General features: G+C 39.4%; 1 protein-coding gene across 1 annotated transcript; it reads left to right on the forward strand.

Moving 5' to 3' along the window:
• Positions 1-26,625: 26,625 nt before the first annotated feature.
• On the forward strand, positions 26,626-46,881 carry HERPUD2 (HERPUD family member 2). Its single transcript, XM_081344145.1, has 8 exons — positions 26,626-27,071; positions 30,353-30,430; positions 33,842-33,955; positions 34,653-34,804; positions 40,405-40,524; positions 41,963-42,286; positions 46,088-46,202; positions 46,569-46,881. The coding sequence occupies exons 1-8, from the start codon at positions 26,925-26,927 to the stop codon at positions 46,725-46,727; spliced, it is 1,209 nt and encodes a 402-aa protein (XP_081200271.1). The 5' UTR covers positions 26,626-26,924; the 3' UTR covers positions 46,728-46,881.
• Positions 46,882-72,089: the final 25,208 nt, after the last annotated feature.

Consider the following 72,089-nt stretch of genomic DNA (forward strand, 5'->3'; position numbering starts at 1 on the left):
CAGTTTGTGTCTGGGTGTTTTATCGTTGGGGTAGACAAGCTTCTGCCTTAGTGTATTCTTGGGTTTAAGTGTACATGTATGTTGTATTGACTGAAGATCCTCTTGAGCTTTTTGAATATTCCTACAACGTATGGAATGACTATGTTGGTTTGTTTATTGTTTTTTTCTTGGTCCGTTATGGAGGAGTTCCTGATGGGTCTTCTTCTTTTTCCTTCTTTGCTGGTAGGCAGGCCTTCAGCTCTACGGTGCAGGGTTCTGATAACTCCCATTTTGTGCTCCAGTGGGTGGTGTGAATCAAAATGTAAATATTGATCCGTGTGAGTGGGTTTTCTGTAAATTGCAACGTTAGGGCTTCTGTTTTCCTTAAAGTATACAGCACAGGCCAGGAAGGCTAGACTATTTTCCTTAACAACTTCACGTGTCAATTTGATGTATCTGTCCATCGAGTTGATATGTTTGGTGAATGCTTCCAATTCCTGTGTTTTGATCTTGACCCAAGTATCATCCACATACCTATACCAGTGAGATCTGTACATTGGGGAAACGAAATAACAACTTCATAAACATATGGCACAACATAAGAGAACAAATCCATCAGGACCAGAGTCAGCAGTCCATCTGCATTTAAAAGACAAAGGCCACTCTTTTGAAGACAGCAAAGTTCACATTTTGGACAGAGAGGACTGCTGGTTTAAAAGAGGGTTCAAAGAGGCCATCTACGTCAAAACTGAACAGCCCTCTCTCAACAGGGGGCGGGGATCTGACATCATCTCTCTCCAGTCTACAACAGTCTTTTCCACAGTTCCAAGAAGGCTCCACACACATTTGCACCACTCAGGTGACCCTGAGGACACAGGTAAGCCTCCAGGTCGCATCAACGACTTGCTAAAAGAATGGAAATGACCAGCTGTCTGCAAGGAGTATAAATCTTTCCATTCCCCACCATCCAGTCAGAGCTGAAGAAGCTTCTTGGATGAGAAACAAAACATCTTCAAAGAAAAACAAGAAAGTCCAGTTGCCTTGTGAAAAAAAAGCATCTTTGGGATAACTATGACTTGGATGACTGAGAATCTCGATAGACATCTGAAAAGATGGAACAAGCATTTAATAAATAATGTTTGGACAATAATACATTTCTGATTCTATTAATAAAAATGTCTTATTTTTGAATTTTGCTTTGCTCTTAAGAACTAAAAGCACAGACATTTAAATTTGTTGTTTTAATAGCATGATTTTAGTACAATATCATAATAAATTTGTGTGTGTGTATGTGTGTGTGTTAAAAGGATCTTTACAATATTGGTTTACAATATTCCACCTAATTATTTATGTAGGCTGGCATAATTGCCTTGAAAAAGAATAATAAAATATAATCCCTAAAAGGAATTTGGCCAAGACAGCATGCATACGTTTTAACTGCATTTAACAAAGAATAAGAGAATATAATCAATAGAAGAGAATGCTCAGTAAAGGATATTATCTTATGAGCAACTGCCTAAACAAGAGTAAAATAATTCTTTTCTTTAAAAGAAAATTGTTTTTTTATTAAAATGCCAGATTAAACTTACTCACTTTTCAGTGAACTTGTATGTTCATTATCAATTTTCTGATTATATGTAGGACATATTTGCTTTTCTGGATTGTGTTTTTGAGGTACTTCTATTGCTATTGTCTCTGCATGTGTCCTGTCCTTTCTCAGCCTAATGCATATTTTATTCATTCTTCTGAATCCTCTCTGGCTTATGCTTAGCAGCATTGAAACTGCTGATGGTGCAGTTACTCTGTCTTTCAATTGGTTTACAGTACTTGCTGTTTGGGGAAAGAAAAGAAACATGAAGAAACAGTGCATCTACAATTAAAGAGAAGTTATGGCATATCTTACTTTGTTTCTTTAGAGGTCCAGCCTCAAAGATCTTTAAACAAATCAATAACTAGCTAATTTGCATCTAGAATGTTTCCAGACAAGGTTTTCCTTTGTGATTTCTGCCTCTTACAGCTAATTTTAGGGGCGGTCTAGACATTATCATTTTCCATACATACATTTTTCAAGTTTTTCCACCCTTATAAAATGTGGTTTTGCCTTGGCATATTATATGAACCCAGCCATTGTAAACCATGACTGATAGTTTAGTAAGTTATGATTTTGTCAAAGAAGGATAGGAGAAGCAAATTTTATGATAACAGAAATGAGATTCTTTTATGGAAATACCAAGAAATATAGAAATACCAATAAATACAGAATTGCAGAAAATAACAAACTACCTGCAACCAACCAAAAGGATTGTCTAAAAGCACATATTCCTTGTATATTTCCTGGAAAGTCCAGTAAAATGAACTGATTTTAGATTACCAATCTCTTAGACAAACAGCAGGCAGATAATAGACAAAGAAAGCCACTGAGTAAATCCTCAATTCTGTTGTATCCTACTCCCCCTTTGTGGCTAATATGGCATGAGGTGCTGAAGAGTCAGGGCCATTGTATTTGGACCCCCAGCAGTATCTGAACCACCTAGATAGCATCATGTCTGTACTCCTCTAAACCCCTTGCACTTCTCCCAATCAACCTAACTTTATCTAGTGACCAATACAGTGTATCTGTGCAAAAATCAGGAGAACATAGAAGTCACGCACCACCTTCTTGTTCCTAATGCATGGTTCATCAAGACACAACAAGTAAGACTGGAATAGACATCCAGATTTCATAAGGTAATTGCAGATGTCCTGGGGAAAGGTACACCACCAAGCCAGAACAGTACACAGTGGTGTATGACAAATGTTTGCTTAAGTGCAATAATGATATCAGTGACTCAGTTTTTTAAAAAAAAATATTCCAAGAGAGAAGAGCAAAAAAGATGATTGGGGGACTGGAGGCTAAAACATATAGGGAACGGTTGCTGGAATTGGGTATGTGTAGTTTAACGAAGAGAAGAGTGAGGGGTGACATGATAGCAGTGATCCAATATCTCAGGGGCTGCCACAAAGAAGAGGGAGTCAAGCTATTCTCCAAAGCACCTGAAAGCAGGACAAGAAGCAATGGATGGAAACTAGTCAAGGAGAGAAGCAACCTAGAACTAAGGAGAAACTTCCTTACAGTTAGAACAATTAACCACTGGAACAACCTGCCTCCAGAGGTGGTGAATGCTCCAACACTGGAGGTTTTTAAGAAGAGACTGGACAGCCATTTGCCTGAAATGGTATAGGGTTTCCTGCCTGAGCAGGGGGTTGGACTAGATGACCTCTAAGGTCCCTTCCAACTTCTTCTTCTTCTTCTTCTTCTTCTTCTTCTTCTTCTTCTTCTTCTTCTTCTTCTTCTTCTTCTTCTTCTTCTTCTTCTTCTTCTTCTTCTTCTTATTATTATTATTATTATTATTATTATTATTATTATTATTATTATTATTATTATTATTATTATTATTATTATTATTATTATTATTATTATTATTATTATTATCCATTTTTACTTGCTACATTTATTCATGTGACTCTGTTGTTTGCCAGTTTTTGAAAAAGGGACTATAAATAACGCATGTGTGCTGTATGTGCTTTCTTTGAAATTTGAACCATTTTGAGAAGTGGGACATGTTGGATTGTGAAAATTAGCATGCAGCATTAAGATCTAAAGACTTTCTCATTCTTACTGCATTCGACCCACTTGTTTTTAAGATTTGTTAGAGTCCAATATTGTTTTAAGGTCAAGGTTTTCTTCCTGAAGTCAAATTCAAACTCTGGTGTTTATATGGAGATTATCAGCTTTCATTAGAAACAAATTGGAAGCAGTTTGCCAGCATAGTTGTTTTTCTGATTCCCCAGTCTAGCCCACAGCTGTGGGATTTCCTCAGTGGGGTTCAGACGATGCCAACCAAGAAAAGCTGCTGGTGATTAATTGTGTTGAGCAACAACACAATATGAATATGAATTTTCCCATATCAGCAAATAAGTCTCTGCTGGGCAACTTGATAACTTTGGATATAAATCTATATCAAAGACACTTTCCCCCAGAACATACAATTCAAAGTGCTGAAACATTTGGTCACACTTCTCACTCCAAATCAATGTTTTGCCACTAATTTTAGCCACTTGTTATTTTCTAAGTGTGGGTATCTTATTATGATTTAATGTGATATCTGATTTGTCTTGTTTATGTATGTTTATTACTATGAATTGACTTGTTTCCTGGAAACTGGAAACAGTCACATTTGGATATGGCCCTTAACAGAATTTAACTCTATTGTCTTCTGATAATTCTATATGCCTTATTTGAAAGAATGCATTTTATAGGCCAGTGAAATAAATACTGGCTGTTCATTCACAGAGTGCTGACTGCTGGGAACTAAAAAGCAGCTAAAACACCACATATCTTCAGGCTTTGGAAAACTACAATATGTAGGGGAAGAACTGAATTGATATTGCAGCAAACTTATAGTTTTTCTTGATACTATACAGTAAACCTTTAATCCAGGGCTACCTGCAGTGAAACAGGAGAAAAGAGCATGTGTCATGACATCATGCAAATAGCAGGTATTAAATATTTGTGTCAGACAATCTTAGAGCTGCATAATTTGCAATACAACAGTGTAACATATTCGTTTGAGCTCTTTTTGCTGTTATTTTAATTCATGTGGTTAGTGCTGCCTGAACTATGATGCATCAACCAAAATGGCAATGATGGTACTCATAAGTAAATGAAAACAGTATCATTTAATCTGATAGTCTGATTCACTGAGCATGCTGACATAAAGTGTTTTGCTTGGTTTTGACATGATCTTTTTTTATAGCACAAAATTTGGTTTGGCATGTTGTGCAAAAATGCCAACGGGGTTTTCTTGGGTGACCTAAAGATTGTCATTACTTCCAAGTTTGATGGAGGGATTCTTATAACTGCCACTAATTCTAGAGAGCCTTTGAAAGTTAAATGTCTCAGAATTACCTGATACTAATTTGCTACTTTCATTCCTACTTGCACCACAACAGCAATATATCTTGGAAAAAAGAACCACAACGGATAAAAATGATAATGGCATTTAAAATCATGTATTGCAGGAAAGAAAATTTTCTGCCTTTCTTTGCTTACAACCAAACTAAATATTTTCCCATACAATAGGTTATTAAACTGTGGAATTTGGTACTAGCAGTTAGGTAAGAGGACCCTATTTGAATAGTTTGAAAAGAGACTGAAGATGTTCATGGGGACTCAAGTTATCCGTGCCTCATGATATGGAAAGTGTGTTACACTCTGAATCATAGGCAGCACTCCTTAGATCAGAGGTTTCAAACTGGCAGCCTGTGGGCCGGATGTGTCACATGCAGTCCATGCCCACCCCAGCTCCGCAAAGGCAAAAAATGTCATGATACGTCATGTGACACGACCGAGTTTGACACCCGTGCCTTAGATGCTGCTTGCTAGGAGGGACCTATCCAAGCTCTCAGCTTCCCAAATGCATCCTCTAGACCACAGTGTGACATAGAAAAGTATCCAGATGAGCTTCTCTCCTGATTGAGCAGGATGTTTCTCTTTTTAACAGTCAAATCATGGAAATGAAAATCTATCCTAGTTGCACGTCATCCAATTTCCTTCATCAAAGAACATACAAAAATGCCATACCTACTTATTAAAGAAAAGAGCTAGGGAATACTGGTATTAACTCAAGAAAGGGCATTATAAGGAAATGGGCCTGAGGTAATTAAATTGGTACTTGCTGTATAAATGATTGTCAGAGCAGGTCTTGTTATACAGCAGGAACAACTTGGACTCAGGCAAAAAGAAATGGGCAAAAAATGATGATGGAAAACTTTTATAGGGCTCTGGGGAAGGATGAGAAAGCAGAACAGGAAATGTTTATGTAGATAAAGGAAGCCTGTGAAAGCGTGGGGGTAGGGATTGCAGGAATTTCAGCCTGTTTGCCATCAAGTGGAACTGTAATTAGGAAACATGAAAGGATACAGGGGATAGAATATAAAACTGCAAATTCCGAAGCTTTATGGTGCAGCCCAAAATAGCAAGATTTTGAAAAACTGAACTTCAAGGTTTCACATTTCTCTCTCCAGAAATCTAAATAGCCCAGATCTGAAATAGCAAGTTTATTGATTTTTCAGGTCATATTCCACAACTAATCTGTTTTCTCAGGCCTAGTGGAAACAGCTAAAGAAAGTCGATTGGCATTAAGTATTTGGTTATTTTTTTCAGCCATAGCAAAGGAGAGGAACTAGATGTAGAATTCAATTGTTACTGGGCTGTGGCATGCCAGCAACCGGTCTTCACAAACAAGCAAAGCCCCATTTAAGGGATGCAGGCAGCACACAAAACCACACACTCTCCAGTCCGTGCAAAACCCTTTCTCCATGGAACTGGTCTCTGGTGCCCAAAAGGTTTCCTCATTTTTTGACAATGGGCACCAAAGTGGGTAGCCTTTAAATTTGCTGTCAAATTCCAGTAGCCACTTTTTGTAGTTTTCTCATAATTGTGGATACAGACTTTAATTATATTTTCCAAAACTAAATTGTAACTAAAGCCAAATATTTGCTTTTTGCATACTAAGAGAGATAATGCCTTTTCAAGATTTTGCACTGTCCTATTATGGAGGATAATTTAAATAAAGGGTTCTTGAAAAGTCTTTGTACCTTAAAGGGCATTAAAATGAGAAATGGATATCAACATAAATGCATGTAATGATCCAAATGGGGCACAAAGCAATTACTTTACATATACACTAGTTAAAGATGATTCAGTCATTATCGGATCATGAAAAGAACTTTCAGGAATATAGTGTACTGCACCCTGAAAAGTTCATTCATACCTTATATGAAAGAGAAAATCATTATGAAAACAAATTATCAGAAGACTAGAAAATATTAACTCTGTTATTCAAATCTATGCAGTCAACTTCATCTAAATTCAATCATAATGGCAGCCTAATAGATCCTGAGAGAATTGATTTCAGTGCTACAGTGCCCTCAGTGAGTGCCAGGTAGGTTAAATAGATTAATCTTATTCCATTTTAAAAAGTTCTGGGTATTAGGTTCTCAGTTTGGTGAGACAATGATGAGGCAGAATGGTGAAAACAGTAACACCTTTATTTAGTACAACAGAAGTAGCCCCAAATGCTGCTTAGCTCTATTTATCTGCAAAGTAACAACTCTGGAGACAAGCTGTCTGGAGTTTAACTGTAATGGCTGTTAACTGTTACACACACAGTTTACAAGCAAATTATCTCAATACATTACCCCTAGATCAGACACGTCAAACACAAGGCCCGGGGGCCGGATGCGGCCCGCGAAGTGGTTTCATGTGGCCCGTGAAGCCATCCTGGAAACAGTGAGGGAACGGCCCCCACTGCCTTGGCCCTGGCCCAGAGACCCTCCTTCTGCCAGAGACCCTCAGATCTGTCCCACTCCTGCACAGGCCCCCATAGGCACCCTTGATGCGAACGATGTAGAGCTGGCCATGCCCACCCAATAAGCCATACGCACTCTAGCCACGCCCACCCAGTAGGCCACACCCACCCTGGCCATATCCACCTGACCCCTTGAGGGCAACCGCAATGCTGATGCGGCCCTCAATGAAATTGAGTTTGACACCCCTGCCCTAGATGGTGCAAATCTTAAACAATGTACATAGTGTTTTAAATAAGTTGGTGTTTTTCGTTGTTGCTCTGAGCATTTCAGAGCCACTGGAAGTTTCCGGTCTACCCACTCGCTTGCTGGGCTGGATAGACCAGAGGCTTGAGACTCAATTGCTTTGGATCTACCCAACTCCCTTTGGCTGGCCTGTTCCGGTAGACCTGAGCCAAAGTCCATTTGTGGTGCAGTCTGAGATGAGCTGGCAATCAGCGCTGGTTGCTGGTTCCACTCAAATGGTGCTGCCTCAATGAGTGGGGTTGAATTGCCAGCCGATAGCTCCCCCTCTCCATGGCTGAGAGTCTCATCAGTAATTGCAGGCTCTTCAGACAGGGCATTGACGAATCGCCCCTGGGGTTGGCTATGAAATGAGCCTTGTGCCAGCAGTTGGTTTGCTAGCCTCCAGCACACCTGGTCAATATGCTGCCGTATCACTCTGCCGTCTTTCAGGACCACTTCATAAGAAAGTAGCCCTGACACCTTACTAACCACTGCTACCACCCACAGTTCCCCTGGACCGTAGTTCCAGGCCCAAACCCAGTCACCAGCTTGCAAGCGTCATGGTGCTTTTGGCTGTGCAGTGTCGGAGGCAACTTTGTCTGGATGCAGCCGATCCAGCTTAGTAAGTAAGCGCTGACTCCATTTAAGTTTGGCTGGGCTTCTGTCCATTGAAGTGTAGGGCGTTGTGCATTGGCAAAGTAAGAAATCTGCTAGTCTGTTCTGCCAGTCTCCAGTTACAATCCTCTTTAAGGAGTCTTTGGTTGTACAGACCATAGGCTCCGCTTGGCCATTCGAGGCCGGGTGAAAGGGGCCATAGTGGCGTGCCTTATCAGGTTAGCCCTCAGGAAAGACTGGAATTCTGTAGTGGTAAACTGAGCCCCATTGTCTGAGACTACCACGTCGGGTAGGCCGTGTGTTGCAAAGATCCTGTGCAGTTCCTGGATGGTCCTGGCAGTAGTCATATTTGGGACTGGTGTGACCTCTAACCTCTTAGAGTGGCTGTCCACCACCACTAAAAACAGTTGTCCCTGAAAGGGCCCAGCAAAGACAATATGGATTCTTGATCACGGAGCATGCGTGGCTTCCCATCGGTGGACAGGGGCTTGCGGCATTTCTGGCCTTGATCGCTGGCATGTGAAACAGCTATGAACTTGAGCCTCAATATCTTTATCCAGCCCAGGCCACCAAAGGTAACTCCTCACGAGTGCCTTCATCCGGACTATTCCTGGATGGCCCTCGTGCAGAGACTCTAAAACCCTGGGTCTCAAAGAGCTCGGGACTATGATCCGACTGCCCCAAAGGATGCACTCCTTATGGGCGGAAAGCTCATCCTTCCTCATGTAAAAACTCTGGAAGTTTGGGCCCGGACATTTTTCAAGCCATCCTGTGTACACTCAGTTCAAAATGTGGCTAAGCATTTTGTTGGCATCTGTTTCCGCAGCTACGTCCCCAGCATGAAGGGGAGTCTCCGGCAAATCCTGGATGGCCAGGATGCAAGCAGCTGGAGTGGGATCTGGCTCTAAAAGTGGCAGGGGAAGCCTGCTGAGCCATCTGCATGGCCCATTTCTTTGCCCAGTTTGTGAACCAGACTGTAATTATAAGCGAAGAGGAAAATAGACCACCTCAACATTTGTGGGGATAAGATCTGAAGTGTCTGTTTGTTTGTGGTGAATAACCCTAGAAGTGGCTTGTGGTTCATGAAGACCGTGAAGTGGCAGCCGTACAAGTAATCATGAAACTTCTTAATACCGGCCACTATAGCCAGTGCCTCCTTGTCTATTATTGCATAATTGCATTCCGCTGAAGACAGTGTCCTAGACTCTAGGACCTAGAGTAATAAGTGATGGGAGCTTGTCTTCCGTCAGCCATCAAATGACTCAACATGGCCCCTACCCCGTATGGTGATGCATCACAAGCGATGCAGAGAGGGAGCTTTTCCTGAAAATGGGTGAGTACTGAGTTTGAAGACACCAGTGATTTGACTGCTGAGAAGCTTTTCTCGTGGACATTCATCCACTGCCACTTTGCCTGCTTGTCCAAGAGCACGTGTAACAGCTCTGCCACTGCGGCCTTGTGTGGGAGAAAGGCATGATAAAAATTCAGAAGTACTAAAAAGGCCTGAAGCTCCCCCTTAGACTTCAGACTGGGAGCTTGCTGGATTGCTTTGAACTTAGAATCTGCCAGATGAATGCCTGCGGCATCTATGCAGAACCCGAGGAATTCTGTTGAATTTACCTCAATCTTGCACTTTTCTTTTTAGCTTCAGCCCCGCTTCATGGAAACACTGAAGGATGGCTTTGAGCTGTTCGGCCAAAATCTCCTCTGACTCCCCAGCTATGAGGACATCATCGAAGTAGGGGCAGAGACCTGGTGTTGTGGCCCCGACCCCCGAGCCTGTCCTACCCGAGGAAAAGGACTCTGAGGATGATGGGGAGGAACTGGCAAGGCCTCCCTCTCCGGGACCCTCCCCTCTGGCAGGGCCTCCTTCTCTGGGGCCCTCCTCTCTGGCAAGGCCTCCGTCTCCATCTGAAGGCCGACAGGAGCAGCCTGGGAGTAGCCAGGCTGGGAGCCAGGCTGGGAGAGAGCTCAAGCAGCTGCAGCAGATACAGTCTAGCGAAGATGACTCATGGCTAGACCCCCCCCCCCGAGAAAGACGCAGGGCCAAGCGTTTACAGCAGCGTAGGAAGAGTAGGAGGGCCAGGGATTAGCTGAGTCATTGAGCCACACCCCACTAGGTGCAAAAGGGAGTGTGGCTGCTCTCAGAACTTTGTGACGAACAATAGTTCTGGTCTAACTTCTGGTCACATCTTCGGAACTCTGCTTCTTGTTTGAAACCCTGGTCTGAATTCTTGGCAATGCTTCTGTACATCTGCTTCTGAACTGTTTGTTTGGATGTTATCTCATTCCAGGGATGCTTGAGGTAACGAGCCTATTTTGCTGCCAAGGCCTTATCTGAAGGCAATTAACTACAGCCTGTAGAATTAACTCTTGCTAGTCATGCCTGCTTGTCTGTTTGTTTGTACTCTGGAGGGGGGACCAGAACACCTGGAATGTTTTTGAGTGTGTGCTCCATCACTTCCTGAAACAGCCCTGGGGCTACACTGACCCCGAACTGTAGATGCCTAACCTTGAAAGCTCCCCTGTGGGTGACAATGGTTTAGCTTCTGCCATGGCATCATCCACAGGCAGTTGCTAGTAGGCCCGTGCCAAGTCTTATTTGGCAAATACGCGACCTCCCTGTAGTGAAACCAAAATGTGGCTGACTACAGCCACTGGATATGCATGTTGTTGAAGTGCTCTGTTAATAGTGTGCTTATAATCTGCGCATATGTGGACCTCACCATTGGCCTTAAGTGGCATGACTATGGGGGTCTCCCACACCCCACTATCTACTGGGTGTAACATTCCCTGTTGTATCAGCTTGTCTAGCTCTGCATTGATTTTGGGCTTGAGGGCAAAAGGCACTCGACGAGGCTTGATCCGTATTGGGGTTATGGTAGGATCAAGGTGGAGGGCAATTGGAGGCCCCTTGTATTTTCCTAAGTTCAGGCTGAACACATCAGCAAACTCTTGGCAAACTGCCAACACATCCACTGCTAGTGTTTTGTGAATGCCAGTTACTTGGATGCCCAAGGTATAAAACCAATCTAGGCCGATGAGGCTTGTGCAGTGACCCTCAACAACCACGACATCCAATGGACCCTCAAACCCCTTGAACTGCACCTTGAGTGTAGCTTCTCCTTTAATAGCTACACGGGAGTTTTGGAAGTCTGTCAGCAACAGGTTAAACAGCCTGAGTTTTACTAGTTTGCCGCTGTGACTGCAGATATGATTAAAAGTTCCTTGGGAAACTATAGATAGGGTTGACCCAGTGTCCAGTTCCATATTATATGGAACTCCCTGAAGCTTGACCTTTAGCCTAAGTTTCTCTTTAAGGGGATGATGGGCATCAGTTCTGAACACGCTCCTTCGGCTGGGGCAATAGCCGACTCTGTGTTGCCCAGGGCCCCTGATACCTTTCCTGATTACTTCTTCCTGTGGTATGTCCCCCTGGCAACCTCTGCAGATGGCGGCAATGTGGCCTTGCTTGCCACATGCCTGGCATGATACTGTGCAGAACTTGCACTCCGAGCATCTATGACGACTTCCACAGCCCGCACATCAATTGAAGGGAACTGCCTTTTCAAGTGGCTGCTGGTTCCTCTCTGGCTTCTTCTGGAGCCGATCAACCTCGAGGTCCGTGTCGGAGTCTTCTGTTCTTTTGGCATCCTCGTGGTGGACGGTTTATGTGCTGGGAGTGTTCTTGGAGGGCCGTAAGGCCTTGACAGCCCCTCCAGCAGCTTTGTTGGCCATCACCTCCTTCAGGGCATCTTGGAATGAAAGAGTCTCTTTTGCAAATAATTTCTGTTGGAGATCTAGATTCCTCAATCCACAGACTAATCGGTCTCTCAGTCTTTCTTCCAGATCTGTAAAGTTGCATAGCTGGGACACCTGATGAAGGGCAGCTATGAACTCGGTGGCAGACTCTCCTGGCTGCTGCTCCCGCTGCTCAAACACATGCCGTCATATGATTACAGAGAGTTTCAGCTCAAAATGGTCTTTGAGCTTCTTCTTAAGATCTGCGTAGGTTACTGACTTGAGTTTAATTGGGGCGACCAGGTTCTCGGCTATGTCGAACGTAGCCAGGCCGCACACACATAGGAGTGTAGCATCCTTCAACCCATCTTTGCTAACCTGGTTAGCACCCATATAATTATCGACATGGAAGATGTAGGAACTACACCTCTCAGGATGTGCCACATCGAATTCCGCCAATTTTCCGACTTTGGCTATGGTGAGTTTTCGTTGTCCTCGCAATGTTTTGTGCTGCTGTGCTGGCCCTAGGATGGATCCTCAGGGCGTGGTGGTCTCCAGCGTGAGTTGCTGGCAGACTGAGGGGGGTAACATAGTCCCTTCCAGGCTGTGGTGCTGGTCTCACCCCCTAGTGACTTCTGTCTTCTCCTTCAGCAGCATATCCCACCTTCGTCGCCACTGTTAAGTTCTCGGTTTGGTGAGACATTGACAAGGCAGAACGATGAAAACAGTAACGCCTTTATTTAGTACAACATAAGCAGCCCCAAACACTGCTCAGCTCTATTTATCTGGGCTGCCGCTAGTCAGCAGCCAATGAGATTAAACAGTAACTTCCCACCTTAAAATGCAAAGTAACAATTCTGGAGACACACTGCCTGGAGTTTAACTGTAATGGCTGTTAACCTAGACACACAGTTTACAAGCAACTTATCTCAATACATAACACTGGGGATGATTATACTGACAAAGTTTTTTGGGGAGAATAGCACCTGTTTTCCTTCTGAACATTTAGAAAGCTTATTTTAAGGTTGAGGCATGATTTTGTCCTGCAGACAGAATTCTTAAAAGTTTTCAATGGGAAATCATTAAACACTCCGCTTTTATTCACATCCTTTTCTATTGGCAAGTATTCCTTCTGTGTCAGGGTTTTGTTTTTGTTTCTTGTTTTCCAACTGGGCTATTAAGCTATCATAGAATATGACTGAAGGAATACATGGGCCTTTTGCCCCTACTCTTTATTCTATTGCTTTAAATCCAAAAGCTGACAATTAGGTATACATCTAATTGTAATTATGTCCCACAGGAATCAACTAAAGGATAACTCTGCCTTCATTTTGACACTTGCATTAAAAATAATATTCTCTGGGAGTTTGTTTTTTTTTAAAAAGACTTTTGGCAGACCCATTTTGGACAGTGAGATGGCTAAGTATTCAGAATTTTCCCTGGGCCTTAGAACTCAGAAGGATGATCTGAAACTGCATTAACTATAGACAGCCTATTAAACCTGTGTTTTCAGCTCTTGGAGCCATTTGTGATTTTAATGTATAAAACAAAGACATAATTTATAAAACCAAGAACAAACCTAGATCACTTCCAGGCCCGCATGAAATATTTTTTGGACTTTGAATAATCTATTCTCAGCCTCCCACAAATGTTAATGTAACAAGGTTACTCACTTTAGAAATTATTCAGAGTATAAAAAGTTTAGAATCTATGTCAAGAAGTTTGAGAAAAATATTGACAAAAGGCTCTAAAACATCTACTCTTCCATCTTGTTTCTGATTGAACTGTCTTGTGAAAAGACTATAGCCTTCCAATTAGAAAGGACTATAGCTGTCTAATCTTGAGATGCTATTCAAGCCTTTGTCAGGCAGTTCTGTTCATGCAAGCAATGTTAAGAGTTACAGTAAATGGCATCATGGAGTGAACATGAACACTGAGCAAATGAACACAGAACAGTCTGGTTTCTCTGAAAATATTCTCCTTGGTCAGGAGAGAATGAGTGTGGGTAAAATTCTGAACTGGCAGCCTATGGATGGAGAAAACATCGGCTTCTATTTTTAAGTCTTTGGAAATTCTTTCATTCCCCACATCTGGGCAGTGCATACTGAGAGACAGTTTTATCTTTCAGGAAATGTAACAATAGCGCTATCTAGTGACACTTCACTTAATTTTGTATGCAGGTATATGTGCAATCTTCCCTTTGTGTCATCAGATTAGCTCTAATGCTGTTTACTTTCTCAAAAGTAAACACAAATCTCACAGGTTCATGCAAATGCTTATCAACTATCAATATTTGATGAATTGGTAGATCACAATATAATAACATAGTAATTATATTCAGAGACCTTGACAGACTTGAACAATGGGTCCTATCCAACAAAATGAAATTTAATTTAAACAAGGTTTTTCACCTAGGCAGGAAAAATCAAAGGTACAAGTACAAATTAGTTGAAATCTGGCTCAAAAACAGTAACTGTGAGAGGGACATCAGAGTCCTAGTGGACGATTAATTAAATATGAGCCAACAGTGTGCAGCAGCAGCCAAAAAAGCTAAAACAATCCTTGGTTGTATAAACAGAGGCATAGAATCAAAATCATATGAAGTATTAATAGCGTTTTATAAAGTCATAGTAAGACCACCCCTGGAATACTGCACCCAGTTTTGGTCACCACATTACAAAAAAGTTATTGACACTTTGGAAAAAGTGCAAAGAAGACCAACTAAGATGATTAAAGGCCTGGAGACTAAAAATATGACGAATGGTTACAAGATTTGGGTTTGGCTAGTCTAGAGAAAAGAAGGACTAGGAGTGACATGACAGCAGTATTCCAGAATTTGAGAGGTTACCACAAAAAGGAAGGGGTCAATTTATTTTCCAAAGCATCTGTATGCAGGACAATGGGTGGAAACTAATCAAGGAGAGAAGCCACCTGAAACTAAGGAAAAACTTCCTAACAATGAAAACAATCAAGCAGTGGAACAGTTTTTGCCTTCAGAAATTATGGGTGCTTCATAACTGGAGGTTTTTAAGAAGAGGCTAGACCAGGGGTAGGCAACCTTGGCTCTTTTATGACTCGTGGACTTCAACTCCCAGAATTCTTGAGCCAGCATGGCTAAGCATGGAAACCTCTCCCTTTCCCCTCAGCATGGCTGGCTCAGGAATTCTGGGAGTTGAAGTCCACGAGTCATAAAAGAGCCAAGGTTGCCTATCCCTGGGCTAGACGTCACTTGTCTGAAATGGTATAGGGTCTCCTGCTTGAGCAGGGGGTTGGACTTGAAGACCTCCAAGGTCCCTTCCAGTTCTATTCTGATTATTATATTATTATTCCCTATTCTCAGAGTAATTCTCGGGGACATATAGGACAAAAGACAAACATATCCAGGGACAAAATATCCAAGCAAGAAGTTCAAGATTAGTACTCAGCCCAATAGTTTTGCTTCTGGTGTACAACGATTTAAAATAGAGGCCAGAATCTGTTTTAGAATCAGAATAGAGCTGGAATGGATCTTGGAGGTCTTCTAGTTCAATCAGGAGACCCTATACCATTTCAGACAAGTGGCTGTCCAGTCTCTTCTTGAAAGCCTCCAATGATGGAGCAGTCACAGCTTCCGGAGGCAAGTTGTTCCACTGATTAATTGTTCTAACTGTCAGGAAAGTTCTCCTTAGTTCTGGGTTGCTTCTCTCTTTGATTAGTCTCCACCCATTGTCCTGCCTACAGGTGCTTTGGAAAATAAATTGACCCCCTCCTCCTTATGGCAACCTCTCAAATACTGGAGTACTGCTATCATGTCACTCCTAATCCTTCTTTTCTCTAGACTAGCCAAACCCAAATAGTGCAACTGTTCTTCATATGTTTTAGTCTCCAGGCCTTTAATCCTCTTAGTTGCTCTTCTTTGCACTTTTTCCAAAGTCGCAGTCTCTTTTTTGTAGCATAGTGACCAAAACTGGATGAAGTATTCCAGGGGTACTCTTATGAGGGCTTTATAAAGTGGTACTTACTTCATGTGATTTTGATTCTGCGCCTCTGTTTATACAACCAAGGATTGTTTTAGCTTTTTTGGCTGCTGCCAGACACTGCAGACTCATGTTTAAGTGATTGTCCACTATGATTTCAAGGTCCCTTTCACAGTTACTGTTTTTGAGCCAGGCTTCACTTAATTTGTACTTGTACCTTTGATTTTTCCTGCTGAGATATAACACTTTGCTTTTCTCCACATTAAATTTCATGTTGTTGGATTGGCCCATTGTTCAAGTCTGTCAAGATCTTTTTGGATCCTGAGCTTGTCTTCTGGGGTGTTGGCTATTCCTGCCAGCTTAATGTCATCTGCAAATTTGATGAGTTCTCTTTCTATTCCCTCATCTAAATCACTTACGAAGATATTGTAGTACCTTAAGGACTATTTGTTGAGTATGCTTTGTCAGCCAGTTACAAATCCATCTGGTGGCAATGCTGTCTATCCCACATTTTTCTAGCTTACCAAGAAGTAGGTTGTGATCTACTTTGTCAAATGCCTTGCTGAAGTATAAATATACTATGTCCACAGCATTTCACTACTAATTTAATCGCTTTGTCATAGAATGAAATAAGATTGGTTTGGCAAGATCTGTTTTTAACAATCCCATGCTGGTGATTAGTTATAACTTTGTTTCTAGATATTTACAGATCTAGTTTTGATTATTTTTTTCAGTGTCTTCCCAGGTATTGATTTTAGGCTGATTGGTCTGTAGCTTCCTGGATCTGTTTTTCCACCCTTTTTTGAAGATGGGAACCACATCAGCTCTTTTCCAATCCTCTGGTAGTTCCCCAGTGCTCCAGGAATTTTTTAAAGATATGATACAATGGTTCTGAAATAACATCTGCCAGCTCCTTCAGAACTCTGGGATATAATTCATCAGGTCCCAGTGATTTATGTTCATCAAGGTCAGACAGGTGTGGTCTTACCATTTTCTTACTTATTTTCATTTTATTTCTAGTCTGTCTTTTACAGTTGTTTTTGGCAGGTTGGTCTATAGTTTCTTTTTGCATGAAGACAGATGCAAAGAATGAGTTAAGCAGCTCTGCTTTCTCTGTGCTGCCTGTTACTTCCTTGCCATCTTCTCTCTTTAGTAGACTGACTGTTTCCATTATTATTTCCTTGTTATTTATATATTGAAAGAAACTTTTTTTATTATCTTTGACTTTTGTTGCAAGTCTTTATTCATTCTGAGCCTTTGCTTTCCTGACTTCATCTTTGCAAATTTGGGCTATCTGCTGATATTCTGCCTTAGTTATATGTCCCTCTTTCCATTTTTTGTACTTATCCCTTTTGTCTTTTAGCTTATCAGAGAGATCTTTGTGCAGACATGCTGGTTTCTTCTTGGATTTCTTGTTTTTCTTTTTCAGTGGTATCATGCTGGACTGGGCTTTTATGATTATATTTTTCAGTGTTCCCCATGCTTCTTGTTTTCCCCTTTAGGTTTTTCATCCATGTAATTTTTCTTAGGCTCTCTCTGAGTTGTTAAAATCAGATCTTTTAAAGTTTAAGATACTGGTTGTATTATGTTCTATTGCTTGTGTGTTTGCATTATATTGAATTCCAGTATGATGTTGTCACTCTTGCCCAAGGTTCCAGTAATTTCAACTCCCTCTATCACTTCTTTTCCATTAGTAAGAATTCGGTCCTGTATTGCTTTTCTTTTAGTTCCCTCCTCTACCTTGTGGATGACAAAGGTGTCAGCTAATTTGGTTAGGAATCTGTTCGATATCCCACTTGCTGCAGTTTTTCTCCCAGTTGATATCAGGGTAATTAAAGTCTTCCATTACTATTGTGGAATGTTTGCTACATACATTTGTTATTTGATTAGCAAAGAGTTCATCTATTTCTTCTGCTTGGTTGGGTGGCCTGTAGTATATGTCTATAGCAATGTCATTCTTTTTTCCTTTTTTATTGAGCCATATGGACTCTAGGAGGTTTTCATTCTTGGTTTTGTGTATTTCTGTAGCGATGTAGTGATCTTTTATATATAATGCGACTGCACCTCCTCTTTTGTTCGGTCTGTTTCTTTTGAATAGTTTGAATCCTTCCATCAGTACACTCCAGTCATGAGTTTTATCCCACCAAGTTTCAGTAATGGCAACTATATCATATTTGCCTTCATATACTAATACTTCAAGTTCACCCTGTTTGTTCCCTAAACTTTGAGCATCAGTAGTAGGCATTTGAATCCTTTATTGATCTTGGGTATGTTTATTGTATCTCCTATATTATTACTGGGATTTCCATATTTTCCATGCTCTCTATTTCATTATGTTTTTCTTTTATTTATTTTTTCTCTTTACTCCCTTCTCCTTATATAATTGGTTATCTAATGGTTTTTGCTTGGAATTAGGTTCTGTAGGTCATGAAGTTTGCCCCCACTCCATTTTTAGTTTAAAGCCCTTTTGATAAGATGAGCCAGTCATTTTCTGAATACATTCTTTCCAGTTCTTGTGAGGTACAGTCCATCTCTTGCCAGTAGCCCTTCATCTAGGTCAGGGGTAGGCAACCTCGGCTCTTTTATGACTCATGGACTTCAACTCCCAGAATTCCTGAGTCAGCTGGCTCAGGAATTCTGGGAGTTGAAGTCCATGAGTCATAAAAGAGTTGAGGTTGCCTACCCCTGATCTAGGTAATGCAGACCATGGTCTGGGAAGCCGAAGTTCTGTTGATTACACCAGTTTTTAAGCCAGTGGTTTGTTTCTAAAATCCTTTGCTCCCTCATTGGATGTTGGCTTTTTATTGGAAGTATAGGTGAAAACACCACTTGTTCTCCTAATTTTTAACTTTATTTTTTATTTTAATCCCATTTATATCCCGCCCTTCTCCGAAGACTCAGGGCGGCTTACAATCTAAGAAGCACAAATCAATGTGCTTAGCAATAGCCTTCATTGTATGTATATGCCTGCTTATTAGGGCTTTCACACACACCCCCAAGCGGCATTATTACAAAGTCAGCTTATTGCCCCCAACAATCTGGGTCCTCATTTTACCTACCTCGGAAGGATGGAAGGCTGAGTCAACCTTGAGCCTGGTGGGATGCAAACCTGCACTAATTGCAGGCAGCTGGTGTTACTTAAGGAGGCATTAGCCCACTGCTCCACCAAGGCTCTTTCTTCCCTAGCTCTTCATAATCTCTTGTTATTGTTTTCAGATTCATTGTTGTGTCATTGTCCCTACAAGTAGGAGAAGAAAGCGGCAGTAAGCTGTGGGGTTGATTATTTTAGTAAGGTACTCAGTTACATCTTTGATTTTTGCTCCAGGAAGACTATATAGCTCCCTAGATTGACTGCCTAGTCTGCAGACTCTAGTTTCTTTTCTCCCAAGAATTGAATCTCCGATCACCAATATTTGCCTTTTTTTCCCTAGGGAAGTCTGGAATACTTTTCTTCCTGTCACAGGAAGGCTGGGTTGTGCCTCTTTTTAAGAAACTATTGATGAATGGTCTTTTGTGGGTGCCTGTATATTTTCTTCCAGGGGAAGTTATGAAAGCAATTGTTCACTTCCAGAGTGGCTTCACTGGAGTGGGCTAAGGTAGATAGTAGGGGTTTTGCTCTTGGTTGTTTTATTCTAAGAGACATGTTTCCATTGATCTTGCTATTTAAGTACATATGTAGGCTTGTTTTTTAATGAAGCTGTTTGTTCCTTATTGTGTTTCATTTGGGTGTATCGGTTTTCTTCTTTATGTTCAGATATGGGGGTCAGCATTTTTTAAGAAGCTGTTTGCTCCCTATTGTGTTTTATTTTGGTGTAGTCTTCTTGTTTAGGTTGGGATTTCTCACTTTGCTCATTGAGTTTCAGAGTGGCTGTAGTTGCCTCTAAACCCTTTACTTTTTCTTCCAGTAATTCAAACAGTTTACATTTGATAAATATATAGTTTGGATCTTCTGTAGGCATACTGTAAGCTAAAACATATGGCACACTTTGCAAATCCCTATAGTGTCAGTCTGTATCACCATGACTTTGTTTGCTAAAAAATTTAAAATTTCTAAAAATTTAAATATTCTCCATGTTACAAAGTGTCAGCTTACAACAGTTTACAAGAGTTCTTGACCTTTGTTCTCTGTCTTGAAATATTCATCAGTAACTTACGTTTTAAGCGTTTCATTTTTTAATTTTTTCCTCTTAGATCATTAAGAATTTAAAAATTTCTACAGAATTAAAATAAGTAATTTTTTAATATTTAGTTGAAATAAGAAATTGGAAAAAAAGGATTTTATAAAAAAATTGAAAAAAGCATTAAAAAAACAAAAAAGCATTAAGTTGAGAAAGCTATATAATTCAAACCAAGAATGGAGCTTCCAGTGTTGCTGAACTCCAGTTCCTAGAATCTTACCATTGGTCATGTTGGTTGGGGATCATACCCTGTATTAGCAAGCTATACATGATCCCAGGTTCCTACTCAACATTTAAACTGAAAAGCCAGTATAAAAATATCTAAGACACTCCTTCAATTAAACTAAAGGACTGCATAAGAATTCCTCATGCCCACAGCTGACATGTGTTCCACAAAACTGGAAGGGCCATGAAGCATACAACTGCAACAATTCTCCAGATTCAAATATTGTATTAGTTTATCAAAATATAAAATATAGAAGTACTAAGAAAAATGAAAATAATGGGAAAATAAGGGAGGAAAAGTTACTAGAAGCCCATGAAGTAGGTTGAGAAATGGCAACTCACTCAGTGTACCCAGTAAGCTTCTGTGGCTGAAAGTATACTAGAACACAGGTCTTTCTGGATCCTAATGCACACCTTAACTATCTAACTGTAGGAGTGGGTTGGTGCAACATTTTATAACAGCCAGAAGTGGAGTATCTTTCTGATGTTTTTAACTCTGAAAGGTCATTAAACAATTGGTTGTAAATTGAGGACCACGTGTAAATAACATGTTTGTCACCTCATCCTGCTAATCACAAAACTGACTAGTTCCGAGCTGTTCTGAATTTTAAAAAGTGTGCACATATACACAATTGGAGTAGCTATTAAACTGAAAACATTTTAGAATGCCATAAACTGCTAAAATTTTATCTATGACCTAAGATGGCCCTTAACAATCAATTTTTCTTAAAATTTATATATTTAAGAAAATATTTATCTATGCCAGTTTATTTGTTACTTAATTTCTTTTTATAATATAATTTATTTGTTTTTTTTAAAAGTTTACAGTTCATAAGTGCTTAATAAACACTTATCTTAATAATATGTAGTAAAATCCTAATCTCTACCCTGTTTTTCCAGCCATTACTAAAATACATCCCATATTTGAAAATATTCTGTATTTTCTTTTTCTTTAATCTTCAATGTGAGTCTGTCCATTTCTGCACATTCCAGTATTTTCTTAATTATGTCATCTTCAGAAGGGGTTTCATTTTTTCCAATTCTGCGCAAAAACAATTCTTGCTGCTGTTAATACATGTACCATTAAATATACATTTTCTTTTTCATCTTTTCCTGAAATTATACCTAACAGAAATAGTTCTGGTTTCAAATCTATATGTTTTCTTAACATTTTTTTAAAACCAAGTATGAATTTTTATCCAAAATGTTTTTTACTTTAGGGCATGTCCACCAAAGATGATAATATATGCCTGGTTTTTGCCTGAATTTCCAACAATTGCTAGACATATTTTTAAACATTTTTGCTAGTCTGGCCTATGGTGAGTGCCATCTATAAAACATTTTATACAAATTTTCTTTATATGCAGTTGCCATTGTTATTTTATAGTATCTTTCCCAAAGATTTTGCCAGTTTTTAACTCTATATTATGCCCAAAATTTTTAGCCCGTTATCATTTCTTTTACTTGTTCATCTTCCATCTAACACATCAAAGGAGACTGCTGAAAACTCGCTGTTATGTATATAGGGGATGTTTCCGCAGTAGTGAGCCACTGATACCACCAGGTGGCATGGTACCCTATCCGGATTGGCAGGGTAGTCCTTGGAGGGAAATCCAGATAAGGGGATTGGTCCCAGGTATACCTGGCTAGGTATATAAGAGGGGCTAATAGCCCTTTGTCTTCAGTCATGTGTTAACTACAATAAAGGTCTATTATGCTGAGCCCTGTTGTCCGGAGTCGTCCATGCAGTCCAGAACCCACTACATAATAGTGGCGACGAGGGTGGGATGCTGCTTCATGCAGATCTGAAGTCACTTGGAAAGGAGGAAAGGCAAATCTTTCCCGAGAAACCTTCCAAGCGAAGCAGTAACCACAGACTGGGCGCACCATGGTGAGGTTTGGTCACACCGGCGAATTCCGTTTTAACATCGACGAACCTGAGCGGTGGGAAGCGCACCTGGAACGGATCGAACAAGATCACGGAAGACCGGATGAAAGCAGCAGCCCTGCTGTGCCTCAGTGGCCAGGATGTATACGATGTGGCCATCAGATGCGCACCGACGCCCGTCGCATCCGTCCCGTATGATGAACTCAAGGATAAGTTAGCTGAACATTTCATGCCGTCCAGGGCTCCAATTTTTTGGCATTTCCAATTTTCCCAGCGCATCCAGCTCCCGGGTGAGACAACATCACACTACGTTGCGGCTCTGAGACAGGCTGCCCATTTGTGTAAGTTCCCTGATCTTGAAGATAGAATTCGAGACCAGGTGGTGTTCGGGCTTAGAGACCATGAGTGCCGACAAAAAATCCTCGCAAAACCGCCAATGAATCTGCGAGAAGTCCTAGACGAGGTAATGGCTCACGAGGCAGCCAATGGCACCAGCAAGCCCACACACCATCCTGGCAGCAGCCCAGGAGGGACAATACATTATGAATGTGCCACGAACAGTGGATACAGAGAAACGGATGGAGAGGCAGAGATAGATGTGGTCCAGCAAAGGCCCGGGAAACAGCCAACATGGCAGGACAACGACAGAAGCCATCGGAAATACACATTGGTCAGTAAAAGCACCGCTTGCAGCTGCAGCTGCAGAGAACCAAGAGCAACCAACTACGCCAGCCAAAAATGTGCCAGCTGTGGAGGAAACCATCCGAGAGTGACCTGCAGATTCAGATCTGCGAAATGTTGCTCCTGCGGCAAGACGGGGCACATTGCAGCCGTCTGCCGGAACCGCAACCGGGACAGCCTGAACAAATTACAAGCCATGGCGTTTGCAGACGTATTCGATGACAAGCTGGGTAAATACACAGCCCCCCCCATTAAATTTAAGCTAAACCCATGGGTCTTACCTATTCGTATCAAGTTCCGGAGAGTCCCTTTCGCAAAAGATTGAGAGCGAATTAGATACGTTGGTAGAAAAAGGGGTGTTAGAGCCCGTGGAAGGGGGAGAATGGGAGACCCCTATAGTGACCCCACTTAAGGCTAATGGGGAAGTAAGAATTTGTGCAGATTATAAGGCCACGGTAAACCGGGCCTTGAATCCACACGCTTACCCAGTCCCGACGCTCCAGCATGTCCTCGCTGCAATACAGGGCAGCGCCATCTTTGCAAAGCTCGATCTTGTGCAGGTGTACCAGCAGCTCACAGTTTCCAAGGAAACAGCTGATGCTCAGACAATAGTGACACATAGGGGAGCTTTCAGAGTTAACCGTTTGCAGTTTGGCATCTCTGTAGCTCCAGGGATTTTTCAAGAAGTGATGGAGAGGACTCTGAAAGGCATACCTGGTGTATGTCCTTATTTCGATAATGTTCTTATTGCTGGAGAATCTGAAGAGATCTTGGCTGACAGGTTGCAGGCTGTTTTAAGCAGGTTTTGCGCTGCTGGGCTCAAACTTAAAAAAAGTAAGTGCAGTATTGGAGTGGCATCCACTGAATTTTAAGGGTTCAGGATTGATGCCAAAGGAATTCACCCTACTGATTCCAAGGTAAAAGCAATCAAATTGGCTCCAACCCCAAATAATAAGGCTGAATTGCAAGCTTTCCTGGGGTTACTTAATTTCTATCATGCATTTTTGCCCCACAGAGCAGCAATTGCAGAGCCTTTACACAGATTATTAGATAAGAAAACCCCATGGAATTGGACCACGGTCCATGAACAGAGTTTTAGAAACCTCAAACAACTATTGTCCAGTGACTCAACCATCACACATTTTATAGAAAACAAGCCCATCTGCATCGTGTGTGATGCATCCCCTTATGGAGTGGGCGCTGTATTAAGTCACATAGAGGGAAACGGGGAGCAAAGGCCTATTGCATATTACTCCTGAACACTGTCAAAGGCAGAAAGGAATTATGCACAAATTGACAAGGAAGCCTTGGCAATTGTGACGGGAGTCAAGAAATTTCACGACTACCTGTATGGCAGGGAGTTCACCATTTTTACTGACCACAAACCATTATTGGGGTTGTTCACAACTGACAAACAAACACCACAAATTCTATCCCCAAGGATGCTAAGGTGGTCCATATTCCTATCTGCATACACTTGCAAACTGGTCTACAAACCAGGCAGGGACATGGGCCACGCTGATGCATTAAGCAGATTACCGCTAAGAATCACTGAAACTGACCCAGCACCTGCGGAGCAGATCCTAGCCATCCAAGATCTACTGGATTGCCCCCTCCAGGCGAAGGACATTGCTGCTGGCACCACAGCAGACAAGGTGCTGTGCAGGGTCCAAATGTGGGTAGTATCTGGGTGGCAGTAAAAGAGCCCGGGTCCAGAGTTTCAGGCATATTTTGTGAGAAGGCATGAGTTGTCTTCTCACAAAGGATGCCTTTTATGGGGTAGCAGAGTCATTATCCCAGAGAAGGTTCGTGAGAGGGTTTTGCAGTCGCTTCACGAGGATCACCCCAGCATAGTCAGGATGAAGGCACTAGCTAGGAGTTACTTATGGTGGCCTGGTCTCAATAAGGCCATAGAGGAGCAAGTAGCGGGTACTACATACATCAAAGGTCGAGACCAGAACAGCTGCAGGCCCCCACACACAAATGGGAAGCGACACACACCCCATGGTCCAGGGTGCATATTGATTATGCGGGGCCTTTCCAGGGACAACTGTTTTTGGTGGTGGTTAACAGTCACTCTAAATGGTTGGAAGTAGTTCCAGTTTCTAGCGTGACCACTGCAAAGACTGTTCAGGTGCTCCGGGGACTATTTGCCACTCATGGGTTGCCTGATGTGTTAGTCTCTGACAATGGCCCACAATTCACATCTGCTGATTTCCAGGCATTCACCAGGGCCAACTTGATCAGGCACGTCACATCAGTGCCTTTCCACCCGTCGCCTAACGGTCTTGCGGAATGAATGGTGAGAATGACTAAGGTCGCATTGAGGCGCATCATCAGTGGAGACTGGCACCAAAGGTTGGCTCAATGCCTTCTGGCACAACACACCACACCATGCACAGAAACTGGCAAGAGTCCTGCAGAGCTACGTTGGGGTCGTCGCCTAATTACCAAGTTGGACAGATTACACCCTGACAGAGTGGCAGCCCAATCAGATCAACCCCAACCTGACACCACGAGAGAACTTCACATCACACAAAAGGTTTGGGCCCGGAACTATGGGTCAGGCCATGCCTGGATTCAGGGGGTGGTGGTTGACAAAACGGGGCCTGTATCATACATTGTAGAGGTGGAGGAAGGCCGCCAGGTCAGAAGACACATAGACCAATTGAGGAAGCGGAACCCCGAAAAACCACAAGTTTCGGAGTCAGATCAACCTGCCTTTTCAGAGTTGGGGGAAGGGGATAACCGATCTGACACCGGACAGTTACCCAGTAACATTGGCTGGGCTGAGGAACATCAGGCCAGGGAAACCAATGACATTGGGGTGGATTGGGCTTGGAATCAGGACTCAGATTCAGACCTGGGTGACATGGACACAGAGCAAACCCTGAAGCGGTTAGCCAGAACCTATACGCCACTGGCATACCTCAAAGATTTTGTGAGGTTTTGAGGGAGGGGTTATGACACTTTTCAAATAACCGGATTCACGAATTGGATGTTCTCATCATGTTTTTTTAATTGGTTAACGTTAGTGTCTCAGTTTGAGGGAAGGGGTGTTATGTATATAGGGGATGTTTCCGCAGTAGCGAGCCACTGACACCACCAGGTGGCATGGTACCCTGTCCGGATTGGCAGGGTAGTCATTGGCAGGAAATCCAGATAAGGGGATTGGTCCCAGGTATACCTGGCTAGGTATATAAGAGGGGCTAATAGCCCTTTGTCTTCAGTCATGTGTTAACTACAATAAAGGTCTATTGTGCTGAGTCCTGTTGTCCGGAATCGTCCATGCGGTCCAGAACCCACTACATAATACTCGCTGTGTCCTTGGGCAAACTACTGCCAAATATAAAATGACGTTTTATTTCCTATGGTTTTGTTTGCTCGTTGCTTTTTCTCCTTTACGGCTCGTTTTTCTTGTTGCCTGTCGTTGGCTCCAGGTGTCGGTCTTCTGGCTTCCGCAGCTCCAAATTTACGAGGCATAGTCGAACACAACAATACGGGAAAGCTTCATTTCCCGAGGGCTTTTTTTGTGACTCGGAGGACTCGAACCGCATAAGCAGGAACCACAACCTCTCACTGTCAGCTTTTTCCTTTTTCCTTCGTCTGTTCCGGACGCCGAACAGAACCGCTGCGCCACAGTGCCCCCTGGTGTCCACGGGGTAGAGCAGCAACAACCTCCGCCGCTGCCGTGCCGCGCTCTGGCCAGGCGGGGCGGTTGGTTGTCTTCCCTGACTCCATTTTAGGCTCGCTCTGGCCTAGGAGGGGTGTTGGGTGAGCGGCTGTTTGCGGGGCAGCAGCGGGCTACGTCAAAGCCGGTCCGGGGCTTGGGCCTTGTTGCGCGTGGCCGCTGTATGACGCTACCTTCCTGCCTCCTGAGGCCTGGGTCGTGCTGAGCTGAGGAGGAAACAGCAGCTCCCAGTGGACAGAAATGGGCGCTGGGAGCCGCGCGGCCACTCCCGTTTCTGGAAGGCGCTTCTCCTCTGGTTCCTGAGCCTGATTGCCCGTAGACAGCCGCCGGCCCCGATGGAGACCCCCGTAGCGGGGGCGCCCGTCACCCTCATCATCAAAGCGCCCAACCAGAATTATATTGACCAGACCATCAGCTGCTACCTGGACTGGACCGTCGGAAGACTGAAATGCCACCTCTCCAAGGTGTACCCCAGTAAGCCGGTGAGCCCCTCGCCTTTCTTTTAGCTCCTCCTGAGTCCCCGGACGGAGCAGAATAGTCGGTGGGGTTCAGGAGATGCCGACCGAGAAAAGCTGTTGCGTGGAAGCAGAACGCTTTATTTTTTGCTTTTGGGCTTGCTGTAGTTATGCGTTGAAAGGAGTCTGGTATTCTAAAATGGAGCTTTTCACATGGTCTCTGTATTCGAGCAAGCTTTGTCTGCTACATTTCCGGGTTTTAAGTTATACAATAGTCAGAAATAAAAGCATGGTATCCCAAGGGACCTCAATGCCATTTTTTAAGCTACCTCATCTACCTGCTCTTTCCCAAGCAATGATGTGAGACCTTGTCTTAGTGTTAACAACTAGGCCTTTCCTCCCTCATTCCCCAAACCAAAATCTCACTTTTCCAAAGTGAACTCCAGTAAGACTGTGTTTTTTCATTCAGTATCCAACAATAGGCTCACTTGTTGCTCATTTTCTCTTCCATGAGCCCAAGTAGGCAGTCCAGATGTTGCTCACTTCTCTTTTCTTAATCACTAGATTACAAATACATCAATTTTGAATGCATATTGTCTCCTAATAATGCAGTTTCCATTACTGGAATTTCAAGAAAATCATTTCTATCCAAAATATACATACTAAGTCACAGATATAATACAACTTTGTGTAATAAAGGAAATAACTACGGTAATCAGAAACTTGACTACGATGTCTGCAGAAGCAAACCCACGTTTTCCAGTAATTATACAAACTGCAAAATAACCCCAAACTTCTAGATAGTTATGTCTAAAAGTATTTGCTGTAATTAATCCTCCAAATCAGACATGTAAAACTCGTGACGTCACATGATGTTGCAAGACGTATCGGGGCTATTTTGCCATTGATGGCAATGGGGTGGGCGTGGCTTCTGGATGACACGTCCAGCCTGCGGGCTGGTAGTTTGACACCCCTACTCTAAATGGTACTGGGTGAGCCACCAGCTTTGTAACTTATCATCCTACTTAGATACTTAGTTGCAAACTTTGTTATTTTTCAAAAATCTTGTTATCATAAGAGCTTTAGCTTGTTCAGTGGTGTCATGTTGTGTTGTCATCCTGAGCTTTTTTATTTTTATTTATTTTAATTCCATTTATATCCCGCCCTTCTCCGAAGACTCAGGGCGGCTTACAAGCTTAGCAGTAGCCTTCATTCTATGTATATGCCTGCTTATTAGGGCTTTCACACACACCCCAAGCGGCATTATTACAAAGTCAGCTTAATTGCCCCCAACAATCTGGGTCCTCATTTTACCTATCTCGGAAGGATGGAAGGCTGAGTCAACCTTCATGTTCAAATCATATACATATCTCCAAGAAGGTGATCATCACAGTTCTAGTTAATTACACTATTGTTATTGTTATTATTGTTTCCATCCTGACATTTGTTTAGCCATGAACTCATTTTTTGTGGCCTAAAAAATCAGTATGTTTTTGTTTCCATCTTTAGAGCTGTGCAGTATTTTGAGATTGAATCTCCAAAAGGAGATCTTAATAAACAGCTCTGCCTCTTCCTGGGATTGCATAACCACTAGTCACATGATCCCAGGGGAAAAAAATACTGTTTAGATATGGGGCTGTTTGCACTTGTGTTGCTCTGAAATAACTTTTGGAGATTGACTCCAACTACTGTACGGTCATGGCTCCACCACCTGCTTGTTTTTGCAAATGACTGAAGTAAATAACCACTTTCTTTTAAAGATGAGTCTCTTCCTTTTCATAATACTGGGGTGAACACAATTGTCTGACCACTCTCTATCTCTTGATTCACTTTATTCAAGATACTATATAGCTCAGGAAAATACAAGGTGCTCTTGATTTTTCTGCAACTGTTCTTTGCATCAGCTAGAGTCTAGACAATAGATGCTTGTATTTCTCGCTGAAGGTCTTTATAGACTGTGTTTGAGCAAACTATGTTTTTTGCCACATAACATTTTAAATAGATGAAAATTCATTTCCAGGACCTCGCATGCACTTTCTTGCAGTTGTACATGCAGTTCAAAGAAATCAAGCTTGCTGACAGAGTGTAGTGATGTTTTGAAATTATTTATGAAAATGAAGCCTGATTTTTCCCCCCTGGGTTGTTCTGTTTGAATTAAAGTAATCAGTATTTACTGGTAACAAATATGATTACTGTTTTGTAGAATACACTCTGAAATATTATAACTAACAAGAAAGTTTAAGAATGGTTTGCTTAAATAGACAGTAAATGAAAGAAAAGTAAAAAAAAGCTTTGTATTTTTTTGTGGATTTTTTGTGTGTGTGTGCGCTTTCAAGTCAGTATTGGCTCCTGGCAACTACTAGTCGCTGCAGTTTACTTGGCAAAATTCTTAGAAGTGATTTGTCATTTTCTTGTACCTAGAAGCTAAAAGAGAGTGATTGGTCAAATGTCAATCTGAGTATCTGTCTAAAACAAGACTAGAACTTATATTCTACCAGTTTCCAACCTAGTACCTTATCATTCAGTGATATGCCTCCTGATTTTTGTTGAGAATTTATATATAGCATTCAGTGGATTTTCTGGGCCCCAGATTTTGTACACATTCTTTATATGGATTTGAGGTACATTGATTAAAAAATTGTTACATTATGATGCTCTATTTGGGCTAATTGAAGGCTACAAACTGACAGACATGAGAGTTTTTGTAGTCTGTAGATAAACATCTTCCCTTTGTGGTATGTTATTTAGAGAGAGTAAGGCTAGTCAAATATCACTTATTTTAGCAATAAATTTGAATCCCTTATTATAATCACAGAACACACTGATTGCTAGTGAAACTCACATTTAGAAGCTCTGAATCATATTAATATTCTATGTATGTCAGAATAAAGTTTAGTTTAAAAAAGCAATAGTTAAAAACTGGTTAAAACATAATGATAGTGTTGTGAGACAAAACAATTAGTTGTGATATTTTATTCTTATTTCCTTCTAATTTAGAAATACCAATATTTATAAATGACAATAGTCAAGAGATACCACACTTGACAAATAAATTACTTAAATGTATGTGCATTTTATTTATTAAAGCTTATTGGATGAACTATTCCATGGTTTGAAGTAATAAAAGTATTCTTGTGTATGTGTATTATCAATGTGCATGTAGATTGAAGGTTTAGACACCATTTACACATTTCAAATGTTAAATGTAAGAGAATGTTTAAATTAAACTATTAATCTACAAATATTGTTTGTAGTTCTAATATAATGCTTCTGGAAAAGATTAATTCTTCCTTTGTCACATCTCTTAGTCTACAAAGGATCAGAGATTGGTCTATTCTGGCAGGTTGCTTCCTGATCACCTGCAACTAAAAGATATTCTCAGAAAAGTAAGCTTTACTCAATTATTGTATTTTAAATAAACATTTTACTTTTTAAAATAATGAATTCTAAATACTGTTAAACTATGTATAAATTGTCACTACTGTAAATTGGAGCAATTTCAACGTTATGTGATGAATTACAGAAATGTAATGAAATATGCTGACTTTGTTTACAACCTGAATTGATTATCTGTTTTAGAAAATTATTGTGTTAATTATTGTATATTTCTAAGTGTACACATACATGAGGTTAGATATTTTATATATCATAAACATGAATGTTAAAGTTGTCATACTTCCTAACTAATTTATTGCATTGATTAGATCTATTGCTGCTCTAATTCCGAACAATTACAGTCTTTTCTAATAATCTCTCTCTGTAATTATTTATTGATAAAGAGGAGATTGAAACTGCTGACTTTTGCCAACAACAGTATATGTTTTGAAGAATTAGCAGTGATTAATGATGGTTCACTTGGACTGATGGAAAAAGAGAGAACCTGTTGACTGCCTGCTTTCTAGAGTGTTGGTGGAGTCAATAGGTTGCTATAGGTGGAGCCAAGGGGACTAGTATTCTACTAATCTTCTCTATTCCAGAGATACTAAAAGATACTAGAACAGTCCCTATGGAAAATAATATTTCTCATCTTACTGAGAGTCACATATGCAATCTGGTACAACAGCACAAGGTCATTTCCTGATAATGCGCTGAAGAGCAAAATCTAAATACTATGTTTTTAAAAATTGCTCAGAAAAAAGCAAACTCCAGATATTTATTTAAAATATAGTTTAGATACATAGATAGGTAGGTAAGTAGTAGGTAGGTAGAGAAGTGTTTGGATTTTGCTTAAGTAATTTTTGCTAGGACTAGCAAGTTATAATTATAAAGCAACACTATTTTCAAATAAAGGAATATAGAGAAGACAAACCCTAAATTAATTATTATGGTGGGATAAAAGTATTTTTTATTGAATCTACATTCCTGTATTCCCTATGATAAAAATCCATTGTTGACAAATGGTAATTTCTTAAAAAATTACTCTCAATATTTATTTGATACTGGATAAAGCAATTGGAAGATTGAGTATAAATTTAGGAACTGGGGTGATCCAGATATTAATATCATTTATTTTTCACATGTTTTTCTGATCCAGTGACTAAAGAGCCCCCGAGCCTCATTGTATACATCTCATTGCAAATCAGCTGAGATGTTCCTTGGTATAAAAATGAGAGTGGGGTCATACTCATAAACAGATCATTAGATACAGTCATGCTCGAAATTGTTGACACCCCAGAAATTTTTCCAGAAAATCAAGTATTTCTCACAGAAAAGTATTGCAGGAACACATGTTTTGCTATACACAGGTTTATTCCCTTTGTGTGTATTGGAACACAACAAAAAAGGAGGAAAAAAAGCAAATTGGACATAATGTCAAACAAAACTCCAAAAATGGGCCGGACAAAATTATTGGCACCCTTTCAAAATTGTGGGTAAACAAAATTGTTTCAAGCATGTGATGCTCCTTTAAACTCACCTTGGGCAAGTAACAGGTGTGGGCAATATAAAAATCACACCTGAAAGCAGATAAAAAGGAGAGAAGTTCACTTAGTCTTTGCATTGTGTGTCTGTGTGTGCCACACTAAGCATGGACAACAGAAAGAGGAGAAGAGAACTGTCTGAGGACTTGAGAACCAAAATTGTGGACAAATATCAACAATCTCAAGGAGCGAATCTCCTTGGTCGTGGACAGAAGAGAAAAATTGATGAAAGGTTGCAACGCAGGATAGTCCAGATGGTGGATAAGCAGCCCCAAACAAGTTCCAAAGGAATGCAAGCTGTCCTGCAGGCTCAGGGAGCATCAGTGTCGGCGCAAACTATCCGTCGACATTTAAATGAAATGAAACGCTATGGCAGGAGACCCAGGAGGCATAAAACATAAAAAGAGACATAAAAAAGCAAGATTACAGTTTGCTAAAATGTACTTGAGTAAGCCAAAATCCTTCTGGGAAAACGTCTTGTGGACAGATGAGACCAAGATAGAGCTTTTTGGTAAAGCACATCATTCTACTGTTTACCGAAAATGAAATGAGGCCTACAAAGAAAAGAACACAGTACCTACAGTGAAATGTGGTGGAGGTTCAATGATGTTTTGGGGTTGTTTTGCTGCCTCTGGCACTGGGTGCCTTGAATGTGTGCAAGGCATCATGAAATCTGAGGATTACCAAAGGATTTTGGGTCGCACTGTAGAGCCCAGTGTCAGAAAGCTGGGTTTGCGTCCGAGATCTTGGGTCTTCCAGCAGGACAATGACCCCAAACATACGTCAAAAAGCACCCAGAAATGGATGGCAAGAAAGCGCTGGAGAGTTCTGAAGTGGCCAGCAATGAGTCCAGATCTGAATCCCATTGAACACCTGTGGAGAGATCTTAAAATTGCTGTTGGGAAAAGGCGCCCTTCCAATAAGAGAGACCTGGAGCAGTTTGCAAAGGAAGAGTGGTCCAAAAATTCCGGGTGAGAGGTGTAAGAAGCTTATTGATGGTTATAGGAATCGACTGATTTCAGTTATTTTTTCCAAAGGGTGTGCAACCAAATATTAAGTTAAGGGTGCCAATAATTTTGTCCGGCCCGTTTTTGGAGTTTTGTTTGACATTATGTCCAATTTGCTTTTTTTCCTCCCTTTTTTTGTTGTGTTCCAATACATACAAAGGGAATAAACATGTGTATAGCAAAATATGTGTTCCTGCAATACTTTTCTGTGAGAAATACTTGATTTTCTGGAAAAATTTCTGGGGTGCCAACAATTTCGAGCATGACTGTATGTTTTTCTTGAACACTCAGGAAAATAAAATAGGGAATTATGATTTACATAAACACACATACAGACAGAAACTTTACTTCTTTTCTCCTTTCCTTCTTTCCTTCTCTTGCATTTGCTCACTTGTTCTGTGTTTTCTCTTTCTGATAAGGAAGAGAGCCAGCCAGCCAAGAGAGTACTGTATGTACTGGCCTACCCATTGCTGTGTGTGCTGGGCTACTCTTTGAAAACAAACATTGTTAGATCCTAGTTGGTTCATACAGATAATATAGCTGTAATGGTCATTATAAATCTGTCTACATTTGGTACTCATTGGCTGAATTAACTAGGTCAGGTTGTGACCTAGAAATTGTATTTCCATAATTTACAAACTTGACTTTATTTTTTAAATCAAAGTTTAATTTGTTCTGCGAATCCAGCACATTTTGTTATAGTCTATATACAAATGTAGAAAATGGGTTAATTCAGTAATCTGTTCAGTGTGTTGTTCAAACATACCTACTGTACTAATTATATGAACACTTACATTATGATTGGTATTGCTAGTCACCATGGATTTAATGTGAAAGTAGACAGCACTAAAAATACTCCCTTTTATTTTAGCAAGATGAATATCATATGGTTCATTTGGTATGTTCTTCACGGACACCCCCGAATTCCCCAAAACCTGATACTATTAGAGAAAGTCATGAGTCTTCAGCATCTAGCAACAGCTTGGTAAGTTATCTTTGTGTGAGATGTAATCATTTAAGTTCTATCAATAAATATATGCTGTTTCAATATATTCATTTCCCCTTATAATAGTGATAGTAGTGTTATAAGGAAGGGATTATATCAACTATTTTGGCAAATTTAGAGTATTAGTTTACTGATTAATTAAACAAGGAAGTATAATAAAAGATTCTTAGACTGACTTTTAGAACTGTGCTTTCTAAAAATCAAAAGAAAAATGTACAAGTATTATTCCCCATCCTTCCAAGAATATGTACAATTTTTGGAGATTTTTAATAGATAGTATTTTCCAAAGTATTTACAGATGTCATGGTCCAAATAGAGATGGCTCTGTAAAGGCTGACATTCACATGGCAATTATACTGTGAGTTCCTGGATTCATGATGAAGTTTTCTGATTCATAATTTGCTTATCTTTTACGGTATTGTTGGTGCTGGTAGAAAAGAAAAAAAAGTGTACTATTTTAGTCAGCAAAATATTATATTAATATTTTAAAAATGTATGCAATGCATAAATATGTTCTGGGGCAAGGTATAAAACTGGTATAAGATATAATAATTGGATTACTAATAGGAAGAAGCTAATGTCCAGTATAGAATATTAGACTAGTTTTCATAGTATTTTGAAGAACCAGCACTGAATGCTTTGCACATCTAATTCAAACTATTATCTGCATTTTAAGAGTTCAGAACATTTGGGATTATCATCTCATTCCCCATCTCAAGAAACTGTATATACAGCTGTCAGTAATTCTGAAGGTTTGCGACATCGCAACCTTGCACAGACACACAATAATCAAATGCAAAGCCATCCATTCTCATATATACTGCAGAGGTAAGTAGCATATAAATGATTTGAATGTTAGAGTTTCATTCAACATTTTATAGTGTAAGCAATATAGTTCACGGAACACTGAAAAGGTATTAAAAATAGTAAAGAAATTAAAAGGATAAGAAAAAAAATACCTGACTAAAACTAATGTACTATAATAGCATTCAATGTATCTCTGCCTGTCTTTTTATCCTTGCAAACTACTCTACCTTCACGTTAAAACATTGTACCGTGTTTTTTGTACCAATAGAACAGTATTTGTAGCTCAGGGTTAAATTGTGGAGTTCTTGATGCTCTCTGAGCTTGATGGTTTCCTTGCAGATGTTTTTCAAATTTCTCCCCTCCCTTACATTAACAACAATTTTGTTTCCCTTTACCTTGTACATTTTTCTTTTATATGATTTGTTTTGCTGTTTGATCCTCCTCTTTTCTATCTATAAGATGCAAATCTCTTATACACGGATAATTTTCAATGCACATTCCTTCAAAACCAATTAATTCTTTTTTTTTTATTGAAAAGTTTTAAGATACAATTTTCCTTTAAAAAACCCCCCTTCCCCCTCCCTCCTCCCCCCCTACCTCCCCCCCTCCCCCCCTCCCTCCTCCCCCCCACCTCCCCCCCTCCCCCCCTCCCCCCCTCGACTTCCCAGAGCTAAATACAAGGTATATATATAAAAAAAAAGCAAACATAGACAACCATATACTAACAACTATAAATTCTAAAATCCATCACTCTCTAGCTTATATAGGATAAAACAAACCTTAGCAATATTAAATATATATAAAAGACTAAAATAAAAAAAAGGAAAAAAAACCCCAAGATAGAAAGAGAAAAAGAAAAAGAAAAAAAAAGGAAAAAAGAGTTATTCAAATACTACATAATACTTCTCAACCCTATACTTATCCTAAATAGACTCCATCCATTTTGTCCATTCCATGATATAACGTTCTTACAGATAATCTTTCAAATTAACCAAAATCTTCGCCACCTCAACCAAATCAGAAAACTTTAAAGTCAAGTCTTCTATAATCGGCCGTTCCTCTTCCAATGCCACATCTATAATTATTCCAAACAAAAAAAAAAAAGATTGCGAACAAAACTTTAACCTCCATTTGAGAATCTTCTGTATATTCCACCAAACTTTCCAAAAAACGCTCACCCTTTCCACAAAACCACCACATATAAAATTATATTGCGTCTACACCCAAACCTTTTCCCACCTCCCATACTTGACTATAAATACGTCGTAGAAATTCCATAGACTTCTGCAAATCCTACTATTTTCTCTTCTTAGATCGTTTTGCAGCAGCACGCGTCACCCTCTGTTCTATAGAATCATCCGACGAGGTTATATCTTGATCTCCTCCAACACCGTTGTCTTCTATCTGACCATCTTCGGCCTCTTGAATTAATTCTATATATTATCTCACATCGATCATACCCACTTCTTCCAGTGCATGCAAATTCTGTGTTTCTCCTGACATATCCAAATTTCATTTCTATTTAACAAAGTGGGGACAACATTGTTCTACATTCATTTTGCCATTCATAGTTAATCATATATAAACCACTGTCTTTCTCCTTGGATGTGTAACTTGCTATTTTCACTTCATTTTTCTGGTTGCATGCAATTATCTTAATCTTTGATTGTTAATTTTCTAGTTGCATCATACTGCAAAGCATTCAGATTTTCTGCCAATACATAAAAACATACAAAAAGTACATTCATATTTCTAGCCAATATAGTTCTAATGTTAGCACAACCATCCCGTGTTTGTTTATTTATATGCAGATAATCCTCGACCTATGACTACAACTGAACCAAAAATGTATGTTGTTAAGCAAGATAGTTATTAAATAAATGTTGCCTCATTTTGCAACCTTTCTTGCCATAGTTGTTAAATGAATAATCAATTTTTTAATTTATTAACATGGTTGTTAAGTGAATCTAGCTTCCCTATTGACCTTGCCTGTCAGAAGGTCGCAAAGGTGATCACATGATCCTAGGACACAGCACCGTCATAAATACATGACATTTTGCCAATCATCCGAATTTTGAATATGTAACTAAGTGTGAAAAATGTTCATAAGTCACTTTTCAGTGTCATTGTAATTTTAAATGGTCACTAAATGAATGGATTTAGAAGATTACCTGTATTATATGATATCTCTAAATCTTTATGCTTTCTTTTAATTGTTACACATTTTTTAGAGATCTAAAAAACCTCATTGCACATCCTATAACTTGTATAAAACTATATTGACCTTCCCTAATTTGGTTCATTGTCACATTTTGTACTGTCAGTCAAAATTCTGCCAGATTCTTTCTCAGGCTCACTTAACGAAGTAATTACCTTATACATTTTGCACTCACACGTGATATCTTTCACCTTGTATTGCAGAACAATAATGATATTGTTCCAATAATCCAGAACAGATACTCTTATTTCTTATTTAACACATTAAATGAATTGGCTTTGCCATTCTTTAAACTAATGAACATGTGAATATTTTAACATTTGGTCATCTGTACTAGCTATACTGCAGTTTTACTATTTTTCAATATATTCATGTATTTATGGCTTCCTTTTCATAATTTTTAAAGAAGATTCTGGTAGTTACAGCATTAGTTTCAGTTCCACTCTTCAACATAATTGTGTCATTTCCATTCAAATATCTAAAATATTCTCTCCTTTAGTTATTTATAAATACTTTCATCATTTTTTATTCCTTTTATTCTATTGGAAGCTTATCCTGTGCACTCATTTCCAATGCAGTTTTATATCTTAATTGCTCTGCATTTTCCAGGCCTCTTTTTGTCTTTTTAAATTATTATTATACATTATTATTATAGGACCTAGATAATAGCAATTCATACTCTCTAGAATGTGTTTTGGTTATTTCATAAGTAAGTGTACACCATCACCTTTCTGCATGCATTTATCTTGGTACCTCACAAGATCATATAATTTTTATTCCAATCTATTTCTTTTTAGTTTTGTAGATTCATAGTCTGCTTTTCTTTCATTCTTTTCAGATGATAATTTATGCTTTTTATAATTTAATTACTCTGATATTCCAAGTTACAATCTTCTATGCATTGTGACTGGATGGGTTCATAGATATTGACCTCTGCTACCCAATGCTCTGGTAATTGAAAAGTTTTGTATTAATTCTTTTTAGTAAACTACAAAAGGCACAGACTAGAGTACCAGCTGTCTATGCCAGAGGTCCCCAACCTGTGGGCTGCAGCCCACTACTGGGCTGTGGCCTATTCGCAACTGGGCTGTGTGAGTGGTGGGCTGGCATGCGCAAATGCAGCCCAACTCATGCGAGCAGTTGGTGCTGGCGCTTACAGCCCCACTTGTGTGAGCAGTGGGTTCTGGCATTCTTAGCCCCATTTGTGCACGTGCCCATTGCTCCTTCCCCCCACCGGATTACCAACCCAGAAAGGTTGGAGAACGCTGATCTATGCTACATGCAATCTTCTCTGCTAATAATAATAATAGGCAATTAGGACACATTTTGACCAATACATCACAAGTGCAATCAAAGCCCAGTTTTACTCCAAGCATCTTCATGGTACTCCATGCAAGCTAGCATTCTCTAATTTAGAAAATACCTTGTCTGTGTCCAACCCTGAAGTATATTAAAAACTGAGGTTGTTATAAAATCTGTTTTGACACTAAAATAATTACAATTTTAATGTTTTCTTTGCAAAAAATCAATTTGTCTCCTTATAACACATATTCTTCCACTTCTACAGAAGATCTAAGGAGTCCAAATAGATTTTTAGGGTTAATATTTTTTCTCCCAACTATTTTTAAATAACCATTACTATTGGTTCTCTCTTCTTATTACTAATATTTTTACATCTTCTCAATCTGAATACACAGAGAATTACCAAGGTCTTTTGTGACACCTTGCAGCCAACTTTCTTCTGAGATGTAATTCTGGTATGATGCAATATGGTTGCATCAATTTGTATTTCTTTGAATCCTGTTGTTGCCTTTAAAAATATGTATAGCATTTTCATTGTAAAATTTGCCATTTCTGGACAGAACATCAGCCTATATAATTGAAACTGAAGTAATGAATAAGTAAATAAAAACCAAGTAACAGTAATGACAACTGTTATTTTAGCATTTTCTCTTTCTATCTAAATCATGCTCTTTGTTAGGTAAAACATCATATCTGCAAGCCTTGTTACATTTTTAATGTAATAGAACACAATTTGTGCTAAGTTATTCTGTTAAGGTGTTTTATTTTCTTGAAAGCATAATATAAGTTGTTATACATACTTTTTGGGGTAAAGTATTATAATGGACGCGGTGGCTCAGTGGGTTAGGACGCTGAGCTTGTCGATCAGAAGTTCGGCAGTTTGGCGGGTCGAATCCCAAGTGCCGCGTAACAGAGTGAGCGCCTGTTAGTCGTCCCAGCTTCTGCCAACCTAGCAGTTCGAAAGCATGTAAAAATGCAAGTAGAAAAATAGGGACCGCTCCGGTGGGAAGGTAACAGCGTTCCGTGCGCCTTTGGCATCTAGTCATGCTGGCCACATGACCACGGAGACGTCCTCAGACAAGCGCTGGCTCTTCGGCTTTGAAACGGAGATGAGCACCGGCCCCTAGAGTCGGAAACGACTAGCATGCATGTGCGGTGGAACCTTTACCTTTACCTTTTTATTATTATAATAAAAACCTGTTCCCAGGTTATTTACATTACAGCCATGTTACTTATTTATTTAATCTAAATAGCTTTCAAATATCAGAAAGGTGACTTTCAAATATCAGAAAGGTGACCTTGTTTGCCTCCTAGCTTTCAAATTAAAACATGACATTTCTAGAAAAGGTGGAGGAAGAAGGGGGAAAAAAGGTTTAGCCATCACTTCTTAAAGCAACACTTGAAGATTTTAGTATGAAGAGTTTGGTGAATATGCCAGCATTTTACCTTCCAGAATTTACATTGACTTTTCTATAGAAAGAAATGGGTAAATCACCTTTTGTTTTGGAGACTGATTTAGGACACATTAAAAATTGTGATAGTATTCAGTTGTTTTGAATTCATTGCAGTCTTCTATATGTTTGCCAAACACTTGATATTAATTTTTTAAATTATAAACCATGGGGGATAATGACATTATATTATTTTAATATCTCTTTGTTCTTTTTATGCTTTTCTATGTAAGAAGTATCCTAAAATAAGACTGGAGTTTATATTTATTTTTAGAGGAAATGTGATGAATCAATTATTGTTCTGTTTTTATTGTATGTTTTATCAGTTTTGAACTACTTTAAATTCTTTGATAGAGACATATACATTTTGTAAACAATAAATACTCGTGGACTTCAACTCCCAGAATTTCTGAGCCAGCTGGTTCAGGAATTCTGGGAGTTTTGAAGTCCACGAGACATAAAAGAGCCAAGGTTGCCTACCCCTGGCCTACCCAGATCTGGGCTTAAAAAATCCCAAAGGAAAACAAAGAGATATGGAAATGCTTACTTTTTGTGCTATCTGAAGTTCTGCAGATCATATATGTTATCTATATGTACCTCTGTTATATAAAACAGAGACGTATAATTAAACTTCAGTGTGTTTCTAACAGTGTAGATAATCAGTTTCCTGGGCAAGGAATATCAACTGGGTTTCCAGTATATCCTACTTTCAGCCCTCTACAGATGTTATGGTGGCAACAGTTGTATGCACGTCAGTATTATATGCAATAGTAAGTACATGATTTTAATTAGTACTAAGATGGAAGATTGATAATTAAAGACTAGATTGATTTTTTTGTAGATTAGTTTTAACAAACCAATTCTGAAATAAAAATACAGCTTTGTTAAAAATTTTACTATTGATTATTTAAGAGTAGCTTTATTTTTGTTTTAGTGGCTGATTCAGAGATATGCTTTATTATGGAGAAAAGTTATTACAAATTGAAATTTTCCATCCTCCTAGACTGTATTTGGGAAGAATTTTATTAGAAAAGCAGGAGAACATGTCAAGATACAATTCTGTATTTCCAGTTTCTTTTTATGTAAAGGTCTTTCTTAGCTGCATATTTGTGTCATTGGGGAAATCACTTTACTATACATGCTTGAAATTTATCATATATAGTGGCATGATTAATCTTATTCATGACAATTCAATGAGATTGAAGAAAAATTAAGGATAGTTTTTATTTGTGAAGTATGTACTACTAATTACTAATAAACCCAAACTTCTAAGATTTTTTTTCACACATACTGCTTTTTCACACATACTGTGTTTCCTCAAAAATAGGACCTACCACAAAAATAAGCTCTAGCTTGATTTTTGGGGGTGGGTCTAATATAAGCGCTACCTCAAAATAAGCCCTTGTTTTGGGGCAAAGTACCTACATCTAAAAATCAAGCTAGGGTGGGGTGGAAGGGTGGAGCTGTTCCACATGCCCTGAGCTGCTTACCATTGCAGCCAGACCTCCCATGAATTGACACCTGCCTTGCCGTCCCATTTCTTCTGTGGCTGCTTGCCACCACCCATGTGTGTTGCCCCCGCCCTCCATTTTGCCCTCAGAAGCCTTCAGGAAATGCCTCTGCAGCTGAGAATGGAGCTCTGGATTGATGTGTGCGGTGTCCCCTGGCCTGAATTTAGCCATCAGAGGCCTTCCGGAAAGGCCTCTGCAGGCAAGAACTGAGCTACAGATTGAATTCTCACTTCGACTCCCTCATATCCTTGCACATTCCTTATACCCCTCTGTGCTCTCCTGAATCTCATCATACCTCACTCATATCCTTAAATACCCTCCCTAACCCTGTCTACGCCTCCCTCACACCCCAATGTACCTTCTCTGATCCTTGCTGCATCTTGATCCAAATAAGTCTTCATTACTTAGTGGTGAAAATTCTGGTTCCAAATGCCATTATAAGTTGAGGACTGTACAATTGAGGACATTTACCTGTTCATAATTTCAGTGTTTCAAGCTGACTCTTAATTTCAAAATGCCTATTTCCGTTACCAGTGCGAGGGAATCTTTTTTCCCTTCCTTAGTTCATTCCGAGGAGAGGGGTGCCCTTCTCACAGCAGCTGATTTAAATACCATGATGAGATTCTTTTGTTGCATATTATAAGTAGCTAACTAATATGCCTTACTTTTGAGAAGCTATTCATTAATTCTGTTACAGTCAAGCTGCAGTTTCAGCACAGGCAACCCTCAGTCCTGATTCTACCAATCCTCCAGTTCCGGAGCCCTCAAGTTCTGATCATGTTCCTGCAAATGAAGCCCCAGCACCTCCAAATATAGCTCCACAGGAGAACAGACCTATAAATCAAAATGTGCAAATGAATGCTCAAGGAGGCCCAGTCATAAATGAAGAGGACTTCAATAGAGATTGGCTGGACTGGATATACACATTCTCCAGAGCTGCTATTCTCCTTAGTATTGTATATTTCTATTCATCCTTCAGTCGCTTTGTTATGGTGATGGGAGCTATGTTATTAGTTTACTTGTAAGTAAATATGATATATTTATATAGTACATAATTTTGTTAATTTAAATTTGAGAAACTGGAAAAGTTTATACATTATATATTTTGTTGTGAACTTCATCAGTTTGCACTCCCTAGCACTCACTTAGAAAACAGATACATGGATTAATCTGCAGTTTTTTTAAAAAAAATATTCTGTTACACAAGCAACTTACTATTTTAAGAAGATGGTATAAATGCTAGAGTTATTTTTTTACATGGTCTACCTATTTGGAGTACTTACTAGTATAGCACAATCACCTGCATTTAAAACATCTCTAAGATTGCTTTAGGAAAATCTGCATCTCAATGCACCCTCTCTTCCTGGATAATTGTATATTTAAAAAGATGGCTGTCCTGTTAGCAAAAGTTAGCAATAATTATCTAGAAAAGAGGATATATTTTTGCTATTGTATCTGAATCATTTCTAACTTGTGATTATTCTGCGTAGCAGATGACATCCTTTCTAACTATTCTGTAATACTAGAATCTGTAAAAATAATTGCAAATTTAAATATGAAAAAGAACCCTGAAAAGACTATATGAACACTTAGGTTTACAATGCATTTCTGAAATTTTAAGAAGCTAATGGGAATATCTGTCTTAAAACAGAAATGGATCAGGAACAGAATAAAAACTATTATATCCATCATTATATCAAATTAATTCTTCCAGTAACACTTATTTACTAATGGAAAGACAAACCATTAGAGTCTGAGGGATGAATAGTTTGCCTACATTTATCCAGTGAGCTCATAACTGAGATGAGAATTCTGGTGCTTTACATTAGAAAATCCATAGACTGAATTCAGAAGGATCTCCTTGATCTTAATCCCAAAGTGTACATAATTGTCAAGCATTCAGCTAGTTATATAATTTTGTTTTAAAGTTTATTTCTATTTAGTATCTTAAATACTTATTTTAAAAATATATAAAATTTGTGTGATGGAATGTACCTCTGCAGGAGCAATGGGGGAGAGTTTTGGTAACACAGTTTTTTCAAAGGAAGGCCTGAATTAAGAGGCTGTGCAGATCCAAACTGGATGGGGTGGTGGAAGAGGTTCAGGATAGCCACAGTCTAGAATCTCTCAAGATACTCCTAATAGGTTAAGACAGTTACAGCTTTAGTTTGATAAGACTCTATCTTTTAGGTGTTAGCAATTAAAGGATTGAACTCAATTGGATTTTGCTTGGACCTGATAGTTCAGTGTATTTTTACATATTTATATGTTACTGGACAAACTATTGACCTATTAGGTTATTATTTCAGAGATATTTCCTTACCTAAACAGAGAATCAGAATGACAACAGATGGACAAAAATCAGTGGCAGAGCAACATCTGTCTTCCTGTTGGCTTCCCCATTGAATTTTTTTGTGGGAAACTGGCAGTGAGTGTTGGACATCTTTCTCCTCTCCTCTCCTCTCCTCTCCTCTCCTCTCCTCTCCTCTCCTCTCCTCTCCTCTCCTCTCCTCTCCTCTCCTCTCCTCTCCTCTCCTCTCCTCACTTTATTTTGTTAAAAGTTTATGATGTTTAGTACAGTCATTTGTTTGATTTAAATACTGCCTTTCCTTCAGGAATTCCCTTTCCCAATTTCCTTACAACAACCCTGTGAAGAGAATGATTATCTCAAAATCATCAACTGAATTTCCATAACCAAAGCAGATCTAGGTCTCCCTAGTCCTATTCCAGCACCATCATCCTATTAGCTCAAGATCCGATCCTATTAGCTCAAGATCATATCCAACACATGGACAAATGGCAAATAGCTCACAACTGGAAATGGATGTTGTATCTTTTACAGTGTAAAACCACTGTAAAATATAAATTTAATTATATTTAGATTCGCTGAAATCTTCTGAAATGTTAGTTTACAGTAAATTTTAATCCATTGTTCAGTAAATACAAATATTTTTCATTTGTGAAAGCTGATAATAAGTAACACTTATAATATTTACAGTGAATTGTCATGAGATCTTCTAAATTAAAGCAGAGTATAAGGGTGAAGGTTTGTTCTCCGAGCTTGTGGGTTTCGTTACCAGGCTAAGTAATATCTTCAGCAGAGTTTAGGGGATGTCAATGTCAGTATATATACTATTTGTCAGTGTGTGTGTTTGTGTGTGTGTTCTTCTGTATATGTACACACACACACACACACACACACACCACTGACACTGACATCCCCTAAACTCCGCTGAAGATGTTACTTAGCCTGGTAACAAAACGTTCAGAAACCAACCCACAAGCACGGAGAATGAACCTTTACCCTTATCATACACCCGAGCTACAGATATTTATCACCATTGCAAAATAGAGTGTTAGTGCTTGTACATGTTCATTTTATATGTTATGTTGTTGTTGTTAGCTGCGAAGTCGTGTCCGACCCATCGCGACCCTATGGACAACATTCCTCCAGGCCTTCCTGTCCTCTACCATCTTCTGGAGTCCATTTAAGCTCACGCCTACTGCTTCAGTGACTCCATCCAGCCACCTCATTCTCTGTCGTCCCGTTCTTCTATTGCCCTCGATCTTTCCCAGCATTAGGCTCTTCTCCAGTGAGTCCTTCCTTCTCATTAGGTGGCCAAAGTATTTGAGTTTTAGCTTCAGGATCTGGCCTTCTAAAGAGCAGTCAGGATTGATCTCCTCTAGGACTGACCGGTTTGATCGCCTTGCAGTCCAAGGGACTCGCAGGAGTCTTCTCCAGCACCATAGTTCAAAGGCCTCAATTCTTTGGCGCTCAGCCTTTCTTATGGTCCAACTTTCACAGCCATACATTGCAACTGGGAAGACCATAGCCTTGACTATACGCACTTTTGTTGACAGGGTGATGTCTCTGCTTTTTAGTGTGCTGTCTAGATTTGCCATGGCTTTCCTCCCAAGGAGCAAGCGTCTTTTAATTTCTTGGCTACAGTCCCCATCTGCAGTGATCTTGGAGCCCAGGAAAATAAAATCTGTCACTACCTCCATTTCTTCCCCATCTATTTGCCAGGAATTGAGAGGGCCAGATGCCATGATCTTGGTTTTCTTAATGTTAAGTTTCAACCCAAGTTTTGCACTCTCTTTCTTCACCTGCAACAAGAGGCTCTTTAGTTCTTCACTTTCTGCCATTATAGTGGTATCATCTGCGTATCTTAGGTTGTTGATATTTCTTCCGGCAATCTTAATTCCAACTTTTGATTCATCTAGCCCTGCCTTTCTCATGATGTGCTCTGCATATAAGTTAAATAGGCAGGGCGACAGTATACAGCCTTGCCGGACTCCTTTCCCAATTTTGAACCAATCAGTGGTTCCGTGTCCAGTTCTCACTGTTGCTTCTTGACCCGCATATAGGTTTCTCAAGAGACAAATAAGATGGTCTGGTACTCCCATCTCTTTAAGAACTTGCCACAGTTTGTTATGATCCACACAATCAAAGGCTTTAGCATAGTCAATGAAGCAGAAGTAGATGTTTTTCTGGAACTCTCTAGCTTTCTCCATGATCCAGCGTATGTTGGCAATTTGATCTCTAGTTGCTCTGCCTCTTCGAAATCCTGCCTGTACTTCTGTACATATAACTTATATGTTATATGTACTCAAAAATATATACTTGAATGATTTCAACTATACACCATGAAATTACATCCAATACATTTAATTGCATTCAAAATATGTATGTTTCATGATGATGGGGAAGAATGAGTTAGATGATATTAGTCTTAACAGATTATTATTTGTTGCTTTTTATTATTTGCTGATCTAAATGTTTTATTTCCTCTTAGTAATTTTCTCACTGTCTTTTATAAAGGCACCAAGCTGGATGGTTCCCATTCAGACAAGAAGGATTCCAACAGCCTGCAGCAAACAATGCAGATATAAACCATGATGGTCAAAATGTAAATAATGCTGGTCTTGAAGAAATGGTAAGGAGATAAGTTGAACAACACAACTACTTTTAAATTTAAGAATTATTATTTTATGAAAGTTTAACTCTAAATTTAAGAAATAAAAAAATGATTTTATGCATGCTTAATAGGGAATAAATGTGGTTAAAATCAGAGCTGAATAAATTTATATTACATTCCAATGTTTGATTATTCTTTATGATTTAATAAACACAGTGTTGATTTCTCTATACTTTATCAAATTTGCCAAGAGGAATACATTGTGTTTTGGTATCTAGATAGGAAGAAGAACGCATATTTTCCAAGAAACTGCAGATTACAATAATTCTGTTAATACAAATTACATTAAAATGATTAACACTTAGTATTTTTTTATATGTTAAGGAACGTCTCATGGATGAAGGTATTGAAGAAGATAGCGGTGAAGACATTGGTGATGTCAATGCAGAACAGAATCCTGGATTTATGTCTTCTGCATGGTCTTTCATTACCACTTTCTTTACATCTCTTATTCCTGAAGGACCTCCACAAGTTGGCAACTAAGCAAAGAGGAACTATTAATAGAGCATGGAAGTTGACTCTGGGAGAGTGGTATTTTAAATATAATGCAATTGCTATATATATATATATATATATATATATATATATATATATATATATATATATATATATATATATATATATATATATATATATATATATATATATATATATATATATATATATATATATATATATATACACACACACACATATATATATACACAATTTTATACATACATATATACATACAGTATAAAAATATTCTGATTGTGCTGTACAAACGTGATTTTTTTTCTTTCAGCTTTCTCATGCTAATGAATATTTTAAGCAGAAATGGAGTAGTAGATTTTAGAATTATTTTTTGTTAAGAAAAATGTAAAAATTGATTTTCATGTTTTTGTTTTAATTGTATTAACACAGGGTAGGAACCTGTAACTGTTGTGAAATCCCTTTTCTTCAAAAAGTTATTAAATTACCGGTACTGATCTTACCAATAATATTAGAAATAAGCTCCTTTATAGTAAAAAAAAACAACCCCAAAACCTGTGTTGGAATCTTTGTTGTTTTTTTAAAAAAAATTGTGTATAAAAATGTATTATAAATGTAGAAATGGCTTACAATTTTTAGCAATAGCCCTGCCAACAGTATGTTCTCTAGTTTTTCCCACTCACCTCATGATACCAATAATAAAACAATATTTTGAAGATAATAGATAATAATTGAGTGCATTACAAACATTTAATCAATAAGAAACCTATTTTAAAAATAGTTTTAGGACACACAGATGAATGTAAATAGTTTTAAAATTAAGTTGTATATTGAGGAAATTAATCTGCAAGTCTTCAGTATTTGCATGAGCAAGACTCAATATTTTGTTAAAAATAGAATGTTGGATACATATTAACTATATTATTTATAACAGCATAATCTAAATTACCATCCTCATGTGTTGGGTTTCAATTATCTTTTACCATAGCTAGGGATATTTGGGAGTGGGGCAGACATAATCAATCCAGAGGCTACATGTATGAAAATGAACAGTACCAATAAAAGAGAATATTAGTAGCTCAGGGTTCAAATGAGGGGTCCTTGGTGCATTCAGAATTTGGTTGTTTTCAGGTCAGACTAGCACTAATGATATTACCTACAGTAGTTTAGGTAATGAAACTTCTGCATGAAAACAAGTTCAGAGAGCACCAAGGACCCCTCAAAATGAACAATCCTAGGTGCAACAAAAATTTATTTAAAAATCAATGCATATAATAACCTAGAAATACAATACAACAATGTATTATGGCAGATTCCATGAACTTTCAATGGTTGGCCTATACAAAAAAAATAATTCATTATAGGGGTCCCCACATGAATGAGTATGATGTGCCCATCAGGTAATCAGCACTTAGCAACTACAAATTTGTACAAACAAGTTTGAAATAGGACAACTTAAGCCTGGTGGTTTACACCTTGAATTCATTCAGATTTTTTTAAAAAAAATATTGCTAATATTTCTTAAAATGCTAATTCCAGAAAGAATTTTAATCCATTAGGCTGCAGTTACATATATCAAGACAGTCATTAAATTGGCCTTGACATGCAGATGCCATTAGATTCTTAACTGCCTGTTGAAGATGAATTTGAGTGCCTTCTAATTTTGGTAGCCAAGAGGTAATTCAATCCTTTCCCCATATGTTTTTGGATTATCTGTGGGGAAAAATAGTTAATGGTCATAATGACCATTGTCTTGACATGGGATAAAGACATACAATATTTGTTTCTACAGAAAAAATGACCTCAATTGGAAGAAACATTTGCATTTTTGAGATTCAGGGATTGCAGTGGGAATGTTCTAATAAACAGGCCACTGTGAGGTAGATGTTACTGGCCAAATTCCTTTTGTCTAAAACGGTTCCTTTTATGTCAACCCTGATTTCCCCCACAATTGGAAAGAATAAAGGAATTGGGAAAGAATTTCAGAAATCACAGTGAGGTTACCCTTGATTCTGATTGAGAACATTATTAACATTTATTAAGCCTATAGAAAAATAAGCTCCATTGATTATCAATATGATTTTGCACACCATCAAAGCTGACACCAGCCAGAGCATAGAAATCAGAAGATGTGAAGAGACCTGGCTCATAGAATGCCAAGAATCAGACACCACTGAATGGATAACATCATTATCATAAGTAGGCGTAAGGACCTGCCTCAGCTAGTCCTCTCAGGAAAGCACGACTCTTGATACCATGTGGTTAATCAAAAAAACATTTACTGAGAAACAGTGGTGGCAGTAGGGTCAGGCGGAATCTTAATGATCCCGTGCAAAGCACCAAGCTATTCTTCCCATTCTGAAACCCAATCCACCCTGACCAGTCCACTGGCAGCCAATATAGTGCTGCAAGGTTGTTTTGAGGTACAGGACAGATAATGGGTCATCTTCAGGGTGTAACGATCTTGGAGTCCTGGAACCATCTGGGAAGAAGTTCATCCCGTCTCCAAAGACAATCCCCTTTCCTAATCCCCATGTGGTTACAGCAAAAGTGAAAGCATGGAAAGAATGCTCCCCTGGAGCCACCACCTCCCCCGTCCAACAGAATGGCAGGTACCCAATGAAACAAAACATGAGGAAAATGTTGGAAAAAATATCTACAGTGGATGCTATCAAGTAATGTGTGGGACTCCATATTATAAATCACTTGAAACTTCATTTATTTACACCCAGCCTTTATTATTTTTTTATAAATAACTCAATCTAATACTCCTTCCTTCTATTTCCTGGGAAATGTTCATTCCTCCTTCCACCTCCTCCTCCATTATGATAGAGCAACGGGAAGCAGATACTGAATGTATTTGAATCCTGGACTAACAATATCTTTGGGGGTACATATTTGAGAGCTATGGTGGTTAGAATGCAGTCCTGCAGGCTACTTCTGCTGACTGCAAGCTGCTAGCAGTTTGGCAGTTTGATTCTGACTGGCTCAGGGCTGACTCAGCCTTCCATCCTTCCCAGGTCAGTAAAACGAGGACCCAGATTGTTGGAGGGTGGGCAACATGCTGAGTCTGTAAACCGCTTAGGGCTGGAAAGCACTGTGAAGAGGTATATAAGTCTAAGTGCTATTGCTATTTGCTATTGAATAGTGACAGTGGAAATGGAAAGTACCAATTTTGTTGCAAATGAGACTTCATTTCTTCATCCTATGACCAATTTTTAATTTCCTAGCATATTTATATTGTCTTCATATCCCACTAGATGGTGCAATAGTCACACGGATTGCTTACTGGAAAACTACACAAGAACTCTGGCAGATTCCTATTGTGGATAATCCTTATAAAAATTGGGAAACTTCATGGAATTAAAGATTGAGGCTAATGTCTACATTTCCATCTTAGATTTTAAACTGATGAGTTTTTGTCTCATTTTCTGTGGTTTCTTAAAGAAGTCAGTAGACATAGATTATTCTTTTGCTTGTTAAATGAGAAAATTCTTAAATATTGGGAAATAGGGCTTTGTTTCATTTTTCTTGAGCTGTGTTAGTAAAATGAATGTGTATCTGAAAATGAATAATTCTCCTTTCATTCATCATGACAAGGATCTATGAGTTCGTCCTGTCCAATGTGGTTGAATCATCTATGAAATATTTTTGTGTAACCATTTGGTTTCTTCCAATTCCTGAAATCACTGATGCTTTCTATTATTAATACCATAACATTTATATTAATTGATTGCTGTATATTGATCATAGCTGGTATCTGAAATCAGTGTAATCTTTTAAAAAATTGGTATGAAAAATTAGTGGGAAAATATACAGGAGACTGTAAAATGGGCATGACTGAAAACAAAAGAGCTGCAAGCTACCAGTGTAGAGAAATATGGTTGGATAGAAAGATAAAAAACAGAAGTGATGTAAAGGTTTCAAGTAGCCTGGATAGAGATATAAAGAACACTGAGATCTCTAGCAGAATGACTTATATCACATCTATTTATAACTTTGTTTTAGCTTAACACAAAGACTAAATTATAAAATACTTGTAATATGACTTGTGATGAATTCCAGAGAAACTGACCACAACAAAGTTATTGAGGTCACAGATATCCAGATGCTTGGAGATCTCTATTTCTATATGAGTGATTGTGTGTGACAATCAATGAGGGATATTAACTTTTTTTTAATGAAATTGAATTGTACTTAATGTAAGTTTTGATTTCATGCTTAGGTTGTTCAATGACCTTTGAGCATTCCTGCCTTTGTGAGGACATTCTGTTAAATAAAACTGTATCTTTCTCCTTCACTTTTTTTTGAGCAGTGCCTCTTTCTTTTTTCTTTTTTTTATAAATATTTTAGTTTCTAGTTTTACAATCATAAATACCTAATAAACAATATGCTGTCCTGGGTCCATTAGTAATTCAGTGGTATATATTAACTTCTTCAATCTAGGCCCAATATTACACCATCGAATGCTTCCTCTCTTCTTCCAGTAGCACACATTTCCCCATATTAGGCAAATACAATTCTTATTGTTGTTAATATATATATACAATTGAATATCAACATCTTTGTTACATTTTCCTAATAATATCAATAATGCCAGTTTAAAATATCTTTTCTAACCAAAATATATCTTAATTGCATTTGCACTTAATATCCATTTGTTCAATTAATATTCTGTTTTTCCTGCTTTTTAAATTTAAATTTTTCATCAGTGTTCAGAATGTCTCTATCGCTTATAATTTCTCGTAATATAAGTTGTATTTGGGTAACCAAAAGCTTCCCTTATTCAAACCCTCTTAGCATTTTCCTATTTCCCTTCTCATACCAAAATATAATATTCTAGTTATAAATCCTTTCTTTCTAGTTAAAATAATACTTCTATTTCTAACAATTATCTATTTTCATCCATGTTCAAACATCTGATTAATAGTATAATATCCCATCTAATGGGTCAAAATCTCTATTTTTTCAGTCTTACTCTAGCTTTCTTCCTTTGCCAACTAACTTTCCAAGTCAATGCATTTGATTCATCAAGTAATTCTTCCTGTATTTTTGTGTATATTGTTTGGAATAAGAAAGACAATCTGATTATTTTTGGAAGGACACTCAGCCCATTGATATTCATTAAACAGCCTCCCTCTTTCTCCAATTTCTTACAATTCTCCCAACAGCTCTATCTTCCATTCAATCAGCTCTTCTTTCTTATCCTCAAGTGTGTTCTGGGATCTTGACAGGTAAGATATCTTTTCCATTTCTGATATTAATGCTATGTCTTCTAATTCTTCGTTTGTCTGAGTCTGTCTGTAAGTTCCTTTCTTTAGGTCCTCCATCTTTGGATCTGCTTCCGCTGATTTTCCTTCTATTTTCTGGGTTGCTAGTTCCTTCTTTGTAGTCATTTTCTGAGTTTGTAGATTTAGATTAAAGAATTGTTCTTTTATCTTCTTTGTGTTATTTTTAGTCTCATCATGAGCTAAGGCAATTGTTTCTTGTGTTGATTTAACACAGGAATTTCTTTCTGAAATTCATCATTTTCTTGTTGGTATGTCAAGCTGGGGACTTTGGGTACAGGTGTTAGGGATGGTTTTTTACCATTGAAGCTAAGTATTCATTGTGTTTTTGTATGTAGTCTTTATAGTCCAATCTATTTTTCAGTCAATTGTCATTTGAACTCCTAATTATCCAGCTGGCCTATCAGCCCATCCTTAAATCTCCCTCAGCATATATAAGTAAAGTTCAATTTTTTAAAATTTTACTGTCCAATGAAAAACACATCTGTCCAGAGAGAGAAGAGCAAGTAAAAATTGTTCAGTTTTATAGTCCAAAGTATTCCATTATCTCAATCAATAATGCATGTTTCTTCTACAGATAAATAGCTCCACAACACAGCTCTAAAAGTCAGTATTTATATTCATAGTCCAGGCAGGCCAGTTTCAAAATAGTTTATTTTGTCTGCCACACAGATAAGCAGCTCAAGACGTATTTTCCCCCCTTTTTCCCAGTTGCAGTCTTCAAAAGTGAAAGTTTTTGAAAACAACAAGAGTCTGATCTGAGTCTGGGCTTCCAGCCAAGTTTTCTTTAGGCATAATAAATTGTAGTGCTGTAGTTTGCCACTAGATGTTGTTGATGCTGTCTTCCAGCTTTTTACATCCAAACTTATATTACAAGCTTTTTAAGTCTCTTAAAAAAAACAACTCAAAAGCTTTGGAGGCAGGTGTTGATGATTTTTTTACCATTTAAGGCTGAGTATGTAACACTTATTTTGTTTTTTTATGTAGTCTTTATAGTCCAATAGCATCCCCAACCCAGATAAGCAGCTCAAGAGTTTGTTTTTCCTTTTCCCAGCTGCAATCTGCAAAAGTGAAAGTGTCCAGGAACAACAAAGAGTCTTATCTGAGTCTGGACTTCAAGCCAAGTTTCCCTTAAGCATAATAAATAGTAGTGCCATACTTCTCTACTAGATGTTGACACCATCTTCCAGATTTCTAATCCAAGCTTATTTTGCAAACTTTCAAATATTTTTTCTAAAAAAAAGTCTCAAAGGTACTTTTAGTCCCCAAATTTCAAAGCTATAGATCTCTATTAATTCCAAGTTGATCTTGTAGTTTCCTCTGTTTTTCCCCAAAGCAATTAATTTGCCACTTTTCTTTTCCTGAGGGAGCAGGGCAATAACTTCTCTTCCCTCTCTCATTGGGGAGGATTCTTTTCTTTGGGCATTCTTTTTTCCAGGAAAGTAGTGTTAGGGCCATAAAAAGAGGATAAAGACTCACCCAGTTCCATCCACGTTGCTCATAAATTGCTAGTTAGTGCTGTCTTCGGTTGTCAGCAGCTTCTGATTGGCCATACGAATGTAGCCAGTCTTTCCCCCACTGGTTGGAGGGCTTCTTCAGATCCAGCAGAAGGGCTGCTGCCCTTCTTTGATTGACAAGGGTCCCCTCCTTCGTCACCTTTTTGGGGTGACTTTCAACCCTTTTTAGGGTCCCCAGCAGGGCAAAATTGAATGTGGAAGATGGAGCCCCATCTTCCTGCACCCATTACGCTGTAACATCAAACCAGAAGCTCAATGAATTTTTCCTTACTGAGTGGCTTGTATATAAAAAGGTATGTATTTATAAAATAAGTTCAATTTCCCTTCATGATGACAAGAAAGGACACCATTAACATTTTATTGCATCCAAAGTGCAGTACAGCATTTAAAAATGATAAACTTTCCCTTATTTTGCATTTTTCTTTTGATTTTTTTTAGTGTTCATACACTGTTACTGAAGAAACTAAAAATTTCAATTTTATTTCAATTCTGCCAATTTGTAGGGTCCTTTTTTATTTTTGAATAAACAAATCTCTCAACATTTGGTTATGTACAGCTACATTTCCAAACCAGAATGATATTGTCTCTGGGATATTTGCAATAAATGATATCATATATATTGTGGTATTATTTTTTGTTAAATAATGATGGTATATGTTTATGTTTATATTGATTGGCAGTTATGGAACTTTCACATTTACAGTAATAAGTGCAGCTATTTTTGGCACAGGAGGACTGCGTTTTAATTAAACATCAATTTCTAAAGACATCCAAGGTAGGCAGTGCAAATTACTTAGGTCAATTGAGAAATGATGGAAATCTTAATTATGGACATGAGAAAGAATAGATAAAGAAATGTAAGAGAAAAGACAGATATAGAAATGCCATCACGAACTCCTGAGTCTTGAAAGAACCTCTAATCTAATGAAAATAGATTTTGTTGGAGAGATCGTGCAAATAGAATTAATTATTCATAGCAGCAACATCATTAGGATTTCATTTTGTTTAAAGGCCTCTAAATGACTTAGAAAATTGGGTTAAATTGAAGAAGAGTTTCAGGGGAAAGAATGGCAAGCTTTTCAGTATATTGACTTTGGCCTAGCACTTTCCAATATAGGAAAATGTACATTATTTCTAAAATCCCTTTCAATCTGAATATAAATTTGATCAAAAGAGTCAGGCAAACTGAACTAAATGGTGGACAGGTTGGGAATAATTAAAATTAAATGACTGTAAAATTGGTGATGGGTATTTTTTTATTTAATAGAAGTAGATGTTTATGAATTTACTCTGTTGAAATAGGAAGATGTGTTCATAGATAACAAACCTAAATTTATCATGCAGAGTTTCTCTGTGTTATTTATCTTGATCCTGATTTTCATAAACTTATGAAAGCTTATTGAAAAGAAGCAGTTTTTAAAATATTCACAAGGTAGTAATCTAACTTGATTAGCTCTTTTGCATTTTATGCAACATGCCACAGATTGTGGCTTTGTAACCATGTGGACTGAGAATTCTGGGAATTGCAATCCCACCTACCTGAAGACAGATACAAAATAACTTGTTCAGGATTCCTTGACTTTTATCCAGCACATTGGAGACAAGTGATTATTTTTAACAAGACACCTGTTCTGACTATTGGAAGATATTCTGCACCTACCCAGCATATAAAAGGAATAGAAACTGTAATTTTATACATGTGGCCCAAGGAAAGAAAATTGATTCCACTAAGGCAGTATTTTACAGACTTGGCAACTTTTAACATGTGGACTTCAACACTCAGAATTCCCCCCACCCAGCATTTTTGGTTTGAAATTTGAAAATGCTATAATAAATACATTATTTTTGCTTCTGACATAATAAGAGGAAAATGAAGAGGAAAATATATTAACGGTAAGAAAGTTGATGTATGTCTATTTTACTCGGGGGCTTGAAATAAGATAAAGGCAATAAGGATCGAACACAAAAAAGTTGTTGCCAAGGCATGTTTCTGCAGTAATTAAGTGCAAGAGGTGAAAGGCCTAAAGAAAACAACAAGGATTTTCAACTCCTTTGACCCTGTTTATGAGGCTTATCTAGATAGTTTCTTTTGGAAATGGAATAGGGAGATTTAGTATATCCAGCAAAAGAAATCTTGCATTATTTCACAGTTGTTACAATTCTTAGTTTAAAACAGAATACATACATTTTTTTAAAGGAAAAGTTTTAAAAGTTGATTTGGGGGCTGAATTTCTGTTCTCAAGCCTTGATCTTTATACGGATGGGTCTTCATATCACACTATGCTAGGCTGAGCAGTGAACACTGCCGTGCTCTGAGAAATGCTTTGATTAAGCTTGAAAGTTAATCTGAGAATTATTCTAGAATCTGATTGTTTAAAATGTCTGCCTTTTTCTCCTCCATCCCCTTTTATTTTATTGTTTGTTTATTCATCTCACAATTCTCTCAACTAATTCATGTACATAATTCAGGAACAGATTTAAATTAAAGTAGACAGCTTCCAGTACTGGGCTGTCTTTTACACCATTGGGTTTGTTTAACATGGCCTGTTTGGAGAATGTTTGGAATGCACGGAATCTGTGTGCCTATTTTGTTTTTTATTTAATAATGTGCCTGAATGCTACTTCTGTTAACATAAAACACTTGTCTGACAGAGATGCTAAAACCTTACTAATGATTGGCCAAATGTCTGTAAACTATTTCCAATCCCAAGAGCAAAGTAATGGTAACTTGGAATAATAGGCCAGCAGATTTGGGGCAACAAAGTTTTCTAGTTATATGAGAGGGATAACTAAATAATTAAAAAATAACAATGGCAGATAACATCCATAGACAAAGAATTAGTGAAAGAATCCATAGCAGCAGTACTGTACAACATATCTGATCTAACCAAATACACTAAGATTTAAATACTCAGAATCATGGACTCATCAACCTTTGCCTTACTATTTATGTTTAGTTTTCTGCACAAATATACCAACAACTCAGAAGAACACCCACAGGTCACCACTTTCAGAACTCATAGCAAAGAATGTAATGCAACATTTAGAAACTATAGTGCTCCCATGCATAAAACCCAAAGTATGGATCAGATATGTAGATGACACCTTTGTCATAATAAAAAAGGAACAATAAAAGAAAACACATGAAACAATTAACAATATCTTCAAAGGAGTAATATTTAAAGGGGAGAAGAAAACAACAACATGCTGCCCTTCCTGGATATCCTTGTTAACAGAGGAACTGTCAGCAAATTACAAAGACAAGTCTATCATAAAACCACTCAGACTAACCAAATGTTCCATTACCAAAATATTAACCCAATACTTTAAGAGAAGCTATGTAAGAACACTAGGAGAATACAAATATACTTTAGCAACTCTGAATATCAGAAAAAGTAAACAAACCACCTATACAACATTTTTCAACAAAATGGATACTGCAACTTTATCAGCATAAGGATTGAAACAACTATGAACATCACTAGCAGTCAGAAGACATGATGAAAACTTCTTAATCCCCAACATGTGGACAGCCTTAATCATAATTTCAACTGGGAAACTGTGAGCATCCTAGATCAGGGGTAGGCAAGCTTGGCTCTTACATACTCGTGGACTTCAAGTCCCATAATTCCTGAGCCAGCATGGCTCAGTATGAAAACTTCTCCATTTCTCCTCAGCATTGCTGGCTCAGGTATTCTGGGAGTTGAAGTCCACGAGTCATAAAAGAGCCAAGGTTGCCTACCCCTGTCTTAGACCAAACTAAATCCAAAAATTTATCTGAAAGCCTTAGTACTCAGACAAATCAGCCATTAATAATCAAACAGAGGTAAACAACATTTGCACACCATTTAGAAGAGACAATGAAAAGGCTAAAAAGGAAACAAAAAGAGCAAAATACCTCCTCACCAGCAGGAATATGCACATAAGCAGAGATTAATACCAGAATTACTACTAGACCAATCAAGCACTAAACAATATCCATTCAAGGAAATACCAACTCAGACAAACAAACAGTAAAAAAACAGCCTAATCAAGGAACTACCAAGAAGAAAACATTCCCACCAAAACTGACAGTCACTTTATAAGCAGACAGCAAACTCCAGTCCCTTCTAGCGCTAAAGATGTTATGTCATGGTTCCAGCTGATGATCCCAATGAAGTAATCACACCTGAGACATTGCAATTTCTAATGCAAAACTTTATTGTGCATAGCATACCTGCACTAATGAATGGAAAACCAGGTCTGGCAATATGGCACAGTTCAGGTCACATTATCCAATTAATCTTCAGGCCATTGTTATGAAAAGAATTTCTCTTCTTGACATAACATCTCTTCTGTGACCTTGCTTCCTATACAGATAGAAACTACCTGTGCATTCCATACATTCCCCTCCCCCCTCAGAACTGTTGGCAAGCTACATGCAGCATGGCTGTCCCAGCACAAGCAATCTTCATAGCTTGACAGGCTGGCCTCCTTACAGAGTTGGGAGAACCTGGAAAACAATGAATACACATTATTACTTGTTAACTTTCTCTTGTGATGGCCCTGGCTTCCAGGGATGTTTATTAAGCAATCCACTTTCACTTTGTCACCTTTTATCAATCTAACCTCTGTTATTTGGTAATCTCTCCACTGAATTAGGTTCTGCAATTTTCCTTTGTGGATCATGGAGTCTAGGATCCACTTAACTTCATTGAGTGTCTTCCCTCCCCATTATTGGATTGGGGGCTGCTTTCCTCGATGGCCTCATTCTAGAGTTCTGAATTGGCTTCAGTAGATTGCAGGGGAATACTGGATGTGTTTTTCTCAGTATTCTGGCCAGTTTTAGCTCTACTGTCATCAGGTTAATGACTTTCACAATAGAGAAAGGGCCTATGTACTTTGGACCTAGCTTTTTGGAAGCTTGTCTCAACTTGATGTATTTTGTGCGTAGATATATTTTATTTCCTATGTGAAACATCCCTTGGGGAGCTTGTCTTTTGTCTGCCTGATTTTTTTAATTCTGTTAGTTTAGCTACAGCTTTCTTTGCATTGCTCCAATACATTGGAACAAATCCACCCACCCAGTTAAGGTGCCAGAGGAGGGAGGCTCCTCTGGACATTCTGGCACAGGTATGAAATCCACCCCCATGGCTACTTTGAAGGGGGTGAAACCTTTGCTACCTTTGCGAAGGTTGTTGAGAGTGTGGTGGCGCATAAGCTCCCCCTGGTTCTGGATGAAGCGGATTATCTAGACCCGTACCAATCGGGTTTCAGGCCCGGGTACACCACGGAGACGGCATTGGTCGCTCTGGTGAATGATCTCTGGAGGGCCTGGGACAGAGGACATTCCTCTGTCCTAGTCCTATTAGACCTCTCGGCGGCTTTCGATACCATCGACCATGGTATCCTGCTGCGGTGTCTCAGGGGATTGGGAGTGGGAGGCACAGTTTTTCAGTGGTTCTCCTCCTATCTCCTGAGACGCTCGCAGTCGGTGTTGGCAGGAGGGCAGAGGTCGACCCCAAGGGCTCTCGTTTGTGGAGTTCCTCAGGGGTCGGTCCTGCCATGCACATGAAACCGCTGGGTGAGATCATTCGTGGTTTTGGAGTTGGGTATCATCAGTACGCCGATGATACCCAGCTTTTCATTTCGACCCCAAACCACCCCAGTGATGCCCTCGATGTGATGTCCCGTTGCCTGGAGGCGGTTCGGGTCTGGATGGGGAGGAACAGACTTCAGCTCAACCCTGACAAGACTGAGTGGCTGTGCATTCCGGCATCCCGGGACATTCAAAATATTCCACCTCTTTCTATGGGGGGGGTGAGTTTTTACCCCCCGTGGATAGGGCTCGCAACTTGGGAGTCCTCCTAGATTCACAGCTTACCCTGGAAGACCATATAGTAGCTGTGACTAGGGGGGCTTTCGCCCAGGTTCACCTGGTGCGCCAGTTGCGGCCCTATCTGGACCGGGATGCCCTGTGTACGGTCACTTATGCGCTCGTGACCTCTCGCCTGGACTACTGCAATGCTCTTTACATGGGGCTCCCCTTGAAGACCACTCGGAGGCTCCAACTGGTACAGAATGTGGCCGCGAGAGTTGTCTTGGGAGTTTCCTGGTACTCGCATGTTACACCTTTGCTCCGCGAGCTGCATTGGTTACCAGTTGTCTTCCGGGTGAGATTCAAGGTTTTGGTTATGGTCTTTAAGTCCTTACATGGCATGGGTCCGGAGTACCTCGGGGACCACCTGCTGCCGGCGTCAACTTCCCTCCGCCCTGTGCGTTCCCATAGAGAGGGCCTCCTCAGGGTGCCTCCAGTCAGAGAATGTCAGCTGGTGGCCCCCAGGGGGAGGGCCTTCTCTGTGGGCGCTCCGGCTTTATGGAACCAACTGCCGGTTGAGCTCCGGACGGCACCGGACCTTCGCTCCTTCCGGCGCGGTCTGAAGACCCACTTATTTGAGCTGGCCTGACTTGATGGGGGATGTTAGGGTTTTTAATGGGTTTTTATATTCTTACTGTTTTATCTGGGCAATTATTTAATTCTTTTTTAATTTTTGTAATTTCTATTTATATATGCCCTGTTCACCGCCCTGAGTCCTTCGGGAGAAGGGCGGTATACAAATTTAATAAATGAAATGAAATGAAATATGCCAACTGGGCAAACGGCAGGAGTCCTGGCCAGTTAGTTTGTTGATAGTTGACATAGCAACACAGATATTGTTCCACCATTGCGTTTGTACATTCTGCAGCCCCATTTGTACTCAGATGAATCCCAGATTGGCCCCTGGGAGAATCCAATCATTTTATGAAAGCCCTGAGATGATACGCTTGGGTACCCCATGCAGTCAATAGATGTATTGCAGGAACATTTTTACTAGCTTCTGGGCTGAGGGGAGTCTAACACATGCCTTGAAATGGGCTTGCTTGGAGAAAAGTCTACTACAGTCCAGATCACTGTATTTCCCCTTCCCCTCAGGTAATTCTACAATAAATTCCGTAGGTATTTCTTCCCAGGGTATGGCTGGATCAGTGACTTGCTGCAGCAACCCTGGGCTCTTCCCTGGTAGTCTCTTACTGGTTGCGCAAATTGCACAACATTTCACATAACTTTCAATGTCCTTTTTCATCTTTGGCCACTAGAATTTGCAGTTAGCCAGGTGGAAGGTTTTTAAGAATCCAAAGTGGCCAGCTTGTTTGGATTGTGGCTGCGCTGTAAAACTTGCAGTCGCAGGCTGTCTGGAACATATAACTTGTCTCCCTTCCATGCCAGCCCGCCCCCCCAGTTAACTCTCTTTGGTGAGCTCAAACCACATGTCAGTTTGCAACTCTTGCTTGAATTGTTGGGCAAAAGCGTCTCTGTGGGGTGGTGAGCTTCTCTTCCTCTCTTGATGCCTGGTAGTGGCTTGCACTGCTTGTTGGGTTGTGGGAATGATGGGACTCACCACTTCTTCTTGATTGCTCTTGTACTGGGGTGTGCGGGATAGAGCCTCTGCCCCGCAAATTCTTTTCCCCTGGAATGTATTTCAAATTAAAGTCAAATCATTTAAAGTACTGCACCCATTGGACTTGCTTGGGGGAGAGTTTGTGGGAAGTTTTCAGGGCTTCTAAATTTTTATGGTCAGACCACACCTGGAATGGGACTTTCCTCTAGGAATTGCCTCCAGGTTAATAGTCCCCTCTTTCTCCCACATTGCCCACCGTTATTAAGTTTCATTCAATTTACAGGACATGTATGCATACAGTTGCAGGTTTCCCTCCTTGTTCCATTGGTGGAGAACATCCCCCACAGCTACATCACTGGCATCTGCTTGAATCGCAAATGGTTCTTCTGGGTCTGGGTATTTTAGGACCAGTTCAGCCACAAATAGCCCCCTGAATTTTTCAAATGCCACTTGGCACTCCATTGTCCAATTTAAGGGCTGGTTTGGCCAATACTTTTTTCTCCCTCCCTTCATTCTCAGCAACTCTGTAATTGGTAGGGCAATCTGAATGAAAGCGGGGATGAATTGCCTGTAAAAGTTCGTGAACCCCAAGAAGTTTGTAACTGCTTCTGGGTCCGAGGGGGCTTCCCATTCCAAGATGGACTTCACCTTTTCTGGATCCATCTCCACTCTCTCACTTGATACTTGTTAGCCAAGGTAGTCTAGATTGGCCTTGTGACTCTCGCATTTTGACAGTTTGGCATATAGTTTAGCATCCAAGAGTTTTTTCAGCACTTGTCGTATGAGTTTCATGTGTTCATCTATTTTCTTGGGGTAGATGAGGACTCCCTTGTATAAGCTCATGCAGCATCTTGTTTATGAGCTGCATAAATATGGTGGGGGGCCCTTGCACTCCAAAAGGCATCACTATAAATTGGTAGCTCCCTAGCAGGCAGTTAAAGGCAGTTTTCCATTTGTTGCTTTCTTTGATCCTCACTCAGTAGTATGCCTCTCTCATGTCTAACTGGGTGAAGACCTTCCTTTTGGCTAAGTGTCTCAAAATATCTTTCATGAGAGGGAGGAGGTACATATTTTCCATGCACACTGCATTAATTCCCCTAAAATCTATGCACAGTTTCAGTGACCCATCTTTCTTTTCTTTAAATAAGATGGGGGCTGCCACCCTGGATTTTGCCACTAGGATAAAACCCCTTGCCAAGTTTTTGTCCATGTAGTCTCTTAGCACTCTCATCTCTGGGCATCATGGAGTACATTTTCAGCTTCAGGAGTTTAGGTCTACTGCGCAGTCCCTTGGGCAGTAAGGGGGCAGCATGTCACAGTCTTTTTCACTGAATACCTTCATAAGGTCTTGGTACTCTCTGAGGACTGGTTGCTGATCCTTCCCTTGCTCTGATGCTGCTTCACTGTGCTTGAGGGATTTTCTTGCCTCCCTCCCTGGCTTGGGGTTTTCCTTTTCTCTCTTAGGGAGGTTAGGGCTCCTTCTCTTCATAACCATCCACTTGGAAGCTTTCTCCCAGTAGATCCGGGGTCCCCAGTTTGCTAGCCAGACTAACCCTAAGATAATTTCTTCTGCCATCTTAGGGGCAACCATGAATCAGTTTTTGATGGTCCCCAAATTTTAATTGCACTGGCTCCATTAAGTGGGAGGCAGCTAGGCTTCCCACCAGAGTGCTATCAACATGCTTGAATTTCATGGGCTTTCTCACTCACAGCCCTAATTTTCGCACTGCAGGCTGACTAATCAGGCATTGGGTGCAGCCTGAGTCTATAAGGGCTTTCACCACCCCTGTCACCCCTGAGTGGGGTGCTGCAATGTCCACTTTAGCTGCGAGGGGGCTGAATGGTCCACTCACCATTGGGTCATCTTCTCCCTTGCTGTCACTTTCATAGAGGTTCCTCTGCAGTTCCTCATCAGTCGGAGTTCCTTCCTCATCACTTTTTTGCGGGGGGAGCGAGATCTCAACAACTTAGGCTGCCATGCACAATTTCTCTTTCCCCCTTTTTTGGCAGCTTTTTGGCTTTCTGAGGAGGCAGGGATGCAGGAACTGCCCTGGGTGCCGGTGCTAGACACATTGCTGCCCAAAGGCCCTCCTGGCTGCAGCAGAAACACTCAGCATGGGCAGGAGATGCTGCCAGTGGATGCTTTCTTCCCAGCATGCGTTTTTCTTGGCTCCTCTTTGGGTGTGGTTCAAATCTCCTGTGGCTTTTGTTCTCCATCAGGTCTAGCTCCACATTCGTCACCAGTTGGTACCAGTCATTGAGTCAGTCTGGTATCCCTCTAGGCAAGCATGTGTGGTACAATTTGCAATTCAACCACTCTCTGAAGTAGTGGGTCAGGAGTTGCTCTGGCCAATGCCTCAGTCTCCCTGTAAGCCTTGTGACCTCCCTGATGTACTCTGCCATGGGTTTGCTTCCTTGCTCTATATTGCAAACCTCGGCCTCTGTGTGACAGGTCTGCGTGGTATCACCAAATCAGGCCCTGATCTCTCCCAAGAATGCATCTGAGTCTGCTAGCTCAGGGGCTCCCTCGTCATGGAGAGCTGTCACTGACTCCATCATCTCTCCTTCAAGGTTGGCACAACTGCACCTACCCGAGCTTCATCATTGATGTACTCTCCTCCAAACCAGTCTAGGTGTGTCCAGACTTAGTTGAGGAAGAAAGCCAGCTTCTCTATCAAAAGTGGCTTTGATTGGAGGAAATGGTGGTGGTTTCAGAGTGGGCCAGGGTCCTGGCAGCCATCCCATGTCATAGGGATACATCCATATCTGGGTGCCATACATCTGGGTTGCTGGTGGCCACCAGCCAGCTGCTCAAGGTGGTAGGGCAGCCTCTGGCAGAAAGCTGTGGGTTCTGGGTTTTAGGCTGAGACTGAGCCAAGGAGAAACTCTGGGCTGCAGGCTAGCAGTCCCTCCTACTGCTGTAGCTCCTGATGGCTCCTGATGGAGACTGGGGTGAGGGGATTGGTGTCAGTACTGAGACCTGGCCAGACCCTATCTGGAGGTTTGGATCCAATCTCTGAATCAATTCTCCTGAATGTACCTCCAAGCTGTTGAACTTTTGCCTCATTTGTTCCACCAACTGGCTGCCACACGCTGGCAAGTACTGCTCCATGGGGGCTGGCCATTATGAGGCTCTCCACTCCCACCAACTTTGCTCATGGGGAAGATCAGCTCAGGGATAGTACAGGGGGAATTCAGCTTCAGTTGCCTTTCACTCCCCATCTTGCCACTTCCCCAGCTCCAGCTGGTTGAAAGTTGTTGTTCCACCCATCCACTCCAGGATTGGTAGCAGCTCCTTCCATTCCTCCTTCACCTTGGGGTGCATCGAGTCTGACTGGGCCCTGGAGCTTCCCACATCTCCTGCTGGGCTCCCATTGATCGACCCAACCCAAGTTTAGCTGGTTGCTCCATCTCGGCCATCTTCCCCTGAGTCATCACTACCCCTCTGGAATTCGCCAGAGGGGGTATAGGGGATCAGGACCCCTTAATTAGAATTGAGTTTAGTAGAGAGCTGGTTTAGTGTCATGGTTCCAGCTGATGATCCCAACGAAGTAATCACACCTGAGATTAAATTATTGAGCACAGCATACCGGCACTAATGAACGAAAACCAGGTCTGGCAATATGGTGCCAGAAAAATAATTAAAAGAGTAAAACCTTTTCACCCCTCTCTGACAGTTCAGGTTACATTGTCCAATTAATCTTCAGGCCATTGCTATAAGAAGAATCTGTCTTCTTGGCATAATATGTCTTCTGCGACCTTGCTTCACATATCGATAGAAACCACCAGTGCATTCAATACATTCTTCTCCCCCCTTGGAACTGCTGGCAAGCTATAAGCAGCACAGCTGTCCCAGCGCAAGAAATCTTCATAGTTTGACAGTTAACCAGTTGGATAATGAAAAGCCTGCAAGAAAACAACCAATCTCTGGGAGCACCAAGAACTCCAAAATTTCTATAGTATCATCTTTTCCAAAGAACATGCCTAATAAAAATTCAGATGTGCCAAGAAGAAGTGGGGATCATTATCAGAAGACAATTGCAAGATAATGCATGTGTTTAATATTTCCTCATTACTTTTTCTCTTTTGTTTTGCTGAGTTCGGGATTACATTTGCTGGATAAAAACTATAGAAGATATTATCAAAAATGGACACTTGCAAAATAAGCAAGCAATCCCTTTCTCTATTGAGTTCCTGTTTTGGAAGTCAGTCTGAATTTGTTAAGAACAAGTCTTAGCACATTGTCAGAAACCTGTGAACACGATATATTTCGGCTTCAGCAATTTTTATAAAGAAATACATATGATATTCAAAGTACAAAACTAGTTAAGCATAAGTAAAATAGAATTTTCTTTGGTAGGCTTACATTTGGGTTGAATAATATAGTCAAAGAGTTTTCAACCATGGTTCCTCCTAGAACTGGAAAGAGTTATCAAGTCCTACAGGATTAAATCCTGTACCTATTATTAATTATTAATATTTTTATTAATGACTTTGACCAACTGCTGAATACACTTATCAAATTTGCAGACCATGCAGAACTCGATAGATTAGATAGATAGATAGATAGATAGATAGATAGATAGATAGATAGATAGATAGATAGATAGATAGATAGATAGATAGATGATAGATAGATCAGACAGACAGATGATATTCTAAAATCAGGAACAATATACAATAAAATCCTAAAAAAATAAAAAAACTCAGTTGAAAATAACAGAATGAAATTTAATAGAGAGAACTGTGAAGTCCCTTACTTAATGATTAATCAAATATAGGTATTTAATGCTGAAGACATCTGATATGAGAATAGTATGCATGATAAGAATGTTGGAACAAGTTCCAAATACATCTGTTTTAACGTCACCTAGCATTCACATAATTCACCACTATTTTCCAGACATAGAAACATTAATTTCAAAAAGAATCTTCCTGACTGAGACAGGTATCTAAGCACATAGTTGAAAGAGTTCAACCCAGCCTCACCTCTTCTAAAGAGAAAAAGGAATATTCTCTTCTAGAAAAATCAAAGGATCTGGAAGAAAAGAAGTACAAATGAAGTATTGCATTGGAATTTGATTTTTGATTTGTCTAGTTGTGTTGAGCTTTACATTTGACTCTCTAATATTTATGCTTTCTATATGTTTTCAGTAGATTATCTGCTCTTTTGCAACTTGAAAAAGCACTTTAATGAAAGGTTACCCATCTATTCAAAACCATGTATACTCCTTTATCTCTTTTCTTCCAGTAATCACTTTTCAACCACTTTCTGCAGATACATTTGCAGGATCTGAAAATTTCATCAAACCATGAAAGGAATATCAGAATGAAAATAGCACTCCTTTTGTACTATAGGAATATCACACTGCAAAACAAAAAGGGCAGAGTTTGTGTTACATCAGCACAAAAGTAATGTTGTTTTTGTCATTATTCCTAACCCCCAAAAGCTCCGCTGATAGACCTATGTCCTCTGTTTTGAGCAGCTCTACAGCTTTATTTCTTTTGCCACTGAATGTCTTGTCAGTGACTATTTATAAATTCAGGCAAGTAAGTAAGTAAGTAAGTAAGTAAGTAAGTAAGTAAGTAAGTAAGTAAGTAAGTACTTAAAAGAAGAAAATGATGGTTTTACTTCCTCTTTTTCAATAAAGTACTTTTATGTCTTGTTTGTGAGAGAGATCTGTCTCCCCATGGAGCAGGAAGTGATGTCTCTAGTCACACACCCATAATTCAGGGCCAGAAGGTAATAGTATAGAATTTATTTAATTTTCATATTTTTTATTCTATATTTGTCAGTGAGGTAGGAGTGGTCCTATCTTTCTTAGACATGATTAAGATGGAGGATGCTAGATAAAGAATGCATGGCTTAGCTCATTGCAATACTTGTTTTGCAGCTGTCTTTCATAGCACTCTTTTCAAATTTGTCCTATCTGTAAACAAATTACTAGTCTACATGGACACATTACTTATCCAGAGTCTGTAATCTGTGATTTTCAGGCAGAAATTAGGTGTCCAGTTCAGCCCTTCTGCTCTATTGAGCTGCTATCAGCTATCAACCCCCTCTACCACAAGATCCTGCAGGAGAAGGGCAGTATGGACAACCATGGGATCTGGCAGGGTGAGACCTGTGAACTATAAACACAAAGCTTTCGCTGTGTCCCTGCATAACTGCTGACATAATAGGGACACTAAGGTGACAGGTCAAGGTAGTTGTGATGATAATTCAAATAAGCAGGGCATCATAGTCTGAGACGAACTTGTTTTGGACAGGGGAAAATGTGAATCAGGTATTACACATCAGTCATGCAAGAAGAGCAAGGCATCCAAAAAGAGAAGCCACCTTCTGGTTGATGATTCAATTATAAGGGATGTAAATTTAGAAAAGGATACAGAGGTTTCAAAAGAGGTCAGGTCACCATGAAGTAAAAAAGATTTTGAGACTCTAGAAAGAGTAAAAGACTCTACTGTTGAGATTCTAGAAAGAGAACAGCAACAAAGAGCATTAGGTGCTGGAGGCTAAAACAAATAAAGAATAATTGCTGGAATTTGGTATGTCTAGTTTAATAAAAACATGGATTGGGGGGACATGATAGCAGTGTTCTAATATCTCAGGGGCTGCCGCAAAGAAGAGGGAGTCAAGCTATTCTCCAAAGCAGCTGAAGGCAGCATGAGAAGCAATGTATGGAAACTAATCAAGGAGAAAAGCAACCTAGAATTAGGAGAAATTTCTTGACAGTTAGAACAATTACCGTATTTTCCGGCATATAAGACGACTGGGCGTATAAGATGACCCCCTACATTTCCTGTTAAATTATAGGGTTTGGGCTATACTCGCCGTATAAGACTACCCCTCTTCCAACGCACACTAAATAAAAATTAAAAAACATCAGATTTGATTTTAATATGGTAATTTTAATTCAAATGCTTATGACATGCAGGTGCTTAGTAGGAAAACTGTCACTTATAAACATAAGGCTGTTTGTCATCAAACATGTAAACATAAAACAGTGCAAGTGGATTAAACAATAATAATAATAATAATAATAATAATAATAATAATAATAATAATAATAATAATAATAATAATAATAATAATAATAATAATAATAATAATAATTAATAATAATAATAATTTGGAGGGGACCTTGGAGGTCATCTAGTCCAACCCCCTGCTAAGGCAGGAAACCCTATAAACCCTGTAAAATATCACAGACTGCAGCTTCTTCTCCAATTGGTCCCGCTTTCCCTGCGCAGACTAAATGGGAGATCCGCTCCAGGTTTTCCAGCCAGCCCTGTCTCTAAATTTTCAGCACCCGGCGTATAAGACGACCCCTGACTTTTGAGAAGATTTTCATGGGTTAAAAAGTAGTCTTATAGGCCAGAAAATACAGTAATCAGTGGAACAACCTGCCGTCAGAAGTTGTGGGTGCTTTATCACTGGAGGTTTTTACGAAGAGACTGGACAACCATTTGTCTGAAATAGTATAAGGTTTCCTGCCTGAGCAGGGGGTTGGACTAGAAGACCTCCAAGGTCCCTTCCAACTCTATTATTATTATTATTATTATTATTATTATTATTATTATTATTATTATTATTATTATTATTATTATTATTATTATTATTATTATTATTATTATTAATCATTGCACAGTCAGCCAGATGTTCAGACTGGATTTGGCATTTTTGTCTACCTATTGAGTCCTTACCAAGGACCTGGGATAGGCAGCTGTGGATCTTTGATATTATAGATATTGTTGCAGGATGGAAGCAGTTCCTAGTAAGGCCGCCTTTTGCAATTGACTAATGGTGAATTTGTCAATGCCAATGGTGTTCAAGTGGTGCTCTAGTTGTTTTGGGATTGCACCCAAGGCACCTATTACTATTGGTACTACCCTTGCTTGCCTTTGCCACAGTCTTTCTATTTCTATTTGTAGGACTTTGTATTTTGTTATCTTCTCCACTTCTTTCTCGTCTATTCTGCTTTCTCCAGGCACTGCCACGTCCACTATCCAGACTTTTTTGTCTTTCTTATCGACAATTGTTAAGTCCGGGGTGTTATGTTGCAGGTGCTTGTCTGTTTGAATTCTGAAGTCCCAGAGCAGTTTAATTTTATCATTTTCTATGACTTTCTCTATTTTATGATCCCACCAGTTCTTGCTTACAGGCAAATGATATTTCTTGCAGATCTTCCAGTACACCATTGTTGCTACTTTGTCATGCCGCTGCTTGTAGTCAGTCTGTGCGATCTTCTTGCAGCAGATGGTCCACTGTTTCTTCAGCTTCCTTGCATAGGCGGCACTTACTGTCTGTTGCTGTCTTCTCAATTTTGACTTTGTATGCATTTGTCCTTAAGGCTTGGTCATGTGCAGCCAGAATTAGCTCCTCGGTCTCTTTCTTCAACTTTCCTGCTCTTAGCCATTGCCAGGTCTTGTTATTATTTGCTTTCCTAGCTATTTTTTTAAATGTACTGGCCATGTAGTGCTTTGTCTTCCTATGCCTCTATTCTGTTCTTCATTTGGTCTATCTTGTAAGCTAGTTTGGTCTCTCCAGTACTCAGTAAGCCTTCCTGATATACTAATTTCAGTGCATCTTCATCATTATCCTTCAGATGTTCTTCCAAAGCCATTTTTCTTCTTCAACCATTTGATGTACTTTCAGCATTCCATGTCCACCTATTTCCCTTGGTAGATAGAGTCTTCAATGTCACAGTGTGGATGAAGGGCATGATTCATTGTCATTATTTTTTTGGTCTTCCTATCCATTGCTTTTAGTTCTGCTTGAGTCCAGTCCACTATTCCAGCTGTGTAACTAATGATTGGAATTGCCCAGGTGTTGATTGCCTTCATGGTATTTCCTCAATTAAGTTTGGATTTTAAGATCTTCTTCACTCTCTTGATGTATTTACCTCTAATCTTTTCTTGACTTCAGTGTGCTTGATGTTGTCAACTTGAAGGATACCCAAGTATTTGTAGTAATCTTCCTCATCCAGACTCTTAATGTTATTTTCTTTATTCCTTCAGTTTTCACTATTTTTCCTTGTTTGAGAGTAAGTGTGGCACCTTTGTCCAAGCCAAACTCCATTGCAATATCTTGGCTATATATAAGGACAGTGTTCAGCAGTGATTATATTTCAGATGATGTTTTTCCATATGGCTTCAGATCATCCATGTAAAGGAGGTGAGATAGTCTGGCAGATGTTTTTGATGTTTGATAGCTATGTCCTGAGTTACTCAGTATTGTTGACAGAGGAAACAGTGATAATGAATTTCCTTGAAATATTCCTCTCTTGATATTAACCTCTCCCAGTCTTTCACCATTGACCTGCAACTGTGTCTTCCATTGTGCCATCGATCTTTGCACAAATTTTCTGATATTTCTACTGACTCCTGTTATTTCTAGGCACTTGATTATCCAGTCATGTGGCAGAGAGTCAAATGCCTTTTTGTAGTCAATCCATGCCACATTCAGGTTGGTCTTCCTTTTCTTGCAGTTTTCCAAGATCATTTTGTCTATTAGGAGTTGATCTTTTATTCCTCTGCTATTGGGGTGGTTTCCTTTCTGCTCGGGTGGAAAGATATTGTTTTCAACTAGATGCTGTTGTACTGCATCAGCTACCATACCAGTTAGCAATTTAAAAGTTGTTGGTAAGCAGGTAATTGGCCTGTGGTTGCCTGGTGTTGCCCCTTTTGATGGATTTTTTGTTATTAGGTAGGTTTTCCCAATTGTTAGCCACTTTTCAATTTCTCCTCCTTCTAGTATATTGTTGAACTGCTTGGAAATGAGTGGGTATATAACAGATGTTTCAACCAAAACCAATGCAGTTCATCTTCACTTGGTGCTGACCAATTTTTGATCTTCCTTGCTTTTTTTCTATCATTTTTGTTGTTATTACTTGTTCTTTCATTTCAGCTTCTGTTTTATTTGCATCTACCTCTTTTAACCACGTCGCATCCTTGTTGTGTTTCTTTGGGTTATCCCATATCTGCTTCCAGAATTGCACTGTTTTTTCCTTGTCAGGTACTGACTGATTCATTGTAGTTTCTCCATTGATGGATTGATAGAAACGTTTCTGATTGGATTGAAATTGGAGGTTCTGCCTATAATTTGCAATTTGAGTTTCATATCTACTGATTTTCCTGGCTATAGCTGTTATTTGCTGCTTTATTATTTCCAGTGCTTCCTTGATCTTCCTTGTTTCTAAGTGGTATTTCTTGATTAGGTATTCTTTGGTCTTTTTGTTCTTCAGCTTCTTTTCTTTCATCTGTTCTAGCTTGCTTGCATCTGATCTTAACTTGCTGATCTTATTTTCTAGTCTAACCTTCCATTTTTGTGATGCACTGTTTGTTTGTTTTTCTTCTTTGTTGATTTTGCATCCCAGGTATTCAGCTATAACTGCAGCTGTGCTGTACATTAGTTGGTTTGTTTCTTGCAATGAATTGGTGCTTATACTTGATATTGGAGTATTTGCATCTTTTAGTGCTTGTGCTAGCTGTTTCTTTGGAACAAGGTTCAATGCAGGCAGCCTTATTCTGTTGTTTTGGTGCTGTTCTAGATACTCAGTTATACTTTGTTTCAATTCTTTTATTTCTTTAGTTAGAGGGCTTTGTTCTTCCTGAGGAAGAGGTGCCTGGTTTCCAAATGAGAACAGTTGTATATCTCTGCTGGATTCCTTCACTGCCAACTCCCCCTGGCTTGCCTCTACATTCTGAATTACTTCTGGCAAGCCTTTGATTTCTTTGCCCTGGGTAAACCTTTGCAGTTCATCAAATTCTGTTTATGTGAATACTTTATTTCATATTATAAATCGGTGTTGATCTGCTAGTCTCTGTTCTGCTATTTCTGATTCTGGATGTTGTTCTTTCCAGAACTGGTGCATTCATTTTAGATATCCTCTTCTTGTTGGACTTGATTTGTAATAACAGATCATTATTTCTTTGTTTTCAATCACTGTATATTTGCGATGGGTAAACACCTTTTCTTCCATTAGTTCTGCAGCTGCTGGCCCTGGTTGCTCAGCCAACAGTCTTGAGTCCTGTAATCCATTTTTTACCAGATATCCAGGAACTCCAACATCTAGTGTGGACCTTGTTAACCAGGGCAGCATCCGAGCTGGTATGGCATTCTGAAATTTATTTATTTTTATTTTATTT

This window comes from Vipera berus, assembly GCF_964194415.1.
Source record: "Vipera berus genome assembly, chromosome: Z".
Classification (NCBI taxonomy): Eukaryota; Metazoa; Chordata; class Lepidosauria; order Squamata; family Viperidae; genus Vipera; species Vipera berus.

What these genes read in the sequence shown, in the direction of transcription:
- HERPUD2 (XM_081344145.1), top strand. Translation starts at nt 26,925, where the DNA reads ATGGAGACCCCCGTAGCGGGGGCGCCCGTCACCCTCATCATCAAAGCG. An exon ending in TAAAAGATATTCTCAGAAAA is followed by an intron (nt 30,431 to 33,841) that starts GTAAGCTTTACT and finishes CTTTTATTTTAG; the next exon opens with CAAGATGAATATCATATGGT. An exon ending in GCTATGTTATTAGTTTACTT is followed by an intron (nt 42,287 to 46,087) that starts GTAAGTAAATAT and finishes TCTTTTATAAAG; the next exon opens with GCACCAAGCTGGATGGTTCC.